At 68.9% G+C, this 60,948-nt stretch overlaps 2 protein-coding genes across 4 annotated transcripts in view; one reads left to right on the top strand and one right to left on the bottom strand.

Moving 5' to 3' along the window:
* The first annotated feature begins 806 nt into the window (after positions 1-806).
* Positions 807-30,109, top strand: LOC149524465 (sulfotransferase 1B1-like). Of its 3 annotated transcripts, none has more exons than XM_089778799.1 (7): positions 807-962; positions 13,621-14,553; positions 19,365-19,666; positions 21,048-21,174; positions 22,110-22,204; positions 25,342-25,522; positions 29,547-30,109. In XM_089778799.1, exons 2-7 carry the CDS (start codon positions 14,373-14,375, stop codon positions 29,657-29,659), a joined length of 999 nt encoding a protein of 332 aa, XP_089634925.1. In that variant the 5' UTR covers positions 807-962; positions 13,621-14,372; the 3' UTR covers positions 29,660-30,109. The 3 variants fall into 3 exon arrangements, with proteins under 3 accessions (XP_089634925.1, XP_089634926.1, XP_089634924.1); XM_089778800.1 differs by having other exon boundaries at positions 824-951; XM_089778798.1 differs by lacking the exon at positions 807-962 and having other exon boundaries at positions 13,906-14,553; positions 19,365-19,493; positions 19,569-19,666.
* Positions 30,110-58,548: 28,439 nt separating this feature from the next.
* LOC149524464 (uncharacterized) overlaps positions 58,549-60,948 on the bottom strand; it is a 9,346-nt gene continuing 6,946 nt past the window's right edge. The window contains exons 8-9 of the mRNA XM_089778797.1: positions 60,351-60,418; positions 58,549-58,861 (exon numbers count right to left, since the gene is read on the bottom strand). Coding sequence (XP_089634923.1) covers positions 58,812-58,861; positions 60,351-60,418 — 118 coding nt within the window. The 3' untranslated portion in view covers positions 58,549-58,811. The remainder of the gene's footprint in view (positions 58,862-60,350; positions 60,419-60,948) is intronic.

The raw sequence follows: 60,948 nt of genomic DNA, 5'->3' as shown, positions 1-60,948 counted from the left end.
CCCTGGAGGGGAGGCCCCGGGGCAGAGTGAATGGGTGAGGCAGAGACAGGAGTTCTGGGGGCTCGGAGCCGCTGCCCTCCAGTCACTGGGCGCGGAGGCTGGGGTAAAGCAGGGTCAGTAGTTCCCATTGGATTCTTTCACAGCTCTTGGGTGATGCCATCTGGACCGGGTGACTTGTTACTGGTCAGTTTATCACTTTGTTCAAGCACCGCCGTCTGGGCCAGGGCCTCCGGTCTGTCGCCTCCAAAGGCCGGCTCCGGGTTGGGAATCTCCCCAGCCGTGAAGACGGAAGCGACGGATTCATCCCAGTCGCCCTGCGCCGGGGAGCTGCAGCCCACCTTGCTGTTGCTGTGGGAGGCTGTAGTTCAGGCTCCGCTTTGGCTTTTCTTGTTCCAGTGTCACACGCCATCCCCCGAGCTGCGGCTCCGTTCCATGCGCCTCCCTCACTCTTCCAACAGTGCCTGTCTCTCGCCCGGCTCCCTTCCCAGGGCATGCGCCCCACTGGCACGGCCTGGCGGGCTTCTCAGCTCTCTACGCAGCTTGCCCCTCTTGAACAGCACCCTGTAATTAGTCTTTAACGAACTTCCTCGTTTCTGTGCCCCCTTGCGGAGCTGGGACTGGTTGTGGGGCAGAGCCAGCCCCCTGGGCAAGACAGCGGGGTGGGGCCAGCTGTCCCAGCCAGGAGGGGAGGCACTGCCAAGAGAGCCCAGACCTGTTTAGCCTGTTCAAAGACAGGGCCCAGTAGGTTTCATTGGGCGGCCTGGGGGGTGGAAGCCTGACGTGAGAGCTGGACTCACTCGTGTGCATGGGCGGGAGGCCAGCGTCTCTGCCCAGCCTGGGAAGACTTGAGAAGAGACTGAGGCACAGCGGGCACAGCGGGCACAGCAGAGAGGCAGGTGCCAGCAGACAGTGACTGGCAGGGGCTGGCAAGGCAGCAAGGGACTGCAGCAGGTGCGGGGCAGGTGGGTGTACAGAGGAACCGCAGCAGCTGGGGGCCTGGTGCAGAGGTACCGCAGCTGGCGGGGTGGCCGGTGCAGAGGAATCGCGGCTGGCGGGGGTGTGACGGCACGTTGGGGGTCCCCCGTCTCCTGCACCCCGAAATGGCACAAACAGACTGCACCAGTCAGTAGAATGGGGGTTGTTTATTGCTCCTCCAGCACAGCGCAGCACAGATGTCATCTGGTTACAGGAACTGGGGCTAAGAGGCCTCAGTGCCCCCCTTGAGATAGGGGAGTCCCAGCCCCCTCCCCAGCTCCTTCTCCCCTGCTTTCCAGACAGGAACTCATTAACCCTCTTCCAGCCCTGCCCCCCAGCCAGGGCAGCATCCACCTTCCTTTGTTCCTCTCCATGGGGGGTGTCTGGTTCAACAAGTTTGGCATCACCTCTGCATAGTGAGGTTTTCCCTGCTGGGTCTTGCTCCAGACAGCAGGGGTCACCACAGCCCAGCAAGTACCCCCACTACGTCACAGTTCTCCCCCCTCCGAGAGCGAACTGAGCAGGGTCACTCTGCTCGTGACCTAGGGAAGTTCGGGTCCTCTGCGTGGGAACCCGCCCTGGGGACATGGGTGCTCCCCTTGACTCAGGCCGGCCGTGGCGAGGCCCCACATGAGCTGGCTTCCCTCTGTCCACTCGCCGCCCCGCTCCAGGGCGACTGGCGCAGGCCTGTCCTCGGGGGTCACACCCACCCTTCCACTGGCCTTGATCCCTGGCCAGGGTCTCTCGGGCCGGGGCCATGAGCCCAGCGAGCCTTCTCTGGACAGCCAGGGCGGCTTCCACCCCCGACGCTCCATCCAGGGAGGACTTCCCCTCCCATAACTCTCTCAGCAAGCCCAGAGGATCCTCTATCTGGGGTAGAGACCCCCAAGCCGCTTTCCTCCTGTCTTGGGCCTTCCCGCCCCTCTGGCAGGAGTCACAGGACCGGCAGTACCGCTGCACGGCTGTAAAGATTCCCGGCCAATAGAAGTGCTGGAGCAGCCTCAGCCGGGTGCTCCGGATCCCCCGGTGGTCCCCAACGGGGACATCGTGGGCCAAATACAGCAGCTTGAGGCGATACTTTCGGGGGACGACCAGCTGCCGCTGGACCCCCCATGCCCTCGCCTTCCTGGGGGGGAGCCATTCACGGAACAGGAGCCCACGCTCCTGCAGGAATCTCTCCTGGCCACCTCTCCCCCGGGGCTGAGCTGCATGGAGGCCAGCCTGGTCCCTCAGCCTCTGCAAGGAGGGGTCTGCCTGCACCTCAGCCTGGAATTCAGCTGCTGAGGCAGGGATCGGGACCTGTTCCCCACCTCTGCCTAGGTCCGGAGTCCCAGCCTGGCTGGACCCCGTGTCCACTGGGATGGGACCCTGAGGACGCTGCCAGGAGTCCTTCCCTGGACCCACGTTGTCAGCCCCCCGCTGGCTCTGGGTGGTGACTAGAGCCCGCTGGGATTCATGGGGCCATTCCTCTAGGTCATTCCCCATCAGCACCTCGGAGGGCAAGTGCGGGTGCACCCCCACTTCCTTGAGGCCGTCCTTCGCCCCCCATTTCAGATGCACCCGGGCTACAGGCACCTGAAACGGGGACCCATCTATGCCCTTCAGGGTCAGCAGCGTGTGGGGTAGTATCCGCTCTGGGGCCACTATGTCGGATCGGGCCAGAGTCACCTCCGCCCCCGTGTCCCAGAAGCCCGTCACCTTCCTACCATCCACCTCCAGGGGTATGAGGCACTCGCTCCGCAGGGGCCGTCCTGCCCCCACCCGGTACACGGAGAAATCCGCCTCCTGAGAATCAGACCTCCCAGGGGAGGTGCACTGAGCATCCTTCCCCTCTCTCTGAGCTGAGGTTTGCCTGCCAGCCCCTGCCTCTGGGGCAGCCTGCCCTTCCTCCTGCCCCAGCCAGTTAACCCTGGAAAGTCCCCGGTCCTGGGACCTGGTGCACTGAGCCCTCTTGTGGCCTTTTTGCCCACAGCGATGGCAAGTTAGGCTTTGGGCTGTCTCTGTCCAGGGCCTGGCTGGTTCTCTGGGGCGCAGACGACCTGTTCCTTGGTCTCACCCCGTAGTTGACTCCCTCCGTCGCTCAGCCGAGATCCGGTCTCTGTGCGGTTCCCTTTCTCTCCGGGACTCCCGTTCACACCCGGACCGGCTCTCCGTGAACTCATCTGCCAGCCTCCCAGCCTCCTGGGGGTCTCTGGTCTCCGGTCCTTGAGCCACAGCCTCAGTTTGGGTGGGCACGCTTCATAGAACTGCTCCATCAGGACCAGCTTGAGCAGCTCCTCTGCGGTCTGGGCTCCGACTCCAGACACCCACTTGCGGCCGTATTGCGCCAGGTGGGAGGCCAGATCCACATAGGTCTCCCGTGGCCCTTTCTGTACCTCCCGGAACTTCTTCCTGTACATCTCGGGGGTCAGCCCGAACTTGTGCAGCAGGGCCTCCTTGACTCGGTTGTAATCCCCTGGCTGTAGGTCCTCCAGCTGACTGAGCACTCCGGCCGCCTCCTGGTTCAGTGCGGGGACGAGCTCCTGCAGCCAGTCAGCTGGGGGGACCCATTGCAGTCCACAGGCCCTCTCAAAGGAGCTGAGGAACCCGTCTATGTCGCCCATGTCCTTCAATTGGGCCACCACGAGCCTCTCCAAGCGTCTGGCAGTCCCAGGACCCTGGGGCCCATCCGCACTTGGCGCAGCCGGTGCCCCGCTGGTTCTCCGCTCTGCCATGGCCAGCTCATGCTGTCGCTGCCTCTCTCGGTCCTCTACTTCCAATTCCTTTATCCGCAGCTGGATCTCCAGCCGCCGCAGCTCCGCTGGGCTGGCCCCTGCCCTAGATGGGCTACGGCTTGCAGGCCTCCCGGGAGACGCTGTCTCATCTCTCCGGTGGGTTCCAGCACTCCTCCCCCTCTCTGAGCCTGACACACTCTCAGGGGGGGTCTGGCTGCTTCCCCTGGGGACAAGATCCTGGCCCTGTGGCTGGTCATTCTCTTCCAGCTGGGTAATCAGTTGGGCCTTGGTTGCTTTCCGCACAGGCAAGCCCCTCTCTCTGCACAGCCCCACCAGCTCTGCCTTCAAGAGTCGGGCGTAGGCCATCTGCCCGCTGGGCCCCTCGGTGCAGACTCACCAGTCTAGTGCTGCAGCGCCCCACGATTCCCAGGAACCGCTTCGCTCTGCCTCCAGCACGCCTGGCTCCAGGGCTCTTGCTTCTACGGCGCCTTGTCGCTTGCCGCTGGGAGCTTCATCCATGGGGTGCAGTGGATCCCACTTCTGACACCAGTGTGACGGCGCGTTGGGGGTTCCCCGTCTCCTGCACCCCGAAATGGCACAAACAGACTGCACCAGCTGGTGTAATGGAGGTTGTTTATTGCCTCTCCAGGATACAGCACAGCACAGGTGTAATCTGGTTACAGGAACTTGGGGCTAAGAGGCCTCAATGCCCCCCTTGAGATAGGGGAGTCCCAGCCCCCTCCCCAGCTCCTTCTTCCCTGCCTTCCAGCCAGGAACTCACTAACCCTCTTCCAGCCCTGCCCCCCAGCCAGGGCAGCATTCCACCTTCCTTTGTTCCTATCCATGGGGGGTGTCTGGCCACTGGTTCAACAAGTTTGGCATTACCTTGGCCTAGTGAGGTTTTCCCTGCTGGGTCTTGCTCCAGACAGCAGGGGTCACCACAGCCCAGCAAGTACCCCCACTACGTCACAGGGGAGCCCGGTGCAGGGGAACCGCGGCGCGCAGGGGGCCTGGTGCAGAGGAATCACTGCTGGCGGGGGGCCCGGTGCAGAGGAATCACGGCTGGCGGGGCGGCCGGTGCAGGGGAACCGCGGCTGGCGGGGGGCCCGGTGCAGAGGAATCGCGGCTGGCGGGGGGCGCGGTGCAGAGGAATCGCGGCTGGAGGGGGGCCCGGTGCAGAGGAATCGCTGCTGGCGGGGCGGCCGGTGCAGAGGAATCGCGGCTGACGGGGCGGCCAGTGCAGAGGAATCGCGGCTGGCGGGGGGCCCGGTGCAGGGGAACCGCGGCTGGCAGGGGGCCTGGTGCAGAGGAATCGCGGCTGGCGGGAGGCCCGGTGCAGAGGAATCGCGGCTGGCGGGGCGGCCGGAGCAGAGGAATCGCGGCTGGCGGGGGGCGCGGTGCAGAGGAATCGCGGCTGGCGGGGGGCCCGGTGCAGAGGAATCGCGGCTGGCGGGGCAGCCGGTGCAGAGGAATCGTGGCTGGCGGGGGGCCCGGTGCAGAGGAATCGCGGCTGGCGGGGCGGCTGGTGCAGAGGAATCGCGGCTGGCGGGGCGGCCGGTGCAGAGGAATTGCGGCTGGCGGGGGGCCCGGTGCAGTGGAATCGTGGCTGGCGGGGGGCCCGGTGCAGAGGTATCGTGGCTGGCGGGGGGCCCGGTGCAGAGGTATCGTGGCTGGCGGGGGGCCCGGTGCAGAGGAATCGCGGCTGGCGGGGGGCCCGGTGCAGAGGAATTGCAGCTGGCGGGCGGCCGGTGCAGAGGAATCGTGGCTGGTGGGGCGGCCGGTGCAGTGGAACCGCGGCTGGCGGGGCGGCCGGTGCAGTGGAACCGCGGCTGGGGAAGGCAGGTGCAGAGGAACCGCGGCTGGGGAGGGCAGGTGCAGAGGAACCGCGGCTGGCGGGGGTCCTGGTGCAGAGGAATCGTGGCTGGTGGGGTGGCCGGTGCAGTGGAACCGCGGCTGGTGGGGCGGCCGGTGCAGGGGAACCGCGGCTGGGGAAGGCAGGTGCCCGGTTCCCCAGGGAGGAGGGGGCCTCGCACTGCTGAACCCTGGGCCCTCACTGAGCAAGGTGGCCTCTGTGAGTGGGGCGGGCCGAGGAGCGGTTGGGGGCAGCTGTGTGTGGCACTTTTATAGAATTATAGAATCACAGGACTGGAAGGGACCTCGAGAGGTCATCGAGTCCAGCCCCCCGCCCTCAAGGCAGGACCAAGCTCCGTCTACACCATCCCTGACAGATGTCTATCTAACCTGTTCTTAAATATCTCCAGAGAGGGAGATTCCACCACCTCCCTTGGCAATTTATTCCAATATTTGACCACCCTGACAGTTAGGAATTTTTTCCTAATGTCCAATCTAAACCTCCCCTGCTGCACTTTAAGCCCATTACTCCTTGTCCTGTCCTCAGAAACCAAGAGGAGCAAATTTTCGCCTTCCTCCTTGTGACACCCTTTTAGATATTTGAAAACCGCTATCATGTCCCCCCTTAATCTTCTTTTTTCCAAACTAAACAAGCCCAGTTCATGAAGCCTGGCTTCATAGGTCATGTTCTCTAGACCTTTAATCATTCTTGTCGCTCTTCTCTGGACCCTTTCCAATTTCTCCACATCTTTCTTGAAATGTGGCGCCCAGAACTGGACACAGTACTCCAGCTGAGGCCTAACTAGTGCAGAGTAGAGCGGCAGAATGACTTCACGAGTTTTGCTTACAACACACCTGTTGATACAACCTAGAATCATATTTGCTTTTTTTGCAACAGCATCACACTGTTGACTCATATTCAACTTGTGGTCCACTATGACCCCTAGATCCCTTTCCGCCATGCTCCTTCCTAGACAGTCGCTTCCCATCTTGTATGTATGGAACTGATTGTTCCTTCCTAAGTGGAGCACTTTGCATTTCTCTTTATTAAACCTCATCCTGTTTACCTCCGACCATTTCTCTAACTTGCTAACTTTCCCTGAGTAGAGCAGCCTGGGCCCCTCTGCCCCCTCCTGGTCGCTGGCCTCCTGGGGTGGCTTGGTCCCCTCCCCCCCCCAGGGCTGGCCTGGGCCCCTCCCTCCCCTCCTGGGCTGCTCCCGAGTCCCTGGGGCCGCAGCCGGTTCTGGGCCGTGTCCAGGGAGAGGAACCCACCGCTGCCAGCCCCTCCCGCCCAAGGGCTGTAGGGTACTTGGCGGCCTATAGCTGCTGCCAGGAGTGTGGGGGGGGTTCCATGGGGGGCTGGCAGCGCGAAGCGGGGGGGTTCCATGGGGGGGCTGGCAGCGTGAAGCGGGGGGGTTACATGGGGGGCTGGCAGCGCGAAGCGGGGGGGTTACATGGGGGGCTGGCAGCGCGAAGCGGGGGGGGTTCCAAGGGGGGGCTGGCAGCACGAAGCGGGGGGGGTTCCAAGGGGGGGCTGGGAGCGCGAAGCGGGGGGGTTCCATGGGGGGGCTGGCAGCGCGAAGCGGTGGGGTTCCATGGGGGGGCTGGCAGCACGAAGCGGGAGGGTTCCATGGGGGGGCTGGCAGCGCGAAGCGGGGGGGTTCCAAGGGGGGGTGGCAGCGCGAAGCGGGGGGGTTCCAAGGGGGGCTGGCAGCGCGAAGCGGGGAGGTTCCAAGGGGGGTTGGCAGCGCGAAGCGGGGGGGTTCCAAGGGGGGGCTGGCAGCGCGAAGCGGGGGGGTTCCAAGGGGGGGCTGGCAGCGTGAAGCGGGGGGGTTCCAAGGGGGGGCTGGCAGCGCGAAGCGGGGGGGTTCCAAGGGGGGGCTGGCAGCGCGAAGCGGGGGGGTTCCAAGGGGGGGCTGGCAGCGCGAAGCGGGGAGGTTCCATGGGGGGGCTGGCAGCGCGAAGCGGGGAGGTTCCAAGGGGGGGCTGGCAGCGCGAAGCGGGGAGGTTCCAAGGGGGGGTTGGCAGCGCGAAGCGGGGGGGTTCCAAGGGCGCCTGGCAGCGCGAAGCGGGGGGGTTCCAAGGGCGCCTGGCAGCGCGCGCGGGGAGGTTCCAAGGGGGGGCTGGCAGCGCGAAGCGGGGGGGTTCCAAGGGGGGGCTGGCAGCGCGAAGCGGGGAGGTTCCAAGGGGGGGTTGGCAGCGCGAAGCGGGGGGGTTCCAAGGGCGCCTGGCAGCGCGAAGCGGGGGGGTTCCAAGGGGGGCTGGAAGCGCGAAGCGGGGAGGTTCCATGGGGGGGGCTGGCAGCGCGAAGCGGGGGGGTTCCATGGGGGGGCTGGCAGCGCGAAGCGGGGGGGTTCCAAGGGGGGCTGGCAGCGCGAAGCGGGGGGGTTCCAAGGGGGGGCTGGCAGCGCGAAGCGGGGGGGTTCCATGGGGGGGCTGGCAGCGCGAAGCGGTGGGGTTCCATGGGGGGGGCTGGCAGCACGGCGGGAGGGTTCCATGGGGGGGCTGGCAGCGCGAAGCGGGGGGGTTCCAAGGGGGGGTGGCAGCGCGAAGCGGGGGGGTTCCAAGGGGGGCTGGCAGCGCGAAGCGGGGGGGTTCCATGGGGGGGCTGGCAGTACGAAGGGGGGGTTCCATGGGGGGGGCTGGCAGCGCGAAGCGGGGGGGTTCCATGGGGGGGCTGGCAGTACGAAGGGGGGGTTCCAAGGGGGGGCTGGCAGCGCGAAGCGGGGGGGTTCCAAGGGGGCTGGCAGCGCGAAGCGGGGGGGTTCTAAGGGGGGGCTGGCAGCGCGAAGCGGGGGGGTTCCATGGGGGGGCTGGCAGCGCGAAGCGGGGGGGTTCCAAGGGGGGGTGGCAGCGCGAAGCGGGAGGGTTCCAAGGGGGGCTGGCAGCGCGAAGCGGGGGGGTTCCAAGGGGGGGTGGCAGCGCGAAGCGGGGGGGTTCCAAGGGGGGGTGGCAGCGCGAGCGGGAGGGTTCCAAGGGGGGGCTGGCAGCGCGAAGCGGGGGGGTTCCAAGGGGGGTTGGCAGCGCGAAGCGGGGGGGTTCCATGGGGGGGCTGGCAGCGAGAAGCGGGGGGGTTCCATGGGGGGGCTGGCAGCGCGATGCGGGGGGGTTCCATGGGGGGGCTGGCAGCGCGATGCGGGGGGGTTCCATGGGGGGGCTGGCAGCGCGAAGCGGGGGGGTTCCATGGGGGGGCTGGCAGCGCGATGCGGGGGGGTTCCAAGGGGGGTTGGCTGCGCGAAGCGGGGGGGTTCCAAGGGGGGCTGGCAGCGCGAAGCGGGGGGGTTCCAAGGGGGGTCTGGCAGCGCGAAGCGGGGGGGTTCCATGGGGGGGGGGTTGGCAGCGCGAAGCGGGGGGGTTCTAAGGGGGGGCTGGCAGCGTGAAGCGGGGGGGTTCCAAGGGGGGGCTGGCAGCGCGAAGCGGGGGGGTTCCAAGGGGGGGCTGGCAGCATGAAGCGGGGGGGTTCCAAGGGGGGGCTGGCAGCGCGAAGCGGGGGGGTTCCAAGGGGGGGTTGGCAGCGCGAAGCGGGGGGGTTCCAAGGGGGGGCTGGCAGCGAGAAGCGGGGGGGTTCTAAGGGGGGGCTGGCAGCGAGAAGCGGGGGGGTTCCAAGGGGGGGTTGGCAGCGCGAAGCGGGGGGGTTCCAAGGGGGGGCTGGCAGCGAGAAGCGGGGGGGTTCTAAGGGGGGGCTGGCAGCGAGAAGCGGGGGGGTTCCAAGGGGGGGCTGGCAGCGCGAAGCGGGGGGGTTCCAAGGGGGGGCTGGCAGCGAGAAGCGGGGGGGTTCTAAGGGGGGGCTGGCAGCGAGAAGCGGGGGGGTTCCAAGGGGGGCTGGCAGCGCGAAGCGGGGGGGTTCCAAGGGGGGGCTGGCAGCGCGAAGCGGGGGGGTTCTAAGGGGGGGCTGGCAGCGAGAAGCGGGGGGGTTCCAAGGGGGGGTTGGCAGCGCGAAGCGGGGGGGTTCCAAGGGGGGGCTGGCAGCGCGAAGCGGGGGGGTTCCAAGGGGGGCTGGCAGCGCGAAGCGGGAGGGTTCCAAGGGGGGGCTGGCAGCGCGAAGCGGGGGGGTTCCAAGGGGGGGCTGGCAGCGCGAAGCGGGGGGGTTCCATGGGGGGGCTGGCAGCGCGAAGCGGGGGAGTTCTAAGGGGGGGCTGGCAGCGAGAAGCGGGGGGGTTCCAAGGGGGGCTGGCAGCGCGAAGCGGGAGGGTTCCAAGGGGGGGCTGGCAGCGCGAAGCGGGGGGGTTCCAAGGGGGGGTTGGCAGCGCGAAGCGGGGGGGTTCCAAGGGGGGGCTGGCAGCGAGAAGCGGGGGGGTTCCAAGGGGGGCTGGCAGCGCGAAGCGGGAGGGTTCCAAGGGGGGGCTGGCAGCGCGAAGCGGGGGGGTTCCAAGGGGGGGCTGGCAGCGTGAAGCGGGGGGGTTCCAAGGGGGGCTGGAAGCGCGAAGCGGGGGGTTCTAAGGGGGGGCTGGCAGCGAGAAGCGGGGGGGTTCCAAGGGGGGCTGGCAGCGCGAAGCGGTGGGGTTCCAAGGGGGGGCTGGGAGCGCGAAGCGGGGGTTCTAAGGGGGGGCTGGCAGCGAGAAGCGGGGGGGTTCCAAGGGGGGGCTGGCAGCACGAAGCGGGAGGGTTCCAAGGGGGGGTGGCAGCGCGAAGCGGGGAGGTTCCAAGGGGGGTTGGCAGCGCGAAGCGGGGGGGTTCCATGGGGGGGCTGGCAGCGCGAAGCGGGGGGGTTCCAAGGGGGGCTGGCAGCGCGAAGCGGGGGGGTTCTAAGGGGGGGCTGGCAGCGCGAAGCGGGGGGGTTCCATGGGGGGGCTGGCAGCGCGAAGCGGGGGGGTTCCAAGGGGGTGGCAGCGCGAAGCGGAGGGTTCCAAGGGGGGCTGGCAGCGCGAAGCGGGGGGGTTCCAAGGGGGGTGGCAGCGCGAAGCGGGGGGGTTCCAAGGGGGGGTGGCAGCGCGAAGCGGGAGGGTTCCAAGGGGGGGCTGGCAGCGCGAAGCGGGGGGGTTCCAAGGGGGGGTTGGCAGCGCGAAGCGGGGGGGTTCCATGGGGGGGCTGGCAGCGAGAAGCGGGGGGGTTCCATGGGGGGGCTGGCAGCGCGATGCGGGGGGGTTCCATGGGGGGGCTGGCAGCGCGATGCGGGGGGGTTCCATGGGGGGGCTGGCAGCGCGAAGCGGGGGGGTTCCATGGGGGGGCTGGCAGCGCGATGCGGGGGGGTTCCAAGGGGGGTTGGCTGCGCGAAGCGGGGGGGTTCCAAGGGGGGCTGGCAGCGCGAAGCGGGGGGGTTCCAAGGGGGGTCTGGCAGCGCGAAGCGGGGGGGTTCCATGGGGGGTTGGCAGCGCGAAGCGGGGGGGTTCTAAGGGGGGGCTGGCAGCGTGAAGCGGGGGGGTTCCAAGGGGGGGCTGGCAGCGCGAAGCGGGGGGGTTCCAAGGGGGGGCTGGCAGCATGAAGCGGGGGGGTTCCAAGGGGGGGCTGGCAGCGCGAAGCGGGGGGGTTCCAAGGGGGGGTTGGCAGCGCGAAGCGGGGGGGTTCCAAGGGGGGGCTGGCAGCGAGAAGCGGGGGGGTTCTAAGGGGGGGCTGGCAGCGAGAAGCGGGGGGGTTCCAAGGGGGGTTGGCAGCGCGAAGCGGGGGGGTTCCAAGGGGGGGCTGGCAGCGAGAAGCGGGGGGGTTCTAAGGGGGGGCTGGCAGCGAGAAGCGGGGGGGTTCCAAGGGGGGGCTGGCAGCGCGAAGCGGGGGGGTTCCAAGGGGGGGCTGGCAGCGAGAAGCGGGGGGGGGGGGGGGGGGGGGGGGCAGGGGGGGGGGGGGGGGTTCCAAGGGGGGCTGGCAGCGCGAAGCGGGGGGGTTCCAAGGGGGGGCTGGCAGCGCGAAGCGGGGGGGTTCTAAGGGGGGGCTGGCAGCGAGAAGCGGGGGGGTTCCAAGGGGGGGTTGGCAGCGCGAAGCGGGGGGGTTCCAAGGGGGGGCTGGCAGCGCGAAGCGGGGGGGTTCCAAGGGGGGCTGGCAGCGCGAAGCGGGAGGGTTCCAAGGGGGGGCTGGCAGCGCGAAGCGGGGGGGTTCCAAGGGGGGGCTGGCAGCGCGAAGCGGGGGGGTTCCATGGGGGGGCTGGCAGCGCGAAGCGGGGGAGTTCTAAGGGGGGGCTGGCAGCGAGAAGCGGGGGGGTTCCAAGGGGGGCTGGCAGCGCGAAGCGGGAGGGTTCCAAGGGGGGGCTGGCAGCGCGAAGCGGGGGGGTTCCAAGGGGGGGTTGGCAGCGCGAAGCGGGGGGGTTCCAAGGGGGGGCTGGCAGCGAGAAGCGGGGGGGTTCCAAGGGGGGCTGGCAGCGCGAAGCGGGAGGGTTCCAAGGGGGGGCTGGCAGCGCGAAGCGGGGGGGTTCCAAGGGGGGGCTGGCAGCGTGAAGCGGGGGGGTTCCAAGGGGGGCTGGAAGCGCGAGCGGGGGGTTCTAAGGGGGGGCTGGCAGCGAGAAGCGGGGGGGTTCCAAGGGGGGCTGGCAGCGCGAAGCGGTGGGGTTCCAAGGGGGGGCTGGGAGCGCGAAGCGGGGGTTCTAAGGGGGGGCTGGCAGCGAGAAGCGGGGGGGTTCCAAGGGGGGGCTGGCAGCACGAAGCGGGAGGGTTCCAAGGGGGGGTGGCAGCGCGAAGCGGGGGGGTTCCAAGGGGGGTTGGCAGCGCGAAGCGGGGGGGTTCCATGGGGGGGCTGGCAGCGCGAAGCGGGGGGGTTCTAAGGGGGGGCTGGCAGCGCGAAGCGGGGGGGTTCCAAGGGGGGCTGGCAGCGCGAAGCGGGGGGGGTTCCAAGGGGGGCTGGCAGCGCGAAGCGGGGGGGTTCCAAGGGGGGGCTGGCAGCGCGAAGCGGGGGGGTTCCAAGGGGGGGCTGGCAGCGAGAAGCGGGGGGGTTCCATGGGGGGGCTGGCAGCGTGAAGCGGGGGGGTTCCAAGGGGGGGCTGGCAGCGAGAAGCGGGGGGGTTCCATGGGGGGGTTGGCAGCGAGAAGCGGGGGGGTTCTAAGGGGGGGCTGGCAGCGAGAAGCGGGGGGGTTCCAAGGGGGGGTTGGCAGCGCGAAGCGGGGGGGTTCCAAGGGGGGCTGGCAGCGAGAAGCGGGGGGGTTCCATGGGGGGGCTGGCAGCGCGAAGCGGGGGGGTTCCAAGGGGGGGTTGGCAGCGCGAAGCGGGGGGGTTCCAAGGGGGGGCTGGCAGCGAGAATCGGGGGGGTTCCAAGGGGGGCTGGCAGCGCGAAGCGGGAGGGTTCCAAGGGGGGGCTGGCAGCGCGAAGCGGGGGGGTTCCATGGGGGGGCTGGCAGCGCGAAGCGGGAGGGTTCCAAGGGGGGGCTGGCAGCGTGAAGCGGGGGGTTCCAAGGGGGGGCTGGCAGCGCGAAGCGGGGGGGTTCCAAGGGGGGGCTGGCAGCGTGAAGCGGGGGGGTTCCAAGGGGGGGCTGGCAGCGTGAAGCGGGGGGGTTCCAAGGGGGGGCTGGCAGCGTGAAGCGGGGGGGTTCCAAGGGGGGGTTGGCAGCGCGAAGCGGGGGGGTTCTAAGGGGGGGCTGGCAGCGTGAAGCGGGGGGGTTCCAAGGGGGGTCTGGCAGCGCGAAGCGGGGGGGTTCCAAGGGGGGGCTGGCAGCGTGAAGCGGGGGGGTTCCAAGGGGGGGTTGGCAGCGAGAAGCGGGGGGGTTCCAAGGGGGGTCTGGCAGCGCGAAGCGGGGGGGTTCCAAGGGGGGGCTGGCAGCGTGAAGCGGGGGGGTTCCAAGGGGGGCTGGCAGCGTGAAGCGGGGGTGTTCCAAGGGGGGGCTGGCAGCGCGAAGCGGGAGGGTTCCAAGGGGGGGCTGGCAGCGCGAAGCGGGGGGGTTCCAAGGGGGGGCTGGCAGCGTGAAGCGGGGGGGTTCCAAGGGGGGGTTGGCAGCGCGAAGCGGGGGGGTTCCAAGGGGGGTTGGCAGCGCGAAGCGGGGGGGTTCCAAGGGGGGGCTGGCAGCGTGAAGCGGGGGGGTTCCAAGGGGGGGCTGGCAGCGTGAAGCGGGGGGGTTCCAAGGGGGGGTTGGCAGCGCGAAGCGGGGGGGTTCTAAGGGGGGGCTGGGTGACGCCCTCTGTTCAGCTTGTCTGACAAGAGCAAAGGTCATTTCCGGTGTTTGTGCAGGGAGAGTCTGCGCTGCAAAGTCCACAGCCCGCCTGCCGCCGGGCCCCCGAGCCAGCACCCCCCCGCCTGCCGCTGGGCCCCCGAGCCAGCGCCCCCCCCTGCCACCGGGCCCCCGAGCCAGCGCTCCCCGCCTGCCGCTGGGCCCCCGAGCCAGCGCCCCCCCCTGCCGCCGGGCCCCCGAGCCAGCACCCCCCCGCCTGCCGCTGGGCCCCCGAGCCAGCGCCCCCCCCTGCCGCCGGGCCCCCGAGCCAGCGCTCCCCGCCTGCCGCCGGGCCCCCGAGCCAGCGCTCCCCGCCTGCCGCCGGGCCCCCGAGCCAGCACCCCCCCCCCCGCCTGCCGCCGGGCCCCCGAGCCAGCACCCCCCCGCCTGCCGCCGGGCCCCCGAGCCAGCGCCCCCCCGCCTGCCGCCGGGCCCCCGAGCCAGCGCCCCCCCACCTGCCGCTGGGCCCCCGAGCCAGCGCCCCCCCGCCTGCCGCCGGGCCCCCGAGCCAGCGCCCCCCCGCCTGCCGCCGGGCCCCCGAGCCAGCGCCCCCCCGCCTGCCGCCGGGCCCCCGAGCCAGCACCCCCCCGCCTGCCGCCGGGCCCCCGAGCCAGCGCCCCCCCCCACCTGCTGCTGGGCCCCCGAGCCAGCGCCCCCCCGCCTGCCGCTGGGCCCCCGAGCCAGCCCCCCCCGCCTGCCACCGGGCCCCCGAGCCAGGCCCCCCGCGAGGTGCCCCAGAATCCCGAGGAACCCCCATTGCAGGCCCCGGGCCATGGCCGCGCTGCAGACCTACACGGAGGCCCTGTGGGACGCCCGGGCGGTTTTCCATCGTTTCCCCCTGCGCCTGGTGGGGGGAGTCCCCCTCATGGAGCCCATCGCACAGCAGTGGGGCCCCATCGAGAGCTTCCAGGCCCGGCCCGGCGACCTGCTCATCTCCACCTACCCCAAGGCGGGTAAGGCCCCGCCGCCGGCAGGGGCACTGGGGCAGGGGCAGGGCGCTGGCGGGTTGGGGGGGGCTCCCAGCTAATCCGGCCCGGCCTCCAGGGGGCGCTGCGGGGGGGAGGGGCAGGGCGCTGGCGGGTTGGGGGGGGCTCCCAGCTAATCCGGCCCGGCCTCCAGGGGGCGCTGCGGGGGGGAGGGGCAGGGCGCTGGCGGGTTGGGGGGGGCTCCCAGCTAATCCGGCCCGGCCTCCAGGGGGCGCTGCGGGGGGGGGAGGGGCAGGGCGCTGGCGGGTTGGGGGCTCCCAGCTAATCCGGCCCGGCCTCCAGGGGGCGCTGCGGGGGGGGGAGGGGCAGGGCGCTGGCGGGTTGGGGGGGGCTCCCAGCTAATCCGGCCCGGCCTCCAGGGGGCGCTGCGGGGGGGAGGGGCAGGGCGCTGGCGGGTTGGGGGGGGCTCCCAGCTAATCCGGCCCGGCCTCCAGGGGGCGCTGCGGGGGGGGGAGGGGCAGGGCGCTGGCGGGTTGGGGGGGGCTCCCAGCTAATCCGGCCCGGCCTCCAGGGGGCGCTGCGGGGGGGAGGGGCAGGGCGCTGGCGGGTTGGGGGGGGCTCCCAGCTAATCCGGCCCGGCCTCCAGGGGGCGCTGCGGGGGGGAGGGGCAGGGCGCTGGCGGGTTGGGGGGGGCTCCCAGCTAATCCGGCCCGGCCTCCAGGGGGCGCTGCGGGGGGGGGAGGGGCAGGGCGCTGGCGGGTTGGGGGGGGCTCCCAGCTAATCCGGCCCGGCCTCCAGGGGGCGCTGCGGGGGGGAGGGGCAGGGCGCTGGCGGGTTGGGGGCTCCCAGCTAATCCGGCCCGGCCTCCAGGGGGCGCTGCGGGGGGGGCAGGGCGCGGGGGGGGGGAGGGGCAGGGCGCTGGCGGGTTGGGGGGGGCTCCCAGCTAATCCGGCCCGGCCTCCAGGGGGCGCTGCGGGGGGGAGGGGCAGGGCGCTGGCGGGTTGGGGGCTCCCAGCTAATCCGGCCCGGCCTCCAGGGGGCGCTGCGGGGGGGAGGGGCAGGGCGCTGGCGGGTTGGGGGGGGCTCCCAGCTAATCCGGCCCGGCCTCCAGGGGGCGCTGCGGGGGGGGAGGGGCAGGGCGCTGGCGGGTTGGGGGGGGCTCCCAGCTAATCCGGCCCGGCCTCCAGGGGGCGCTGCGGGGGGGAGGGGCAGGGCGCTGGCGGGTTGGGGGGGGCTCCCAGCTAATCCGGCCCGGCCTCCAGGGGGCGCTGCGGGGGGGAGGGGCAGGGCGCTGGCGGGTTGGGGGGGGCTCCCAGCTAATCCGGCCCGGCCTCCAGGGGGCGCTGCGGGGGGGAGGGGCAGGGCGCTGGCGGGTTGGGGGGGGCTCCCAGCTAATCCGGCCCGGCCTCCAGGGGGCGCTGCGGGGGGGAGGGGCAGGGCGCTGGCGGGTTGGGGGGGGCTCCCAGCTAATCCGGCCCGGCCTCCAGGGGGCGCTGCGGGGGGGGGAGGGGCAGGGCGCTGGCGGGTTGGGGGGGGCTCCCAGCTAATCCGGCCCGGCCTCCAGGGGGCGCTGCGGGGGGGGGGAGGGGCAGGGCGCTGGCGGGTTGGGGGGGGCTCCCAGCTAATCCGGCCCGGCCTCCAGGGGGCGCTGCGGGGGGGAGGGGCAGGGCGCTGGCGGGTTGGGGGGGGCTCCCAGCTAATCCGGCCCGGCCTCCAGGGGGCGCTGCGGGGGGGAGGGGCAGGGCGCTGGCGGGTTGGGGGGGGCTCCCAGCTAATCCGGCCCGGCCTCCAGGGGGCGCTGCGGGGGGGGAGGGGCAGGGCGCTGGCGGGTTGGGGGGGGCTCCCAGCTAATCCGGCCCGGCCTCCAGGGGGCGCTGCGGGGGGGGGAGGGGCAGGGCGCTGGCGGGTTGGGGGGGGCTCCCAGCTAATCCGGCCCGGCCTCCAGGGGGCGCTGCGGGGGGGGGAGGGGCAGGGCGCTGGCGGGTTGGGGGGGGCTCCCAGCTAATCCGGCCCGGCCTCCAGGGGGCGCTGCGGGGGGGGGAGGGGCAGGGCGCTGGCGGGTTGGGGGCTCCCAGCTAATCCGGCCCGGCCTCCAGAGGGCGCTGCGGGGGTGGAGGGGCAGGGCGCTGGCGGGTTGGGGGGGCTCCCAGCTAATCCGGCCCGGCCTCCAGGGGGCGCTGCGGGGGAGGGGCGGGCGCTGGCGGGTTGGGGGCTCCAGCTAATCCGGCCCGGCCTCCAGGGGGCGCTGCGGGGGGGAGGGGGGCGGGGCGCTGGCGGGATGGGGGGGGCTCCCAGCTAATCCGGCCGGCCTCCAGGGGGCGCTGCGGGGGGAGGGGCAGGGCGCTGGCGGGTTGGGGGGCTCCCAGCTAATCCGGCCCGGCCTCCGGGGCGCTGCGGGGGAGGGGCAGGGCGCTGGCGGGTTGGGGGGGCTCCCAGCTAATCCGGCCCGGCCTCCAGGGGGCGCTGCGGGGGAGGGGCAGGGCGCTGGCGGGTTGGGGGGGCTCCCAGCTCGTCCGGCCCGGCCTCCAGGGGGCGCTGCGGGGGGGGAGGGGCAGGGCGCTGGCGGGGGGGGGCTCCCAGCTAATCCGGCCCGGCCTCCGCTGCGGGGGGAGGGGCAGGGCGCTGGCGGGTTGGGGGGGGGGCTCCCAGCTGGGGCCCGGCCTCCAGGGGGCGCTGCGGGGGGGAGGGGCAGGGCGCTGGCGGGTTGGGGGCTCCCAGCTAATCCGGCCCGGCCTCCAGGGGGCGCTGCGGGGGGGAGGGGCAGGGCGCTGGCGGGTTGGGGGCTCCCAGCTAATCCGGCCCGGCCTCCAGGGGGCGCTGCGGGGGAGGGGCAGGGCGCTGGCGGGTTGGGGGGCTCCCAGCTAATCCGGCCCGGCCTCCAGGGGGCGCTGCGGGGGAGGGGCAGGGCGCTGGCGGGTTGGGGGGGCTCCCAGCTAATCCGGCCCGGCCTCCAGGGGGCGCTGCGGGGGGAGGGGCGGGGCGCTGGCGGGTTGGGGGGGCTCCCAGCTAATCCGGCCCGGCCTCCAGGGGCGCTGCGGGGGGAGGGGCAGGGGGCTGGCGGGTTGGGGGCTCCCAGCCTGGCTCCGGCCCGGCCTCCAGAGGGCGCTGCGGGGGGAGGGGCAGGGCGCTGGCGGGTTGGGGGCTCCCAGCTAATCCGGCCCGGCCTCCAGGGGCGCTGCGGGGGGGGGGAGGGGCAGGGCGCTGGCGGGTTGGGGGGGCTCCCAGCTAATCCGGCCCGGCCTCCAGGGGGTGCTGCGGGGGGGAGGGGCAGGGCGCTGGCGGGTTGGGGGGCTCCCAGCTAATCCGGCCCGGCCTCCAGAGGGCGCTGCGGGGGGAGGGGCAGGGCGCTGGCGGGTTGGGGGGGGCTCCCAGCTAATCCGGCCCGGCCTCCAGGGGCGTGCGGGGGGGAGGGGCAGGGCGCTGGCGGGTTGGGGGGGGCTCCCAGCTAATCCGGCCCGGCCTCAGGGGGCGCTGCGGGGGGAGGGGCGGGGCGCTGGCGGGTTGGGGGCTCCCAGCTAATCCGGCCTGGCCTCCAGGGGGCGCTGCGGGGGGGAGGGGCAGGGCGCTGGCGGGTTGGGGGCTCCCAGCTAATCCGGCCCGGCCTCCAGGGGGCGCTGCGGGGAGGGCAGGGCGCTGGCGGGTTGGGGGCTCCCAGCTAATCCGGCCCGGCCTCCAGGGGGCGCTGCGGGGGGAGGGGCAGGGCGCTGGCGGGTTGGGGGGCTCCCAGCTAATCCGGCCGGCCTCCGGGGCGCTGCGGGGGGGGGAGGGGCAGGGCGCTGGCGGGTTGGGGGGGCTCCCAGCTAATCCGGCCCGGCCTCCAGGGGGCGCTGCGGGGGGAGGGGCAGGGCGCTGGCGGGTGGGGGGGCTCCCAGCTAATCCGGCCCGGCCTCCAGGGGGCGCTGCGGGGGGAGGGGCAGGGCGCTGGCGGGTTGGGGGGGCTCCCAGCTAATCCGGCCCGGCCTCCAGGGGGCGCTGCGGGGGGAGGGGCAGGGCGCTGGCGGGTTGGGGGGCTCCCCGCTAATCCGGCCCGGCCTCCAGGGGGCGCTGGGGGGGGGGAGGGGCAGGGCGCTGGCGGGTTGGGGGCTCCCAGCTAATCCGGCCCGGCCTCCAGGGGGCGCTGCGGGGGGGGAGGGGCAGGGCGCTGGCGGGTTGGGGGGGGCTCCCAGCTAATCCGGCCCGGCCTCCAGGGGGCGCTGTGGGGGGGGAGGGGGCAGGGCGCTGACGGGTTGGGGGCTCCCAGCTAATCCGGCCCGGCCTCCAGGGGGCGCTGCGGGGGGGAGGGGCAGGGCGCTGGCGGGTTGGGGGGGGCTCCCAGCTAATCCGGCCCGGCCTCCAGGGGGCGCTGTGGGGGGGGGAGGGGCAGGGCGCTGACGGGTTGGGGGCTCCCAGCTAATCCGGCCCGGCCTCCAGGGGGCGCTGCGGGGGGGAGGGGCAGGGCGCTGGCGGGTTGGGGGGGGCTCCCAGCTAATCCGGCCCGGCCTCCAGGGGGCGCTGCGGGGGGGAGGGGCAGGGCGCTGGCGGGTTGGGGGGGGCTCCCAGCTAATCCGGCCCGGCCTCCAGGGGGCGCTGCGGGGGGGGGAGGGGCAGGGCGCTGGCGGGTTGGGGGGGGCTCCCAGCTAATCCGGCCCGGCCTCCAGAGGGCGCTGCGGGGGGGAGGGGCAGGGCGCTGGCGGGTTGGGGGCTCCCAGCTAATCCGGCCCGGCCTCCAGGGGGCGCTGCGGGGGGGGGGTTACTACGCCGGCCCGGCCTGTAGCACAAGGCCCTGCCACGGCCGCTTGCCAGGGCTCCGGCGGGCGCGTGGGCGGGGCCTGGGGCTGGGAGTGTCGCTGTCTCCCAAGGGACCACGTGGATGCAGGAGATCGTGGACCTGATCCTGGCCCGAGGGGACGTGGAACGAGCCCGTCGCGCCCCGACCCACGTGCGGATCCCCTTCCTGGAGATCTGCTCCCCGGCGCCCGTGCCCTCCGGTGGGTGCCTGGCCCCCTGCCCGGCTGCAGCCCCCGTGCCGGGCTCCCCCGGGCTGACCCCTCTCGCCCCCGCAGGCGTGCAGCAGCTGCAGGCCCTGCCCTCGCCCCGGGTCATCAAAACCCACCTGCCCTTCCAGCTGGTGCCCACCTCCTTCTGGACAAACAGCTGCAAGGCAAGAGACGCCCCCCGGCCCGCTGGTGCCCCCCCGCCCTGCCCCCGGCCCTGCCGGTGCCCCCCCCGCTGGTGCCCCCCGCCCTCCCCCCGGCCCTGCCGGTGCCCCCCCCGCTGGTGCCCCCCGCCCTCCCCCCGGCCCTGCCGGTGCCCCCCCCACTGGTGCCCCCGCGCCCTCCCCCCGGCCCTGCCGGTGCCCCCCCCGCTGGTGCCCCCCGCCCTCCCCCCGGCCCTGCCGGTGCCCCCCCCACTGGTGCCCCCGCGCCCTCCCCCCGGCCCGCCGGTGCCCCCCCGCCCCGCTGGTGCCCCCCCGCCCTCCCCCCGGCCCTGCCGGTGCCCCCCCCCGCTGGTGCCCCCCCCCGCGCCCTCCCCCCGGCCCTGCCGGTGCCCCCCCCACTGGTGCCCCCGCGCCCTCCCCCCGGCCCTGCCGGTGCCCCCCCCACTGGTGCCCCCGCGCCCTCCCCCCGGCCCACCGGTGCCCCCCCGCCCCGCTGGTGCCCCCACGCCCTCCCCCCGGGTCTGCCGGTGCCCCCCCCGCTGGTGCCCCTGCCCCCTCCCCCCGGCCCTGCCGGTGCCCCCCCCGCTGGTGCCCCCGCGCCCTCCCCCCGGCCCGCAGGTGCCCCCCCGCCCTCCCTCTGTTCCTGCTGGTGCCCCCCCGCCCCGCCGGTGCCCCCCGCCCTCCCCCGGCCCTGCCGGTGCCCCCCCGCCCTGCCGGTGCCCCCCCGCCCCCCCCCGGCCCTGCCGGTGCCCCCCCCACTGGTGCCCCCGCGCCCTCCCCCCGGCCCGCCGGTGCCCCCCCGCCCCGCTGGTGCCCCCACGCCCTCCCCCCGGCCCTGCCGGTGCCCCCCCCGCTGGTGCCCCTGCCCCCCCCCCCGGCCCTGCTGGTGCCCTCCCGGCCCGCAGGTGCCCCCCCGCCCTCCCTCTGTTCCTGCTGGTGCCCCCCCGCCCCGCCGGTGCCCCCTGCCCTCCCCCCGGCCCTGCCGGTGCCCCCCCCACCCCGCTGGTGCCCCCCCGCCCTCCCTCTGTTCCTGCTGGTGCCCCCCCGCCCCGCCGGTGCCCCCCCGCCCTCCCCTCGGCCCTGCCGGTGCCCCCCCCACCCCGCTGGTGCCCCCCCGCCCTCCCCTCGGCCCTGCCGGTGCCCCCCCCACCCCGCTGGTGCCCCCCCGCCCTCCCCCCGGCCCTGCTGGTGCCCCCCCGCCCCGCTGGTGCCCCCGCGCCCTCCCCCCGGCCCTGCTGGTGCCCCCCCGCCCCGCTGGTGCCCCCGCGCCCTCCCCCCAGCCCGGCCCCACCTGCAGCTCTACCGGTGCCCCTCACTCGCTCCCCCCAGCCCGGCCGGTGCCCCTAAATTCTACCCCACAGTGACGATTTGCCCCCCTCCCCAGGTGATCTACGTGGCCCGAAACGCCAAGGATAACGTGGTCTCTTATTACTTCTTTGACCGGATGAACAAGACGCAGCCGGAGCCGGGCCCCTGGCCGCTCTACCTGCAGAAGTTCATGGATGGGAAATGTTAGTCGTGGGAGGAGGGGTCAGGAGCCCCAGGCCAGCTCGACCTCCCTCCCCCCACCCTTCCTAGGCTCTGGGGCCGGATGGGATTGAGGGTGGGACGCGCCCTTGGCTCCGGGGTGTATGGACCAGTCCTGACCTGCTGGGGGAGGCTAGCGAGGAATTCTGGCCGGAGTCGGAACGGTGAGCACCCCCCGGTCTCGCCCTGCAAAGAGTCACAGAGCACTCTTCTTCTGGCCGGGGCCTTCGCCAGTGTCTGCACATCGCCCCTGAAATGCGGGGCCCAGCACTGGCCGCAAGACTCCCGCCGAGGCCTGGCCAGCGCGGAGCAGCGCGGAGCAGCGCGGAGGAAGGACGCCTCGTGTCTGGCTCACAGCGCTCCTGCGCATGCCGCCCAGAGTCACGTTTGCTTTCTCGCCCCAGCATCACACTGCGGACTCACATTCAGCTCGTGGCTCCCTTTCTGCCGTGCTCCTTCCCAGACCGTCGCTCCCCATGGCGCGTGTGACACGGACTGTGCAGCACTTTGCCTGTGTCCTGGCGACCGCAGGCCATTTCTGCCGCGTCCAGATCAGTCTGAACTCCGAGGCACTCGCCGCCCCGCCCCGCTGCAGACTAACTCCGTGTCCTCGCTGTGCCGATAGCTAAACGGTGCATGAGGATACTGACCAGAGCCCTGCGGAGCCCCCCTTTCCGGCAGGCTTGTGAAGCGTTAATAGCTCCTCTCGGGGTGTGGCTCCCCAGCCGGCTCTGCACCCCCTTAGCGTAGCCCCACCACAGTTGTATTTGCCCGGTTTCTTGCTCAGATCAGGCGAGACCACGCCACACGCCCTGCTAAAGTCCAGGTAGCCCACGGCCAGCGTCTCCCTTAGCCACAAGGCTCGTTACCCTGTCCCCAAAGCTATTCTGGGATGTCAGCTCGGCCTCTCTCCCCACAGTGGCCTGGGGCTCGTGGTACGACCACGTCTGTCGCTACTGGGAGGAGCGGGCCCATCACCCCATCCTCTACATCTTCTATGAGGACATGAAGGAGGTGAGTGGGGCGAGGCGTCTCTGTGGCCTGGGCGGTGGGGCAGCCCCAGCCACCGGGCACATGCCAGGCCCCTGCCCCGTCCGCACTGTGCCTGGCCAGAGACAGCAAGGGACGCTCAGCAGACAGCGTGAGGGCACCAACACAATCCGGCCCCGTTAACCAGCCCCAAGCTGTCCCCTCCCCCAACCCCTGTGCGACGGCGCGTTGGGGTCCCCTGCTCCCGCTCCCCGGAGCAGCCAGAACAGACTCCGCCAGGCGCAGAACGGGGGTTCTTGCCCCTCTGGGCACAGCCCAGCACAGACGGGAGGTGGCCACAGGAGTCGGGGCCAGGCCGCCTCAGCCCCCTGGGGGTAGGGGGGTCCATCGCCCTGAGCCCCAGCAGCCTCACTCTGTCTCCCTCATGGGTCCAGCCCCAGACTGCCACAGCCCCCCCCAAAACCGGGTGCTGGTCTCTGCCTTTGTCTCTCCCTGGGAGGCAGAGCCGAGGGGGTACGTCTACACTGGCCCCCCAGATGGATCTAGGGAGGCTAATGAGGGCGACCGGAATTGCAAGTCAAGCCCGGGATTTCAATATCCTGCGCTTGATTTGCATGTTCCCGGCCGGTCGCCGTTTTGGAAACTGACTAGCCCGAAGTACCTGCCCGCGTCTCCGCGCAGCAGTGGAGCGGGATTCCGGAATCAAGCCCTAACTCCAGTTAGGTGGATTCCTCATGGATGGAGGTTTCCCATCTAATTGGATTTAGGGGCTTGATTCCGGAATCCCGCTGCGCGGAGACGCGGGCAGGTACTTCGGGCTAGTCAGTTTCCAAAACGGCGACCGGCCGGGAACATGCAAATCAAGCGCAAGATATTGAAATCCCGGGCTTGACTTGCAATTCCGGTCGCCCTCATTGGGGGGCTAGTGTAGACGTACCCTAAGTGTCGGGTTCATCCACGTGTTGGTGAGTCAGTGAAAATCTCAGCGCAGCGCAGGGGGACCCGGGTTACAGAGAAGGTAGCCCCCCACTACGGCACACCCTCCCTCTCCCTGCCTCTCCCAGCCTGTCCCTGCCTCTCCCAGCCTGTCCCTGCCCCTCCCAGCCTGTCCCTGCCTCTCCTTGCCTCTCCCAGCCTGTCCCTGCCCCTCCCAGCCTGTCCCTGCCTCTCCCAGCCTGTCCCTGCCCCTCCCAGCCTGTCCCTGCCTCTCCCAGCCTGTCCCTGCCTCTCCCAGCATGTTCCTGTATGCCCCAGCCTCTCCCTGCCCCTCCCAGCCTGTCCCTGCCTCTCCTTGCCTCTCCCAGCCTGTCCCTGCCTCTCCCTGCCTCTCCCAGCCTGTCCCTGCCTCTCCCAGCCTGTCCCTGCCTCTCCCAGCCTGTCCCTGCCTCTCCCAGCATGTTCCTGTATGCCCCAGCCTCTCCCTGCCCCTCCCAGCCTGTCCCTGCCTCTCCCAGCCTGTCCCTGCCTCTCCCAGCATGTTCCTGTATGCCCCAGCCTCTCCCTGCCCCTCCCAGCCTGTCCCTGCCTCTCCTTGCCTCTTCCAGCCTGTCCCTGCCTCTCCCTGCCTCTCCCAGCCTGTCCCTGCCTCTCCCTGCCTCTCCCAGCCTGTCCCAGCCTCTTCCAGCCTCTCCCTGCCTGTCCCTGCCTCTCCCAGCATGTTCCTGTATGCCCCAGCCTCTCCCTGCCTGTCCCTGCCTCTCCCAGCATGTTCCTGTATGCCCCAGCCTCTCCCTGCCCCTCCCAGCCTGTCCCTGCCTCTCCCAGCCTGTCCCTGCCTCTCCCAGCATGTTCCTGTATGCCCCAGCCTCTCCCTGCCCCTCCCAGCCTGTCCCTGCCTCTCCTTGCCTCTCCCTGCCTCTCCCAGCCTGTCCCAGCCTCTTCCAGCCTCTCCCTGCCTGTCCCTGCCTCTCCCAGCATGTTCCTGTATGCCCCAGCCTCTCCCTGCCTCTCCCAGCCTGTCCCTGCCTCTCCCTGCCTCTCCCAGCCTCTCCCAGCCTCTCCCTGCCTCTCCCAGCCTGTCCCTGCCTCTCCCTGCCTCTCCCAGCCTGTCTCAGCCTCTCCCTGCCTCTTCCAGCCTGACCCTGCCTCTTCCAGCCTCTCCCTGCCTCTCCCAGCCTGTCCCACCCTGTCCCTGCCTCTCCCAGCCTGTCCCTGCCTGTCTCTGCCGCTCTCAGCCTCTCCCAGCCTGTCCCTGCCTCTCCCAGCCAGTCCCTGCCTGTCTCTGCTGCTCTCAGCCTCTCCCAGCCTGTCCCTGCCTGTCTCTGCTGCTCTCAGCCTCTCCCAGCCAGTCCCTGCCTGTCTCTGCCGCTCTCAGCCTCTCCCAGCCTGTCCCACCCTCTCCCTGCCTCTCCCAGCCTGTCCCACCCTCTCCCTGTCTCTCCCTGCCTGTCCCTGCCTGTCCCACCCTCTCCCTGCCTGTCCCCGCCTCTCCCAGCCTGTCCCTGCCTCTTCCAGCCTCTCCCAGCCTGTTCCACCCTCTCCCTGCCTCTCCCAGCCTGTCCCACCCTCTCCCTGCCTCTCCCTGCCTGTCCCACCCTCTCCCAGCCTCTCCCAGCCTCTCCCTGCCTGTCCCTGCCTCTTCCAGCCTGTCCCTGCCTGTCTCTGCCTCTTCCAGCCTCTCCCTGCCTGTCCCACCCTCTCCCTGCCTGTCCCACCCTCTCCCTGCCTCTCCCAGCCTCTCCCTGCCTGTCCCTGCCTCTTCCAGCCTGTCCCTGCCTGTCTCTGCCTCTTCCAGCCTCTCCCTGCCTGTCCCACCCTCTCCCTGCCTGTCCCACCCTCTCCCTGCCTCTCCCAGCCTCTCCCTGCCTGTCCCTGCCTCTTCCAGCCTGTCCCTGCCTGTCTCTGCCTCTTCCAGCCTCTCCCAGCCTGTCCCACCCTCTCCCTGCCTCTCCCTGCCTGTCCCACCCTCTCCCTGCCTCTCCCACCCTCTCCCAGCCTGTCCCTGCCTGTCTCTGCCGCTCTCAGCCTCTCCCTGCCTGTCTCTGCCGCTCTCAGCCTCTCCCTGCCTGTCCCACCCTCTCCCTGCCTGTCCCACCCTCTCCCTGCCTCTCCCAGCCTGTCCCACCCTCTCCCTGCCTCTCCCTGCCTCTCCCATCTGGCACTGGGTGTGACCCCCCCCCCCCCCCCAAGGCTCCTTGTGTCACCAGGCCTCTCCCTGGCAGGACCCAGCCCGCGAGATCCGCAGGGTCATGGAGTTCCTGGAGGTGGAGCTGCAGCCGGAGGCCCTGGCACGGATCGTCCGGCACACGTCCTTCCAGGCCATGAAGGAGAACCCCATGGCCAACTACAGCACCCTCCCCAGCGCCATCTTCGACCAGAGCATCAGCCCCTTCATGCGCAAGGGTGAGGGCAGGGCCCCGCTGGGGGGCCCCGGCTGGCACTGGGCCCTGAGCAGGTCGGAAGCCAGGCCGCCCCCGTGCTGTGGGGGCCGCACGCTCGGCTCTGCCCAGGGCTCTTGGGCGACACTCTAGTGCTGAGGGGCCAGGCTCTGAGGGCTTGTGGGGGGAGGTTCCCAGGCTCTGAGGGCTTGTGGGGGGAGGTTCCCAGGCCGGGGGGCTCGGCACAGGGCGGTTCCCAGGCTCTGAGGGCTTGTGGGGGGAGGTTCCCAGGCCTTGGGGGGCTCGGCCCAGGGAGGTTCCCAGGCTCTGAGGGCTTGTGGGGGGAGGTTCCCAGGCCGGGGGGGGGCTCGGCCCAGGGAGGTTCCCAGGCTCTGAGGGCTTGTGGGGGGAGGTTCCCAGGCCGGGGGGGCTCGGCACAGGGAGGTTCCCAGGCTCTGAGGGCTTGTGGGGGGAGGTTCCCAGGCCGGGGGGGCTCGGCCCAGGGTGGTTCCCAGGCTCTGAAGGCTTGTGGGGGGAGGTTCCCAGGCCGGGGGGGCTCGGCCCAGGGAGGTTCCCAGGCTCTGAGGGCTTGTGGGGGGAGGTTCCCACGCCGGGCGGGGGCTCGGCCCAGGGAGGTTCCAAGGCTCTGAGGGCTTGTGGGGGGAGGTTCCCAGGCCGGGGGGGGGGCTCGGCCCAGGGAGGTTCCCAGGCTCTGAGGGCTTGTGGGGGGAGGTTCCCAGGCCGGGGGGGCTCGGCACAGGGAGGTTCCCAGGCTCTGAGGGCTTGTGGGGGGAGGTTCCCAGGCCGGGGGGGCTCGGCACAGGGCGGTTCCCAGGCTCTGAGGGCTTGTGGGGGGAGGTTCCCACGCCGGGCGGGGGCTCGGCCCAGGGAGGTTCCAAGGCTCTGAGGGCTTGTGGGGGGAGGTTCCCAGGCCGGGGGGGGGGCTCGGCCCAGGGAGGTTCCCAGGCTCTGAGGGCTTGTGGGGGGAGGTTCCCAGGCCCTGGGGGCGCTCGGCACAGGGAGGTTCCCAGGCTCTGAGGGCTTGTGGGGGGAGGTTCCCACGCCGGGCGGGGGCTCGGCCCAGGGAGGTTCCAAGGCTCTGAGGGCTTGTGGGGGGAGGTTCCCAGGCCGGGGGGGGGGCTCGGCCCAGGGAGGTTCCCAGGCTCTGAGGGCTTGTGGGGGGAGGTTCCCACGCCGGGCGGGGGCTCGGCCCAGGGAGGTTCCAAGGCTCTGAGGGCTTGTGGGGGGAGGTACCCAGGCCGGGGGGGGGGCTCGGCCCAGGGAGGTTCCCAGGCTCTGAGGGCTTGTGGGGGGAGGTTCCCAGGCCGGGGGGGCTCGGCACAGGGAGGTTCCCAGGCTCTGAGGGCTTGTGGGGGGAGGTTCCCAGGCCGGGGGGGCTCGGCACAGGGCGGTTCCCAGGCTCTGAGGGCTTGTGGGGGGAGGTTCCCACGCCGGGCGGGGGCTCGGCCCAGGGAGGTTCCAAGGCTCTGAGGGCTTGTGGGGGGAGGTTCCCAGGCCGGGGGGGGGGCTCGGCCCAGGGAGGTTCCCAGGCTCTGAGGGCTTGTGGGGGGAGGTTCCCAGGCCCTGGGGGCGCTCGGCACAGGGAGGTTCCCAGGCTCTGAGGGCTTGTGGGGGGAGGTTCCCAGGCCGGGGGGGGCTCGGCCCAGGGAGGTTCCCAGGCTCTGAGGGCTTGTGGGGGGAGGTTCCCAGGCCGGGGGGGCTCGGCACAGGGAGGTTCCCAGGCTCTGAGGGCTTGTGGGGGGAGGTTCCCACGCCGGGCGGGGGCTCGGCCCAGGGAGGTTCCAAGGCTCTGAGGGCTTGTGGGGGGAGGTTCCCAGGCCGGGGGGGGGCTCGGCCCAGGGAGGTTCCCAGGCTCTGAGGGCTTGTGGGGGGAGGTTCCCAGGCCGGGGGGGGGGCTCAGCCCAGGGAGGTTCCAAGGCTCTGAGGGCTTGTGGGGGGAGGTTCCCAGGCCGGGGGGGGGGGGCTCGGCCCAGGGAGGTTCCCAGGCTCTGAGGGCTTGTGGGGGGAGGTTCCCAAACGGGGGGGGCTCGGCCCAGGGAGGTTCCCAGGCTCTGAGGGCTTGTGAGGGGGAGGTTCCCAGGCCCTGGGGGGGCTCGGCACAGGGCGGTTCCCAGGCTCTGAGGGCTTGTGGGGGGGGAGGTTCCCACACCGGGGGGGGCTCGGCCCAGGGAGGTTCCCAGGCTCTGAGGGCTTGTGAGGGGGGAGGTTCCCAGGCCCTGGGGGGGCTCGGCACAGGGCGGTTCCCAGGCTCTGAGGGCTTGTGGGGGGGGAGGTTCCCACACCGGGGGGGGCTCGGCCCAGGGAGGTTCCCAGGCTCTGAGGGCTTGTGGGGGGAGGTTCCCAGGCCGGGGGGGGCTCGGCCCAGGGAGGTTCCCAGACTCTGAGGGCTTGTGGGGGGAGGTTCCCAGGCCGGGGAAGGGAGCTCGGCCCAGGGAGGTTCCCAGGCTCTGAGGGCTTGTGGGGGGAGGTTCCCAGGCCTTGGGGGGCTCGGCCCAGGGAGGTTCCCAGGCTCTGAGGGCTTGTGGGGGGAGGTTCCCAGGCCCTGGGGGCGCTCGGCACAGGGAGGTTCCCAGGCTCTGAGGGCTTGTGGGGGGAGGTTCCCACGCCGGGCGGGGACTCGGCCCAGGGTGGTTCCCAGGCTCTGAGGGCTTGTGGGGGGAGGTTCCCAGGCCGGGGGGCTCAGCCCAGGGAGGTTCCCAGGCTCTGAGGGCTTGTGGGGGGAGGTTCCCAGGCCGGGGGGGCTCGGCACAGGGAGGTTCCCAGGCTCTGAGGGCTTGTGGGGGGAGGTTCCCACGCCGGGCGGGGACTCGGCCCAGGGAGGTTCCCAGGCTCTGAGGGCTTGTGGGGGGAGGTTCCCAGGCCGGGGGGCTCAGCCCAGGGAGGTTCCCAGGCTCTGAGGGCTTGTGGGGGGAGGTTCCCAGGCCGGGGGGGGGGGGCTCGGCCCAGGGAGGTTCCCAGGCTCTGAGGGCTTGTGGGGGGAGGTTCCCACACCGGGGGGGGCTCGGCCCAGGGAGGTTCCCAGGCTCTGAGGGCTTGTGGGGGGAGGTTCCCACACCGGGGGGGGCTCGGCCCAGGGAGGTTCCAAGGCTCTGAGGGCTTGTGGGGGGAGGTTCCCAGGCCGGGGGGGGGGGCTCGGCCCAGGGAGGTTCCCAGGCTCTGAGGGCTTGTGGGGGGAGGTTCCCACAACGGGGGGGGCTCGGCCCAGGGAGGTTCCCAGGCTCTGAGGGCTTGTGAGGGGGAGGTTCCCAGGCCCTGGGGGGGCTCGGCACAGGGCGGTTCCCAGGCTCTGAGGGCTTGTGGGGGGGGAGGTTCCCACACCGGGGGGGGCTCGGCCCAGGGAGGTTCCCAGGCTCTGAGGGCTTGTGGGGGGAGGTTCCCACACCGGGGGGGGCTCGGCCCAGGGAGGTTCCCAGGCTCTGAGGGCTTGTGGGGGGAGGTTCCCACACCGGGGGGGGCTCGGCCCAGGGAGGTTCCAAGGCTCTGAGGGCTTGTGGGGGGAGGTTCCCAGGCCGGGGGGGGGGGCTCGGCCCAGGGAGGTTCCCAGGCTCTGAGGGCTTGTGGGGGGAGGTTCCCACAACGGGGGGGGCTCGGCCCAGGGAGGTTCCCAGGCTCTGAGGGCTTGTGAGGGGGAGGTTCCCAGGCCCTGGGGGGCTCGGCACAGGGCGGTTCCCAGGCTCTGAGGGCTTGTGGGGGGGGAGGTTCCCACACCGGGGGGGGCTCGGCCCAGGGAGGTTCCCAGGCTCTGAGGGCTTGTGGGGGGAGGTTCCCACACCGGGGGGGGCTCGGCCCAGGGAGGTTCCCAGGCTCTGAGGGCTTGTGGGGGGAGGTTCCCAGGCCCTGGGGGGGCTCGGCACAGGGCGGTTCCCAGGCTCTGAGGGCTTGTGGGGGGGGGAGGTTCCCAGGCCGGGGAAGGGAGCTCGGCCCAGGGAGGTTCCCAGGCTCTGAGGGCTTGTGGGGGGAGGTTTCCAGGGGGGACCCACGAGGGGCTGGAACTCTCCCCTGACAGCCCCTCCCTGACCCCTCCACAGGCGAGGTGGGTGACTGGAAGAACCACTTCACGGTGGCGCAAAGCGAGGCCTTCGACACCCATTACCAGCTCCGCATGCAGGGGACCGGCTTGCGCTTCCGCACCCAGCTCTAGGCCCCAAGGAACCTGCCTTGCCTCCCCCCACGGCCAGCGCGTGACGGGGGCACCACAGGAAACTTCCCCTTCCCCACTGGGCCGGGCCGGGTCTGGGCACCGCTCAGGGCAAATGGCTCTAAACCAGGGCTCCCTACAGTCCTCGACTGGAGACCTTCCACACAGGCCACACGCCAGTCCCACCGAGCGCTCCAGCTGCCAGTCCGGCCAGCAGGAAACCTCCTGAGCAAAACCCCTCGGCCACCCCAGCTCTCCCTGTGCCCCAGTCAGCCCCGGGCCTGCACACCGGTGAGGGGTTCTAGAACCCATCTCACCCCCCCCCCCCCATGGGTCCTCCCAGGCCCGGTTCCCGGTCAGTTTACACTTCAGATCTTACGCACACGAGCTCGCTGGGCCAGTCCTTTGGAATCTAAAGGGTTATTAATAAAAGAAAGAAAAGGTTGAGAGTAAGATTGTGAAGCAGAATACATTACATACATCAATTACCAAGTTCCTGACGCAGGCGCTCAGCAGAGATGTTGCAAACGGCCAGCTTAGAAGTCCCTGGTGTCCATCCTGTATCAGGACGGGTCAGCAATCCTTCGCGGCTCTGTCCCTCGCAAGGCTGCATCTGGGATCAGTAGCAAGATTGAAGACAAGATGGAGACGGAGTTTTAGATCTCTGGGGTCTCCCAAACTGGAGCTGGTCACATGATCAAGCGCCCTGTCTCTGTCTCACGTGCCAGGAGCCATGAGGCACTGGCCATTCTGCAGGTTTCCAGACGCATCCCTCAGGTGTGAATTGGCCACTCAGAGCCAGTGTCCATGCAGCAGTGCGAGGTAGCACAGCCAGTCACTGAACAAGCCTTCCTGACTACAGGCAGCCCAGGCCCATTGCTGTCTCAGCCAGAGAGCGTTCCCAGCACCAGCAGCGAGCCCATATGCATGACTCCACACACAGACATCGCACGCGCACGCGTAGCACACATAGAATCAGCAGAACAGAAGCTTTCGTTGGACACCTCCCATGGCCCCTCTGTACCGAATCGGGGGAAACGCCCCCCAGGCTGCACCAGGGATCTGTCTGCTCCCCTTCAAATGCAGACAGCCTGCCCCAGAGCCCCGCCCCCGCCCTCTGGCCACGGGTTTGGCGTGCTGTGGGGCAGGGGTCAGCACACACACTGATGGGAACGTGGGGGGGCTGCATTCGCCCTGGTGCGGGGAAAACAGACGTGGGCTCAGGGCTGCTCTCTGGGCTGCTCCATGTGAGCCGGGGGCGCCAGCTCCAGGGGGAGGCGGCCACTTGGGGAAGGGGCAGATTCCTTTGGGCTGGGACCCCCTGACCCCTCCCCAGGTCTCAGAGCTGCTGGCGCACCCGTGGGTGCCCTCTGAGCCAAGTGGCTGGACAGGCATCCTGGGGCGGGCAGCCGAGGAACACGTGGAGGCGCTGCCTTTAGCCACCTATGACGTAGTGGGGGTATTGGGCTGCTTTCTATGCTGGCTCTGGGGTAACCCCCCGGCTGCCGCCGGTACCACAGCCCAGAAGGACAGGGAGGGGTCATTATGCAAAGGGATCTCTCAACCGGTCTGACCAGCTACCCCCCATGGAGAGGAACAAAGGAAGGGGGATGCTGCCCTGGCCGGGGCGGGCAGGGCTGGAGGAGAGTGAGTTAGTTTCTGTCTGGGAGCATGGAGGAAGCAGCCTCAGCAACAGGCTGGGGGCTTTAGAAGCCGGACCCCCCCATATTAAGGGGGGCTGAGGCATCCTAGGCCTGCCCTGTAACCAGATTACATCTGTGTTGTGCTGTATCCTGGAGAAGCAATAAACCACCCTCTATTCTACTGGCTGGTGGAGTCTGTTCGTGCCATTTCGGGGGTGCAGGAGACGGGAAAACCCCAACGCGCCGTCACACTGTTCTCCCCCCTCCGAGAGCAAACGGAGCAGGGTCACTCCACTTGTGACCTAGGGAAGAACGGGTGCTCTGTGTGGGAACCCGCCCTGGGGACATGGGTGCTCCCCTTGACTCGGGCCAGCCGCGGAGAGGCCCCACATGAATTGGCTTCCCTCTGTCCACTCGCTGCACCGCTCCAGGGCAACTGGCACAGGCCTGTCCCCTGTGGTCGCACCCACCCTTCCGCTGGCCTTGATCTCTTGACCCGGGGCAGAGTGGGGAAGGCTGGAGATGGAGCTGTGGCTAAAGGAATTGGAGGATCGTAGGGAGCAGCACCCGGACGGAGAGAGGCAGCAGCAGCGAGAGGGCCCACGGCAGAGCGGGAAAGGCTGGAGATGGAGCTGTGGCTAAAGGAACTGGAGGATCGTAGGGAGCAGCACCCGGACGGAGAGAGGCAGCGGCAGCGCGAGGGCCCACGGCAGAGTGGGGAAGGCTGGAGATGGAGCTGTGGCTAAAGGAACTGGAGGATCGTAGGGAGCAGCACCCGGACGGAGAGAGGCAGCGGCAGCGCGAGGGCCCACGGCAGAGCGGGGAAGCCTGGAGATGGAGCTGTGGCTAAAGGAACTGGAGGATCGTAGGGAGCAGCACCCGGACGGAGAGAGGCAGCGGCAGCGCGAGGGCCCACGGCAGAGCGGGGAAGGCTGGAGATGGAGCTGTGGCTAAAGGACCTGGAGGATCGTAGGGAGCAGCACCAGGACGGAGAGAGGCAGAGGCAGCGCGAGGGCCCACGGCAGAGCGGGGAAGGCTGGAGATGGAGCTGTGGCTAAAGGAATTGGAGGATCATAGGGAGCAGCACCAGGACGGAGAGAGGCAGAGGCAGCGCGAGGGCCCACGGCACAGCGGGGAAGGCTGGAGATGGAGCTGCGGCTAAAGGAATTGGAGGATCGTAGGGAGCAGCACCCGGACGGAGAGAGGCAGAGGCAGCGCGAGGGCCCACGGCAGAGCGGGGAAGGCTGGAGATGGAGCTGTGGCTAAAGGAATTGGAGGATCGTAGGGAGCAGCACCCGGACGGAGAGAGGCAGAGGCAGCGCGAGGGCCCACGGCAGAGCGGGGAAGGCTGGAGATGGAGCTGTGGCTAAAGGAATTGGAGGATCGTAGGGAGCAGCACCCGGACGGAGAGAGGCAGAGGCAGCGCGAGGGCCCACGGCAGAGCGGGGAAGGCTGGAGATGGAGCTGTGGCTAAAGGACCTGGAGGATCGTAGGGAGCAGCACCAGGACGGAGAGAGGCAGAGGCAGCGCGAGGGCCCACGGCACAGCGGGGAAGGCTGGAGATGGAGCTGTGGCTAAAGGAATTGGAGGATCATAGGGAGCAGCACCAGGACGGAGAGAGGCAGAGGCAGCGCGAGGGCCCACGGCAGAGCGGGGAAGGCTGGAGATGGAGCTGTGGCTAAAGGACCTGGAGGATCGTAGGGAGCAGCACCCGAACGGAGAGGCAGAGGCAGCGCGAGGGCCCACGGCAGAGCGGGGAAGGCTGGAGATGGAGCTGTGGCTAAAGGACCTGGAGGATCGTAGGGAGCAGCACCAGGACGGAGAGAGGCAGAGGCAGCGCGAGGGCCCACGGCACAGCGGGGAAGGCTGGAGATGGAGCTGTGGCTAAAGGAATTGGAGGATCATAGGGAGCAGCACCAGGACGGAGAGAGGCAGAGGCAGCGCGAGGGCCCACGGCAGAGCGGGGAAGGCTGGAGATGGAGCTGTGGCTAAAGGAATTGGAGGATCGTAGGGAGCAGCACCCGGACGGAGAGAGGCAGAGGCAGCGCGAGGGCCCACGGCAGAGCGGGGAAGGCTGGAGATGGAGCTGTGGCTAAAGGAATTGGAGGATCGTAGGGAGCAGCACCCGGACGGAGAGAGGCAGAGGCAGCGCGAGGGCCCACGGCACAGCGGGGAAGGCTGGAGATGGAGCTGTGGCTAAAGGAATTGGAGGATCGTAGGGAGCAGCACCAGGACGGAGAGAGGCAGAGGCAGCGCGAGGGCCCACGGCAGAGCGGGGAAGGCTGGAGATGGAGCTGTGGCTAAAGGAATTGGAGGATCGTAGGGAGCAGCACCCGGACGGAGAGAGGCAGAGGCAGCGCGAGGGCCCACGGCAGAGCGGGGAAGGCTGGAGATGGAGCTGTGGCTAAAGGACCTGGAGGATCGTAGGGAGCAGCACCCGGACGGAGAGAAGCAGAGGCAGCGCGAGGGCCCACGGCAGAGCGGGGAAGGCTGGAGATGGAGCTGTGGCTAAAGGACCTGGAGGATCGTAGGGAGCAGCACCCGGACGGAGAGAGGCAGCGGCAGCGCGAGGGCCCACGGCAGAGCGGGGAAGGCTGGAGATGGAGCTGTGGCTAAAGGACCTGGAGGATCGTAGGGAGCAGCACCAGGACGGAGAGAGGCAGCGGCAGCGCGAGGGCCCACGGCAGAGCAGGGAAGGCTGGAGATGGAGCTGTGGCTAAAGGACCTGGAGGATCGTAGGGAGCAGCACCAGGACGGAGAGAGGCAGCGGCAGCGCGAGGGCCCACGGCAGAGCGGGGAAGCCGAGAGGCCCCAGCTGCGGTGAGTGGGGAGGTGCCCCGGGGTTGAGAGGTTCCTGCTGCCCCAGTGTAAGGCCGTGGGGGACTCGGACGGGTTCCTTAGCTCCTCTGAGCGAGCCTGCGAGCGGCACCAGGTCCCCCCAGCCGACTGGCTCCGGCAGCTCCCCCCTTGCTGGATCAGGAGGCCGCAGGGGGCTCGGCCAGCTGGAGCTGCAGCCGGGGGCTAGGAAGGGTCCGACAGGCCCTGCTGCACAAGTTGGGGCTGCCCCCGAGACGTAAGGAAGACGTTCCGGGGGGTGCGGAAGGGCCCCGTGCAGACCTGGCCTCCCGCCGGGCGCAGTCCTGCCGCAAGCGGGTGTGCGGGGCTGGGCCCAGACCGCAGGGGACTGCTCACGCTGACGGTGCTAGAGCGGCTCTATGGACCGTGCCCGCCCGCCCTGAGGCCGTGGCTCAAGGACCGGGAGCCGCAGGACCCCACGCGCGGGGGAGCTGGCCGATGAGTTCGCAGCCAGCCGGTCCGGGGGGAGGGAATCCGAGAGACCGGTTCTCGGCAGTGCAACTGGGGAAGCGCCTATGGGGCGGGTCCCGAACGGGGGGCCAGAGGGCCAGCCGGGCCCGGATAGAGCCGGCCCGAGGGGCCCTGACCTGCCAGCGCTGCGGGCAAAAGGGCCGCAAACAGGCTGTGCCCCAAAGCCCGGACAGGCCCCACAGCCCGACACTTCCCGGGGTTAACTGGCCGGGGCTGGAGGAGGAGCTGCCCTCAGCGCAGGGGGGAGGCCGGTCCGGCCAGCTCCTCCGGGAGACCTGACGCTCCAGAGGCAGGTGTCTCCGTGTACGCGGTGGGGCAGGGCGGCCCCTGCGGAGCGAGAGCCTCGTGCCGCTGGAGGTGAGTGGCAGGGAGGTGACGGGCCACTGGGCCACGGGCCACTGGGACACGGGCGGAGGTGACGCTGGCCCAGCCTGAGCTAGTGGCCCCAGACCACATGGTGCCCAGCACCCAGCTGACCCTGGGGGGCATAGACAGGACCCTTTAGTGGAGATGGTGTTACAGTCACTCTGCTCTGTGTGTGTGTGCGTGTACGTGTGTGTGTTCATGCGCGCATACGTGCGTGTGTACGTGTGTGCGTGCGTGCGTGTGTGTGCGCGTGTAGTCGTGCGTGTGTGTATGTGCACGCGCGTACGTGTGTATGTGCATACGTGTGTGTGCGTGTATGCATGTGTGTGCACGTGCATGGGTGTGCGTGCGCACCTGTGTGTGTGTGTGTACATGCGCGTGCATGTGTGTGCGTGTTTGTGTGTGTGCATGTGCGTGTGGGTGTGCATGTGCCTGCGTGGTGTGTGTGTGTGTACGTGCACGCGTGTGTGTGTACGTGCGCGTATGTGCGTGTGTGCATGTGCGTGTGCATGTGCCTGCGTGGTGTGTGTGTGTACGTGCGCGCGTGTGTGTGTACGTGCACGTATGTGTGTGCGTGTGCGTGTGCATGTGCCCGCGTGGTGTGCGTGCGTGTGTGTGCATGTGCGCGTGTGCGTGTGCGTGTGGGTGTGCATGTGCGCGTATGTGTGTGCGCGTGTGGGTGTGGGTGTGCATGTGCCCGCGTGGTGTGCATGCGTGTGTGTGTGTTCGTGCGCACGTACATGCCTGTGTGCGTCCACGCTCCTACCTCAGTTCCTCTCCCCCCAGCGCTCTCTGCATGAGGGGGAGGCTGGGCCCCACTCGCCCAGATAGTCTTTGAGCCAGACACCTGGGGGCCAGACAGGACACACCGGCTCCTGGCCCGGAAGAGACCCAACGGGCAGGCGGGTTGGCCCCAGGCCGGGGGGCTGGGGGGAGGGTCAGTCTTGGCCGGGCTGGGATGAGAGAGGAGGCTGGGAGCGGGAAGGGGGGTTCAGGGCGCGTGAGCCCCTCCCCCAGAGGAATGAGGGTCCCGGTCCCCGAGCTCACACGGATCCCGCGCTGGCCCCGGTCCCTGGGACCCGACCACCCTTCCGTTCTACCTGCCGCCTGAGAGTCCCCTCAGGCTGCGGGTGGGGGCAGGGCCAGGGACGCCCCCGCCCTCTGTGCCACCATGTCCGATGTGCAGCTGCACTGGGGGGGTAAAGGGCACCAAGGAAGTGGGGGTGCAAAAGCACCTGCCTGCCGGGTGCTGCTGGGCTGGAAGGTTGCCACCAATAGGCAGAGCCAGTGAGGGCCCCCCAGCCCTGAACCTGGGCGGGCACCCACCAGGGGCCACAGGGCCTCATTCCAGCAGACAGGGGGACCTGGGTGTCCAGGCTCCACAGAGCTGGCACCGGGCCCAGGTGGGGGGGAGCAGGTCCCCGACCCTGCCCCCGCTGCGGCATTCCAGGCCGAGGTGCAGGCAGACCCCCCCTTGCAGAGGCCTTGGTGCAGCCCCGCCCATGGGGGGAGGCGGCCCGGAGAGGTTCCTGGGGGAGGGGGATTCCTGTACCGGGACTGGCTGCCCCAGGGGAGGTGGGGACATGGCTGGCTCCAGGCTGCTGTAGCTGGCCCATGATGGGGCTGGGTTGAGTGATGATATTGTCCAAGGGGCCAGTGGCTGCCGCGCTGGGTGTGTGAGGAGCAATACCCCTTCTGTTCCACCGGCCGGCTGCGGCTGGGAGTGCAGGGGCGGGGACGGCGCAGCTCTCCGCAGGGTGGCGATGGAGCCAGTAGGGTCCTCCGGCCAGGCCCCCGGACGGGGGCCGTGGGTTTGGCTCCCCCTGCCCGGGGGCCGTGGCCCTGCCCTGGCGAGGCAGACAGGGTGGCAGACCCGCTGCTGGCCATTGTCAGCAGGGGAGTTCCCCCAGAAAGTTCTCACGGCCCAGGGCTCCACCCTCCTGTCGGCCCCGCTCCAGTGCCTGAGGGAGAAGCACGGGGCTCGGCTCCCCTGGGCCCCAGCTTATGGCACCTGGCCCAGCGGCCAGAAGGGAGAGGCCCCCCGGGCTTGCTGAGCGACTTGTGGGAGGGGGAGGCCTCCCTGGATGAATCGTTGGGTGGGGGACGTCCTGGCTTTCCAGGAAAGACTCGCTGAGCTGACAGGCCCAGCCACAGAGAGCTGGGCAGGGCCCAAGAAAAGCGGATGGTTGGGTACAACCACAACGCACGGGCCCGCACCTATGCCACCGGGGACCAGGTGATGGTCCTAATCCCTGTGCAGAAGAACAAGCTGCAGGCAGGCTGGGACAGACCCTTCAAGGTCACCAAGCAGCTGAACGAGGTGACTACGTGGTGGAGCTGATGGGCCGGACGCGCAGCCAGTGGGTGAATCACGTTAACACCATGAAGCCGTACTGGGGCCGAGAGAACCTAGTGCTGGCCGTGTGCGGGCCCTGGGCGGAACAGGAGGAGGATCCCCTGGTGGGGCTGTTCCCTGGAACTGGAGCAGACTCTTCACTGGAGTCAATTTCCCTCTCGGACCAGCTCACCCCGGCCCAGCAGGCCGAGGTCTTAGAGGTGCTGGGCTCCCGCCAGCAGCTGGTGTCCACCAGGTACAGATGGGCACCCACTCCCTGGTGTGCTGCTCCCCGTTCAGAGTCACGGGGAAGACGGCCCAGGGCCTGGAGAGAGAGGTCCGGGACATGCTGGCGCTAGGGGGGATCCAGCCCCTGGGCCTCTCCAGTAGTTCTGGTCCCCAAGAAGGATGGGTCGATCCAGTTCTGTGTGGACTATGGGAAGCTCAACGCCATCACCATATCCAATGCCCGCCCCCATGCCTAGGCCTGACGAACTCCTGGACAAGCTGGGGGGAGCTCGCTACCTCACCACCCTGGACCTCACCAAGGGCTACTGGCAGGTGCTGTTGGACCCAGAGGCCAGGCTGAAATCAGCATTCATCACCCCGCTGGGGCTCTAGGAGTTCCTGGTCCTGTCCTTTGGCCTCAAAGGGGCACTGATGACCTTCCAGCGCCTGGTGGACCAGCTGCTGCGGGGGATGGAGAGCTTTGCCCTGGTGTACATTGATGATATTTGTGTCTTCAGCCAGACCTGGAAGGACCACGTGGCCCAGGTCAGCCAGGTGCTGGACCAGCTGCGGGGGGCTGGCCTGCCTGTAAAGGCTGCGAAGTGCAAGGTTGGGTTGGCTGAAGTGTCCTACCTGGGCCATAAGGTGGGGGCCCCCCAGCTTCTCCGCTCCACCCTGGACAGCTCGTGCCTCTGTCGGTCCTGGTGTTCCTTCATCCGCAGCTCGATCTCCAGCCGCCGCAGCTCTGCCGGGAGGGACCCCGCCCTGGACGACCCGCTGCTGGCGGAGCGTGGCCGGGTGGCACCGCGTCTGTCTGGCAGGCTCCAGCCCCCTCCGGTCTGAGGGCCTGAGACGCTCCCGGGGGGGTCGGGCTGCTCCCCGCCGGGACAGGATCCAGGGCCCCGGACGGGTCACTCACTTCCAGCCGGGCGATCAGCTGGGCCTGGGTTGCTTTCCGCACGGGCAGGCCCCTCCCTTCAGGAGTCGGGCGCAGGCCATCGCCCCGCCAGTCCCCAGGGTGCAGTCACCAGCCGAGTGCCGCAGCGCCCCACTTCTGACGCCCCTGCGACAGCGCTTCGGGGCCCCCCGACCCTGCAGCCCCGAGCAGCCAGAGCAGCCCCCGCCAGGCGTAGGACGGGGGTTACTGCTCCTCCGGGACAGCCCAGCAGACCAGGGCCAGGGCGCCTCAGCCCCCTCGGGGCAGGGTCCATCCCCCCCAGCCCCCAGCCGAGTCCCCATCACGTTTCCCAGCCAGTCCCAGCGCGGACCCTTCCCCCAACACTCCCTGCCCTGGCTCCGTCCCTGCCCTCCACAGGTAGAGCCGGCCGGGTCGTTGTCTACGTGACTGGGCCACAGGCCAGTAGGGGTCACCCCCAGCCCCACACCGTGTACGGCCTCCCACTGCATCACACCGGGCCGTAAGGTGGGGCCGGCTGCCTGAAGCCAGAGCCGAGCAAGGGACTGGCCCTGCCCCCGACCAAGCAGCAGGTCCAGGCCTGCGTTGGGAGGGTGGGTACGACCGGAGTTTGAGCCCAACTCCAGCTCCACCTCTGCCCTGGTCACGGAGCTGCGCAGGGCCGGGGGCTCTGGCCCCGAAGGAGGCCCTGGACACCCGGCCTGCGAGGCGCCGCGGACACGGAGCGAGAAGGGGGCGGCGCCCCGCGTTACCGGAGCAGAGCGAGGCCCTTCGAACCCGCAGCCGCACCGCTCTGGTGCTGCTTCCACCGGACCAGGGGCCGAGGCCGACGGCTGAGGGGAGCCGCGTCTGCAGGGCTGTGCCGGGGGGCGCCAGTGTCACAGCCGAGCGGGGTGGGAACTTCCCCAGGCCACCGGCTGGGTGACCCCGTCTGCGGGGGGCGACTGGGGTAGTGGGTGGGCGAGTCCTACATCCCGGGGCCTGGCCCAGGCTCTGGAGCAGGGGGCGAGGGCTGGCGGGGCTGACTCCAGCCTGGGGTAGGGCCTGGGGGATGGGTCAGTCTCGGCTGGGCTAGGGACAGAGGGGGCTTAGAGCAGGCAAGGGGGGGGGAAGGGCCAGGTCTCCTTCAGGGGAATGAGGCTCCTGCTCCCGGTCCCTGAGCTCCCATGGATCCCGCATGGCAGTGTCCCTGGGACCCGACAACCCTTCCGTTCTACCTGCCGCCTGAGAGTCCACTCAGGCTGCGGAGTGGCGCCAGCCACGGCCCTCCCCGCCACGCCGGGCAGCGGAAAACAGCGACGGCACAACCATCCCCAGCCACTGCCCTCCCCGCCACGCCGGGCAGCGGAAAACAGCGACGGCACAACCATCCCCAGCCACGGCCCTCCCTGCCACGCCGGGCAGCGGAAAACAGCGACGGCACAACCATCCCCAGCCACGGCCCTCCCTGCCACGCCGGGCAGCGGAAAACAGCGACGGCACAACCATCCCCAGCCACGGCCCACCCCACCATGCTGGGCAGCGGCGAACAGCGACGGCACAACCATCCCCAGCCACAGCCCACCCCACCACGCTGGGCAGCGGCGAACAGCGACGGCACAACCATCCCCAGCCACGGCCCACCCCACCACGCCGGGCAGCGGAAAACAGCGACGGCACAACCATCCCCAGCCACAGCCCACCCCACCACGCTGGGCAGCGGTGAACAGCGACGGCACAACCATCCCCAGCCACAGCCCACCCCACCACGCTGGGCAGCAGCGAACAGCGACGGCACAACTATCCCCAGCCACGGCCCACCCCACCTCACCAGGAAGTGGAAAACAGTGACAGCACAGCCATCCCCAGCCACGGCCCACCCCACCACACCGGGCAGCGACAGGCCGACCGGCCCCAGCCACGGCCCTCCCCGCCACGCCAGGAAGCGGCGAACAGCGACGGGCCAAACGGCCCCAGCCACGGCCCTCCCTGCCACGCCAGGCAGCGGCGAACAGCGACGGGCCGACCGGCCCCAGCCACGGCCCTCCCCGCCACGCCAGGCAGCGGTGAACAGCGACGGGCCGACCAGCCCCAGCCACGGCCCTCCCTGCCACGCCGGGCAGCGGCGAACAGCGACGGGCCGACCGGCCCCAGCAACGGCCCTCCCCGCCACGCCAGGCAGCGGCGAACAGCGACGGGCTGACTGGCCCCAGCAACGGCCCTCCCCACCACGCCAGGCAGCGGCGAACAGCGACGGGCCGACCGGCCCCAGCAACGGCCCTCCCTGCCATGCCGGGCAGTGGCGAACAGCGACGGGCCGACCGGCTGGTTTCCAAATGACACTTTCTGGTCCAGCCGTGGAGCCTGCTTTGCACAGGGTGCTGGGGGAGAGGGTCTGTGACGTAGTGGGGGGGCTGTCTGCTCTGTGACCGGGGTCCCCTGCGCCATGGGATCCCCACGGACCCACCCACATGAGGATTGGCGGGGCAGGTAATAAGGCTCTGCCCAGGGGAGACAACGGGAGGGAGGGGAGACGGCACTGGGCTGGGGGCAGGCCTGGGAGCTGGGCAGCTTTTTGCAGGGAAACCATGAAGAGAAGAGACTGAGCAGGTGCTGTGGGTGAGGGGCTGGTTGCAACGTCCCGCCGAGCCCTCCCCCTGCAAGGGAGCCCTCCGCCCCGGGCACCCGTCGGCGCCACAGGCTCCTCCTGCCCCCAGAGAACGGCTCTGCCCTGCTTGGTGCTGGCGGCCAAGGGCTCCGCGGGCGAGGGGGTGGCCAGGGCTGGTTTCCCCGTGACCCCCGTTGGCTCCTGCCTCCCCTCCAGGGGAGTCTGCACGACCAGGTGAATTGGAGCTCTCAGCCGCCGCTTCCAAGTCACTGTCATAGGCGCTACACAGGCAAACCGCTAGGTCCAATCAAATCGCACTAGCGGAGCGCTTCATTCCAACTAGGGAACCTCGCTCCTCGAGGACTAACGCCTAGTTCCAGTTAAGGGCTGTGTAGCCGCTTAATTCAAACTAGTGGGAGGCTAGTCCCTCCCAGCTTGCCCTGGTGGCCACTCTGGCCAAACCAGGGAAACTCGTCTGCCCCCTCCCGGCCCCGGACCCCTTAAAGGGGCACGGGCTGGCTACGGTGCCCGTGCCAGGTGCAAGCCTGCCAGCACCCAGCCAGCAGACCCTGCACCTGGCACGGCACAAGCCAGCCACCCGCTGCCACCCAGCCCTCCCCCTCTTCCCGGGACCAGGCTGGCGGCTACCAGGAGCCTGCCTGGGGCCGCAAGAGGTGGGCACCCGCCTGGTCTAGTGCGGAGATCGTGGACCTCGTCCAGGTTTTGGGGGAGGCCTCCGCACGACCTCCACGACCTCCGCACTAGGCACAGGAAAGTGGCCGTCTAGGAGTATAGCTGCCAGCCTGGCCACCAAAGGCCACATGAGAACCCAGGAGCAGGTCTGCATGAAAATCAAGGTGGTCCAGTGAGACCCCCGACCCTGAGCCCTGAGCTTAGAACATAAGAACGGCCGTACTGGGTCAGACCAAAGGTCCATCTAGCCCAGTACCTGTCTGCCGACAGCGGCCAGCACCAGCTACCCCAGAGGGGATGGACCAAAGACAATGACCAGGCCATTTGTCTGGTGCCATCCATCTCCAGCCTTCTACAAACAGAGGCCAGGGACACCGTTCCTACCCCCTGGCTAATAGCACTCCATGGACCCAACCTCCATGAATTTATCTAACTTCTCTTTAAACTCTGTTATAGTTCTAGCCTTCACAGCCTCCTCTGGCAAGGAGTTCCACAGGTTGACTATGTGCTGTGTGAAGAAGAACTTTCTTTTATTAGTTTGAAGCCTGCTACCCATTCATTTCATTTGGTGTCCTCTAGTCCTTCTATTATGGGAACTAACAAAGAACTTTTCTTTATGCACCCTCTCCACACCACTCATGATTTTATAGACCTCTATCCTGTCCCCCCTCAGTCTCCTCTTTTCTAAGCTGAAAAGTCCCAGTCTCTTTAGCCTCTCCTCATATGGGACCTGTTCCAAACCCCTAATCATTTTAGTTGCCCTTTTCTGAACCCTTTCCAAGGCCAAAATATCTTTTTAGAGGTGAGGAGACCACGTCTGTACACAGTACTGAAGATATGGCGTACCATAGTTTTATACTTCCTCTCCTCCTTCTTCCCCTGGCTTCCCCCTTCCAGCTCCCTCCTCCCAGGTTTCCCCCTCCCCTCTCCCACCTCCTTTTCCCAGTCTCCCCAGCGGTTAATTTCTCCCCCCCCCCCAGTTTATAGAGAGTTTATAAAGAGGGGTCTAGGGAGGGGTAAGTGGAAGGAGGTGTGACGGAGTGGGGGTAACTTGCTGGGGCTGTGGCGACCTCTGCTGTCTGCAGCAAGACCCAGCAGGGAAGGGGGGAGTCATTATGCAAAGGGGGCTCCAAACCTGTCTGACCAGCCACCCCCCATGGAGAGGAACAAAGGAAGGTGGATGCTGCCCTGGCTGTGGGCAGGGCTGGAAGAGGGTTAGTGGGTTCCTGTCTGGAAGGCAGGGAATAAGGAGCTGGGGAGGGGGCTGGGACTCCCCTATCTCAAGGGGGGGCACTGAGGCCTCTTAGCCCCAGTTCCTGTAACCAGATGACATCTGTGCTGCGCTGTGCTGGAGGAGCAATAAACCACCCTCAATTCCACTGGCTGGGGGAGTCTGTTCGTGCTATTTGGGGGTGCAGGAGATGGGGCACCCCAACGCGCCGTCACAGGAGGTGAGGGAGGAATTGGGTACGAGCCCCCGATGGGGAGGACTGGGGTGGCTCTGCGGGCTCCTCGGGGTGGAAGCTCTCCTGCAGGGCCTCCTGGATCCTGACAGCCCCGATTGACCCCCCCGGATGGCAGCCTGCGGCAAGTGCAGCCGGGCTGATTGCCAAGTGCTGTGATGTGCTGAGTGTGGGCACTCCAAGACAGGACTGCTTTGCTGTCCCTCATGGAGATAGACAAGCAAGCGGGGAACCCTGAGAACTGTCTGTCCGGGGTGGGGGTCGGGTCCCTTTAAGCGCAGCCCTCGGCTAGCCTGAGACAGCATCTCCACGCTCTAAGTCCTAACCTGATGCCCTGCTGGCACCTGTTCCGGCCATCCTTAACTTCAGTTCAGGGTCCTCTCAATGTGGACATGCTATTTCGAATTAGCAAAATGCTAATTCAAATTAGTTTTTAGGTCTTGATGCACTAATTCAAATTAGCTTAGTTGGAATTAGTGGTGTAGTGTAGACGTACCCTAAGTTAGGTGGAATTGGTGGTGTAGTGTAGACGTACCCTGTGTTAGTTGGAATTAGTGGTGTAGTGTAGACGTACCCTGTGTTAGTTGGAATTAGCGGTGTAGTGTAGACGGGTCAGCAATCCTTCGCGGCTCTGTCCCTCGCAAGGCTGCATCTGGGATCAGTAGCAAGATTGAAGACAAGATGGAGACGGAGTTTTAGATCTCTGGGGTCTCCCAAACTGGAGCTGGTCACATGATCAAGCGCCCTGTCTCTGTCTCACGTGCCAGGAGCCATGAGGCACTGGCCATTCTGCAGGTTTCCAGATGCATCCCTCAGGTGTGAATTGGCCACTCAGAGCCAGTGTCCATGCAGCAGTGCGAGGTAGCACAGCCAGTCACTGAACAAGCCTTCCTGACTACAGGCAGCTCAGGCCCATTGCTGTCTCAGCCAGAGAGCGTTCCCAGCACCAGCAGCGAGCCCATATGCATGACTCCACACACAGACATCGCACGCGCACGCGTAGCACACATAGAATCAGCAGAACAGAAGCTTTCGTTGGACACCTCCCATGGCCCCTCTGTACCGAATCGGGGGAAACGCCCCCCAGGCTGCACCAGGGATCTGTCTGCTCCCCTTCAAATGCAGACAGCCTGCCCCAGAGCCCCGCCCCCGCCCTCTGGCCACGGGTTTGGCGTGCTGTGGGGCAGGGGTCAGCACACACACTGATGGGAACGTGGGGGGGCTGCATTCGCCCTGGTGCGGGGAAAACAGACGTGGGCTCAGGGCTGCTCTCTGGGCTGCTCCATGTGAGCCGGGGGCGCCAGCTCCAGGGGGAGGCGGCCACTTGGGGAAGGGGCAGATTCCTTTGGGCTGGGACCCCCTGACCCCTCCCCATGTCTCAGAGCTGCTGGCGCACCCGTGGGTGCCCTCTGAGCCAAGTGGCTGGACAGGCATCCTGGGGCGGGCAGCCGAGGAACACGTGGAGGCGCTGCCTTTAGCCACCTATGACGTAGTGGGGGTATTGGGCTGCTTTCTATGCTGGCTCTGGGGTAACCCCCCGGCTGCCGCCGGTACCACAGCCCAGAAGGACAGGGAGGGGTCATTATGCAAAGGGATCTCTCAACCGGTCTGACCAGCTACCCCCCATGGAGAGGAACAAAGGAAGGGGGATGCTGCCCTGGCCGGGGCGGGCAGGGCTGGAGGAGAGTGAGTTAGTTTCTGTCTGGGAGCATGGAGGAAGCAGCCTCAGCAACAGGCTGGGGGCTTTAGAAGCCGGACCCCCCCATATTAAGGGGGGCTGAGGCATCCTAGGCCTGCCCTGTAACCAGATTACATCTGTGCTGTGCTGTATCCTGGAGAAGCAATAAACCACCCTCTATTCTACTGGCTGGTGGAGTCTGTTCGTGCCATTTCGGGGGTGCAGGAGACGGGAAAACCCCAACGCGCCGTCACACTGTTCTCCCCCCTCCGAGAGCAAACGGAGCAGGGTCACTCCACTTGTGACCTAGGGAAGAACGGGTGCTCTGTGTGGGAACCCGCCCTGGGGACATGGGTGCTCCCCTTGACTCGGGCCAGCCGCGGAGAGGCCCCACATGAATTGGCTTCCCTCTGTCCACTCGCTGCACCGCTCCAGGGCAACTGGCACAGGCCTGTCCCCTGTGGTCGCACCCACCCTTCCGCTGGCCTTGATCTCTTGACCCGGGGCAGAGTGGGGAAGGCTGGAGATGGAGCTGTGGCTAAAGGAATTGGAGGATCGTAGGGAGCAGCACCCGGACGGAGAGAGGCAGCAGCAGCGAGAGGGCCCACGGCAGAGCGGGAAAGGCTGGAGATGGAGCTGTGGCTAAAGGAACTGGAGGATCGTAGGGAGCAGCACCCGGACGGAGAGAGGCAGCGGCAGCGCGAGGGCCCACGGCAGAGTGGGGAAGGCTGGAGATGGAGCTGTGGCTAAAGGAACTGGAGGATCGTAGGGAGCAGCACCCGGACGGAGAGAGGCAGCGGCAGCGCGAGGGCCCACGGCAGAGCGGGGAAGCCTGGAGATGGAGCTGTGGCTAAAGGAACTGGAGGATCGTAGGGAGCAGCACCCGGACGGAGAGAGGCAGCGGCAGCGCGAGGGCCCACGGCAGAGCGGGGAAGGCTGGAGATGGAGCTGTGGCTAAAGGAATTGGAGGATCATAGGGAGCAGCACCAGGACGGAGAGAGGCAGAGGCAGCGCGAGGGCCCACGGCAGAGCGGGGAAGGCTGGAGATGGAGCTGTGGCTGAAGGAACTGGAGGATCGTAGGGAGCAGCACCAGGACGGAGAGAGGCAGAGGCAGCGCGAGGGCCCACGGCAGAGCGGGGAAGGCTGGAGATGGAGCTGTGGCTAAAGGAATTGGAGGATCGTAGGGAGCAGCACCCGGACGGAGAGAGGCAGAGGCAGCGCGAGGGCCCACGGCAGAGCGGGGAAGGCTGGAGATGGAGCTGCGGCTAAAGGAATTGGAGGATCGTAGGGAGCAGCACCCGGACGGAGAGAGGCAGAGGCAGCGCGAGGGCCCACGGCAGAGCGGGGAAGGCTGGAGATGGAGCTGTGGCTAAAGGAATTGGAGGATCGTAGGGAGCAGCACCCGGACGGAGAGAGGCAGAGGCAGCGCGAGGGCCCACGGCAGAGCGGGGAAGGCTGGAGATGGAGCTGTGGCTAAAGGAATTGGAGGATCGTAGGGAGCAGCACCCGGACGGAGAGAGGCAGAGGCAGCGCGAGGGCCCACGGCAGAGCGGGGAAGGCTGGAGATGGAGCTGTGGCTAAAGGACCTGGAGGATCGTAGGGAGCAGCACCAGGACGGAGAGAGGCAGAGGCAGCGCGAGGGCCCACGGCACAGCGGGGAAGGCTGGAGATGGAGCTGTGGCTAAAGGAATTGGAGGATCATAGGGAGCAGCACCAGGACGGAGAGAGGCAGAGGCAGCGCGAGGGCCCACGGCAGAGCGGGGAAGGCTGGAGATGGAGCTGTGGCTAAAGGACCTGGAGGATCGTAGGGAGCAGCACCCGAACGGAGAGGCAGAGGCAGCGTGAGGGCCCACGGCAGAGCGGGGAAGGCTGGAGATGGAGCTGTGGCTAAAGGACCTGGAGGATCGTAGGGAGCAGCACCCGGATGGAGAGAGGCAGAGGCAGCGCGAGGGCCCACGGCAGAGCGGGGAAGGCTGGAGATGGAGCTGTGGCTAAAGGACCTGGAGGATCGTAGGGAGCAGCACCCGGACGGAGAGAGGCAGAGGCAGCGCGAGGGCCCACGGCACAGCGGGGAAGGCTGGAGATGGAGCTGTGGCTAAAGGAATTGGAGGATCATAGGGAGCAGCACCAGGACGGAGAGAGGCAGCGGCAGCGCGAGGGCCCACGGCAGAGCGGGGAAGGCTGGAGATGGAGCTGTGGCTAAAGGAATTGGAGGATCGTAGGGAGCAGCACCCGGACGGAGAGAGGCAGAGGCAGCGCGAGGGCCCACGGCAGAGCGGGGAAGGCTGGAGATGGAGCTGTGGCTAAAGGACCTGGAGGATCGTAGGGAGCAGCACCCGGACGGAGAGAAGCAGAGGCAGCGCGAGGGCCCACGGCAGAGCGGGGAAGGCTGGAGATGGAGCTGTGGCTAAAGGACCTGGAGGATCGTAGGGAGCAGCACCCGGACGGAGAGAGGCAGAGGCAGCGCGAGGGCCCACGGCAGAGCGGGGAAGGCTGGAGATGGAGCTGTGGCTGAAGGAACTGGAGGATCGTAGGGAACAGCACCAGGACGGAGAGAGGCAGAGGCAGCGCGAGGGCCCACGGCAGAGCGGGGAAGGCTGGAGATGGAGCTGTGGCTAAAGGAATTGGAGGATCGTAGGGAGCAGCACCCGGACGGAGAGAGGCAGAGGCAGCGCGAGGGCCCACGGCAGAGCGGGGAAGGCTGGAGATGGAGCTGTGGCTAAAGGACCTGGAGGATCGTAGGGAGCAGCACCCGGACGGAGAGAGGCAGAGGCAGCGCGAGGGCCCACGGCAGAGCGGGGAAGGCTGGAGATGGAGCTGTGGCTAAAGGAATTGGAGGATCGTAGGGAGCAGCACCAGGACGGAGAGAGGCAGCGGCAGCGCGAGGGCCCACGGCACAGCGGGGAAGCCGAGAGGCCCCAGCTGCGGTGAGTGGGGAGGTGCCCCGGGGTTGAGAGGTTCCTGCTGCCCCAGTGTAAGGCCGTGGGGGACTCGGACGGGTTCCTTAGCTCCTCTGAGCGAGCCTGCGAGCGGCACCAGGTCCCCCCAGCCGACTGGCTCCGGCAGCTCCCCCCTTGCTGGATCAGGAGGCCGCAGGGGGCTCGGCCAGCTGGAGCTGCAGCCGGGGGCTAGGAAGGGTCCGACAGGCCCTGCTGCACAAGTTGGGGCTGCCCCCGAGACGTAAGGAAGACGTTCCGGGGGGTGCGGAAGGGCCCCGTGCAGACCTGGCCTCCCGCCGGGCGCAGTCCTGCCGCAAGCGGGTGTGCGGGGCTGGGCCCAGACCGCAGGGGACTGCTCACGCTGACGGTGCTAGAGCGGCTCTATGGACCGTGCCCGCCCGCCCTGAGGCCGTGGCTCAAGGACCGGGAGCCGCAGGACCCCACGCGCGGGGGAGCTGGCCGATGAGTTCGCAGCCAGCCGGTCCGGGGGGAGGGAATCCGAGAGACCGGTTCTCGGCAGTGCAACTGGGGAAGCGCCTATGGGGCGGGTCCCGAACGGGGGGCCAGAGGGCCAGCCGGGCCCGGATAGAGCCGGCCCGAGGGGCCCTGACCTGCCAGCGCTGCGGGCAAAAGGGCCGCAAACAGGCTGTGCCCCAGAGCCCGGACAGGCCCCACAGCCCGACACTTCCCGGGGTTAACTGGCCGGGGCTGGAGGAGGAGCTGCCCTCAGCGCAGGGGGGAGGCCGGTCCGGCCAGCTCCTCCGGGAGACCTGACGCTCCAGAGGCAGGTGTCTCCGTGTACGCGGTGGGGCAGGGCGGCCCCTGCGGAGCGAGAGCCTCGTGCCGCTGGAGGTGAGTGGCAGGGAGGTGACGGGCCACTGGGCCACGGGCCACTGGGACACGGGCGGAGGTGACGCTGGCCCAGCCTGAGCTAGTGGCCCCAGACCACATGGTGCCCAGCACCCAGCTGACCCTGGGGGGCATAGACAGGACCCTTTAGTGGAGATGGTGTTACAGTCACTCTGCTCTGTGTGTGTGTGCGTGTACGTGTGTGTGTTCATGCGCGCATACGTGCGTGTGTACGTGTGTGCGTGCGTGTGTGTGCGCGTGTAGTCGTGCGTGTGTGTATGTGCACGCGCGTACGTGTGTATGTGCATACGTGTGTGTGCGTGTATGCATGTGTGTGCACGTGCATGGGTGTGCGTGCGCACCTGTGTGTGTGTGTGTACATGCGCGTGCATGTGTGTGCGTGTTTGTGTGTGTGCATGTGCGTGTGGGTGTGCATGTGCCTGCGTGGTGTGTGTGTGTGTACGTGCACGCGTGTGTGTGTACGTGCGCGTATGTGCGTGTGTGCATGTGCGTGTGCATGTGCCTGCGTGGTGTGTGTGTGTACGTGCGCGCGTGTGTGTGTACGTGCACGTATGTGTGTGCGTGTGCGTGTGCATGTGCCCGCGTGGTGTGCGTGCGTGTGTGTGCATGTGCGCGTGTGCGTGTGCGTGTGGGTGTGCATGTGCGCGTATGTGTGTGCGCGTGTGGGTGTGGGTGTGCATGTGCCCGCGTGGTGTGCATGCGTGTGTGTGTGTTCGTGCGCACGTACATGCCTGTGTGCGTCCACGCTCCTACCTCAGTTCCTCTCCCCCCAGCGCTCTCTGCATGAGGGGGAGGCTGGGCCCCACTCGCCCAGATAGTCTTTGAGCCAGACACCTGGGGGCCAGACAGGACACACCGGCTCCTGGCCCGGAAGAGACCCAACGGGCAGGCGGGTTGGCCCCAGGCCGGGGGGCTGGGGGGAGGGTCAGTCTTGGCCGGGCTGGGATGAGAGAGGAGGCTGGGAGCGGGAAGGGGGGTTCAGGGCGCGTGAGCCCCTCCCCCAGAGGAATGAGGGTCCCGGTCCCCGAGCTCACACGGATCCCGCGCTGGCCCCGGTCCCTGGGACCCGACCACCCTTCCGTTCTACCTGCCGCCTGAGAGTCCCCTCAGGCTGCGGGTGGGGGCAGGGCCAGGGACGCCCCCGCCCTCTGTGCCACCATGTCCGATGTGCAGCTGCACTGGGGGGGTAAAGGGCACCAAGGAAGTGGGGGTGCAAAAGCACCTGCCTGCCGGGTGCTGCTGGGCTGGAAGGTTGCCACCAATAGGCAGAGCCAGTGAGGGCCCCCCAGCCCTGAACCTGGGCGGGCACCCACCAGGGGCCACAGGGCCTCATTCCAGCAGACAGGGGGACCTGGGTGTCCAGGCTCCACAGAGCTGGCACCGGGCCCAGGTGGGGGGGAGCAGGTCCCCGACCCTGCCCCCGCTGCGGCATTCCAGGCCGAGGTGCAGGCAGACCCCCCCTTGCAGAGGCCTTGGTGCAGCCCCGCCCATGGGGGGAGGCGGCCCGGAGAGGTTCCTGGGGGAGGGGGATTCCTGTCCCGGGACTGGCTGCCCCAGGGGAGGTGGGGACATGGCTGGCTCCAGGCTGCTGTAGCTGGCCCATGATGGGGCTGGGTTGAGTGATGATATTGTCCAAGGGGCCAGTGGCTGCCGCGCTGGGTGTGTGAGGAGCAATACCCCTTCTGTTCCACCGGCCGGCTGCGGCTGGGAGTGCAGGGGCGGGGACGGCGCAGCTCTCCGCAGGGTGGCGATGGAGCCAGTAGGGTCCTCCGGCCAGGCCCCCGGACGGGGGCCGTGGGTTTGGCTCCCCCTGCCCGGGGGCCGTGGCCCTGCCCTGGCGAGGCAGACAGGGTGGCAGACCCGCTGCTGGCCATTGTCAGCAGGGGAGTTCCCCCAGAAAGTTCTCACGGCCCAGGGCTCCACCCTCCTGTCGGCCCCGCTCCAGTGCCTGAGGGAGAAGCACGGGGCTCGGCTCCCCTGGGCCCCAGCTTATGGCACCTGGCCCAGCGGCCAGAAGGGAGAGGCCCCCCGGGCTTGCTGAGCGACTTGTGGGAGGGGGAGGCCTCCCTGGATGAATCGTTGGGTGGGGGACGTCCTGGCTTTCCAGGAAAGACTCGCTGAGCTGACAGGCCCAGCCACAGAGAGCTGGGCAGGGCCCAAGAAAAGCGGATGGTTGGGTACGACCACAACGCACGGGCCCGCGCCTATGCCACCGGGGACCAGGTGATGGTCCTAATCCCTGTGCAGAAGAACAAGCTGCAGGCAGGCTGGGACAGACCCTTCAAGGTCACCAAGCAGCTGAACGAGGTGACTACGTGGTGGAGCTGATGGGCCGGACGCGCAGCCAGTGGGTGAATCACGTTAACACCATGAAGCCGTACTGGGGCCGAGAGAACCTAGTGCTGGCCGTGTGCGGGCCCTGGGCGGAACAGGAGGAGGATCCCCTGGTGGGGCTGTTCCCTGGAACTGGAGCAGACTCTTCACTGGAGTCAATTTCCCTCTCGGACCAGCTCACCCCGGCCCAGCAGGCCGAGGTCTTAGAGGTGCTGGGCTCCCGCCAGCAGCTGGTGTCCACCGGGTACAGATGGGCACCCACTCCCTGGTGTGCTGCTCCCCGTTCAGAGTCACGGGGAAGACGGCCCAGGGCCTGGAGAGAGAGGTCCGGGACATGCTGGCGCTAGGGGGGATCCAGCCCCTGGGCCTCTCCAGTAGTTCTGGTCCCCAAGAAGGATGGGTCGATCCAGTTCTGTGTGGACTATGGGAAGCTCAACGCCATCACCATATCCAATGCCCGCCCCCATGCCTAGGCCTGACGAACTCCTGGACAAGCTGGGGGGAGCTCGCTACCTCACCACCCTGGACCTCACCAAGGGCTACTGGCAGGTGCTGTTGGACCCAGAGGCCAGGCTGAAATCAGCATTCATCACCCCGCTGGGGCTCTAGGAGTTCCTGGTCCTGTCCTTTGGCCTCAAAGGGGCACTGATGACCTTCCAGCGCCTGGTGGACCAGCTGCTGCGGGGGATGGAGAGCTTTGCCCTGGTGTACATTGATGATATTTGTGTCTTCAGCCAGACCTGGAAGGACCACGTGGCCCAGGTCAGCCAGGTGCTGGACCAGCTGCGGGGGGCTGGCCTGCCTGTACAGGCTGCGAAGTGCAAGGTTGGGTTGGCTGAAGTGTCCTACCTGGGCCATAAGGTGGGGGCCCCCCAGCTTCTCCGCTCCACCCTGGACAGCTCGTGCCTCTGTCGGTCCTGGTGTTCCTTCATCCGCAGCTCGATCTCCAGCCGCCGCAGCCCTGCCGGGAGGGACCCCGCCCTGGACGACCCGCTGCTGGCGGAGCGTGGCCGGGTGGCACCGCGTCTGTCTGGCAGGCTCCAGCCCCCTCCGGTCTGAGGGCCTGAGACGCTCCCGGGGGGGTCGGGCTGCTCCCCGCCGGGACAGGATCCAGGGCCCTGGACGGGTCACTCACTTCCAGCCGGGCGATCAGCTGGGCCTGGGTTGCTTTCCCCACGGGCAGGCCCCTCCCTTCAGGAGTCGGGCGCAGGCCATCGCCCCGCCAGTCCCCAGGGTGCAGTCACCAGCCGAGTGCCGCAGCGCCCCACTTCTGACGCCCCTGCGACAGCGCTTCGGGGCCCCCCGACCCTGCAGCCCCGAGCAGCCAGAGCAGCCCCCGCCAGGCGTAGGACGGGGGTTACTGCTCCTCCGGGACAGCCCAGCAGACCAGGGCCAGGGCGCCTCAGCCCCCTCGGGGCAGGGTCCATCCCCCCCAGCCCCCAGCCGAGTCCCCATCACGTTTCCCAGCCAGTCCCAGCGCGGACCCTTCCCCCAACACTCCCTGCCCTGGCTCCGTCCCTGCCCTCCACAGGTAGAGCCGGCCGGGTCGTTGTCTACGTGACTGGGCCACAGGCCAGTAGGGGTCACCCCCAGCCCCACACCGTGTACGGCCTCCCACTGCATCACACCGGGCCGTAAGGTGGGGCCGGCTGCCTGAAGCCAGAGCCGAGCAAGGGACTGGCCCTGCCCCCGACCAAGCAGCAGGTCCAGGCCTGCGTTGGGAGGGTGGGTACGACCGGAGTTTGAGCCCAACTCCAGCTCCACCTCTGCCCTGGTCACGGAGCTGCGCAGGGCCGGGGGCTCTGGCCCCGAAGGAGGCCCTGGACACCCGGCCTGCGAGGCGCCGCGGACACGGAGCGAGAAGGGGGCGGCGCCCCGCGTTACCGGAGCAGAGCGAGGCCCTTTGAACCCGCAGCCGCACCGCTCTGGTGCTGCTTCCACCGGACCAGGGGCCGAGGCCGACGGCTGAGGGGAGCCGCGTCTGCAGGGCTGTGCCGGGGGGCGCCAGTGTCACAGCCGAGCGGGGTGGGAACTTCCCCAGGCCACCGGCTGGGTGACCCCGTCTGCGGGGGGCGACTGGGGTAGTGGGTGGGCGAGTCCTACATCCCGGGGCCTGGCCCAGGCTCTGGAGCAGGGGGCGAGGGCTGGCGGGGCTGACTCCAGCCTGGGGTAGGGCCTGGGGGATGGGTCAGTCTCGGCTGGGCTAGGGACAGAGGGGGCTTAGAGCAGGCAAGGGGGGGGGAAGGGCCAGGTCTCCTTCAGGGGAATGAGGCTCCTGCTCCCGGTCCCTGAGCTCCCATGGATCCCGCATGGCAGTGTCCCTGGGACCCGACAACCCTTCCGTTCTACCTGCCGCCTGAGAGTCCACTCAGGCTGCGGAGTGGCGCCAGCCACGGCCCTCCCCGCCACGCCGGGCAGCGGAAAACAGCGACGGCACAACCATCCCCAGCCACTGCCCTCCCCGCCACGCCGGGCAGCGGAAAACAGCGACGGCACAACCATCCCCAGCCACGGCCCTCCCCGCCACGCCGGGCAGCGGAAAACAGCGACGGCACAACCATCCCCAGCCACTGCCCTCCCCGCCACGCCGGGCAGCGGAAAACAGCGACGGCACAACCATCCCCAGCCACGGCCCTCCCCGCCACGCCGGGCAGCGGAAAACAGCGACGGCACAACCATCCCCAGCCACGGCCCTCCCCGCCACGCCGGGCAGCGGAAAACAGCGACGGCACAACCATCCCCAGCCACTGCCCTCCCCGCCACGCCGGGCAGCGGAAAACAGCGACGGCACAACCATCCCCAGCCACGGCCCTCCCCGCCACGCCGGGCAGCGGAAAACAGCGACGGCACAACCATCCCCAGCCACGGCCCTCCCTGCCACGCCGGGCAGCGGAAAACAGCGATGGCACAACCATCCCCAGCCACGGCCCACCCCACCATGCTGGGCAGCGGCGAACAGCGACGGCACAACCATCCCCAGCCACAGCCCACCCCACCACGCTGGGCAGCGGCGAACAGCGACGGCACAACCATCCCCAGCCACGGCCCACCCCACCACGCCGGGCAGCGGAAAACAGCGACGGCACAACCATCCCCAGCCACAGCCCACCCCACCACGCTGGGCAGCGGTGAACAGCGACGGCACAACCATCCCCAGCCACAGCCCACCCCACCACGCTGGGCAGCAGCGAACAGCGACGGCACAACTATCCCCAGCCACGGCCCACCCCACCTCACCAGGAAGTGGAAAACAGTGACAGCACAGCCATCCCCAGCCACGGCCCACCCCACCACACCGGGCAGCGACAGGCCGACCGGCCCCAGCCACGGCCCTCCCGCCACGCCAGGAAGCGGCGAACAGCGACGGGCCAAACGGCCCCAGCCACGGCCCTCCCTGCCACGCCAGGCAGCGGCGAACAGCGACGGGCCGACCGGCCCCAGCCACGGCCCTCCCCGCCACGCCAGGCAGCGGTGAACAGCGACGGGCCGACCAGCCCCAGCCACGGCCCTCCCTGCCACGCCGGGCAGCGGCGAACAGCGACGGGCCGACCGGCCCCAGCAACGGCCCTCCCCGCCACGCCAGGCAGCGGCGAACAGCGACGGGCTGACTGGCCCCAGCAACGGCCCTCCCCACCACGCCAGGCAGCGGCGAACAGCGACGGGCCGACCGGCCCCAGCAACGGCCCTCCCTGCCATGCCGGGCAGTGGCGAACAGCGACGGGCCGACCGGCTGGTTTCCAAATGACACTTTCTGGTCCAGCCGTGGAGCCTGCTTTGCACAGGGTGCTGGGGGAGAGGGTCTGTGACGTAGTGGGGGGGCTGTCTGCTCTGTGACCGGGGTCCCCTGCGCCATGGGATCCCCACGGACCCACCCACATGAGGATTGGCGGGGCAGGTAATAAGGCTCTGCCCAGGGGAGACAACGGGAGGGAGGGGAGACGGCACTGGGCTGGGGGCAGGCCTGGGAGCTGGGCAGCTTTTTGCAGGGAAACCATGAAGAGAAGAGACTGAGCAGGTGCTGTGGGTGAGGGGCTGGTTGCAACGTCCCGCCGAGCCCTCCCCCTGCAAGGGAGCCCTCCGCCCCGGGCACCCGTCGGCGCCACAGGCTCCTCCTGCCCCCAGAGAACGGCTCTGCCCTGCTTGGTGCTGGCGGCCAAGGGCTCCGCGGGCGAGGGGGTGGCCAGGGCTGGTTTCCCCGTGACCCCCGTTGGCTCCTGCCTCCCCTCCAGGGGAGTCTGCACGACCAGGTGAATTGGAGCTCTCAGCCGCCGCTTCCAAGTCACTGTCATAGGCGCTACACAGGCAAACCGCTAGGTCCAATCAAATCGCACTAGCGGAGCGCTTCATTCCAACTAGGGAACCTCGCTCCTCGAGGACTAACGCCTAGTTCCAGTTAAGGGCTGTGTAGCCGCTTAATTCAAACTAGTGGGAGGCTAGTCCCTCCCAGCTTGCCCTGGTGGCCACTCTGGCCAAACCAGGGAAACTCGTCTGCCCCCTCCCGGCCCCGGACCCCTTAAAGGGGCACGGGCTGGCTACGGTGCCCGTGCCAGGTGCAAGCCTGCCAGCACCCAGCCAGCAGACCCTGCACCTGGCACGGCACAAGCCAGCCACCCACTGCCACCCAGCCCTCCCCCTCTTCCCGGGACCAGGCTGGCGGCTACCAGGAGCCTGCCTGGGGCCGCAAGAGGTGGGCACCCGCCTGGTCTAGTGCGGAGATCGTGGACCTCGTCCAGGTTTTGGGGGAGGCCTCCGCACGACCTCCACGACCTCCGCACTAGGCACAGGAAAGTGGCCGTCTAGGAGTATAGCTGCCAGCCTGGCCACCAAAGGCCACATGAGAACCCAGGAGCAGGTCTGCATGAAAATCAAGGTGGTCCAGTGAGACCCCCGACCCTGAGCCCTGAGCTTAGAACATAAGAACGGCCGTACTGGGTCAGACCAAAGGTCCATCTAGCCCAGTACCTGTCTGCCGACAGCGGCCAGCACCAGCTACCCCAGAGGGGATGGACCAAAGACAATGACCAGGCCATTTGTCTGGTGCCATCCATCTCCAGCCTTCTACAAACAGAGGCCAGGGATACCGTTCCTACCCCCTGGCTAATAGCACTCCATGGACCCAACCTCCATGAATTTATCTAACTTCTCTTTAAACTCTGTTATAGTTCTAGCCTTCACAGCCTCCTCTGGCAAGGAGTTCCACAGGTTGACTATGTGCTGTGTGAAGAAGAACTTTCTTTTATTAGTTTGAAGCCTGCTACCCATTCATTTCATTTGGTGTCCTCTAGTCCTTCTATTATGGGAACTAACAAAGAACTTTTCTTTATGCACCCTCTCCACACCACTCATGATTTTATAGACCTCTATCCTGTCCCCCCTCAGTCTCCTCTTTTCTAAGCTGAAAAGTCCCAGTCTCTTTAGCCTCTCCTCATATGGGACCTGTTCCAAACCCCTAATCATTTTAGTTGCCCTTTTCTGAACCCTTTCCAAGGCCAAAATATCTTTTTAGAGGTGAGGAGACCACGTCTGTACACAGTACTGAAGATATGGAATACCATAGTTTTATACTTCCTCTCCTCCTTCTTCCCCTGGCTTCCCCCTTCCAGCTCCCTCCTCCCAGGTTTCCCCCTCCCCTCTCCCACCTCCTTTTCCCAGTCTCCCCAGCGGTTAATTTCTCCCCCCCCCCCCCCAGTTTATAGAGAGTTTATAAAGAGGGGTCTAGGGAGGGGTAAGTGGAAGGAGGTGTGACGGAGTGGGGGTAACTTGCTGGGGCTGTGGCGACCTCTGCTGTCTGCAGCAAGACCCAGCAGGGAAGGGGGGAGTCATTATGCAAAGGGGGCTCCAAACCTGTCTGACCAGCCACCCCCCATGGAGAGGAACAAAGGAAGGTGGATGCTGCCCTGGCTGTGGGCAGGGCTGGAAGAGGGTTAGTGGGTTCCTGTCTGGAAAGCAGGGAATAAGGAGCTGGGGAGGGGGCTGGGACTCCCCTATCTCAAGGGGGGCACTGAGGCCTCTTAGCCCCAGTTCCTGTAACCAGATTACATCTGTGCTGCGCTGTGCTGGAGGAGCAATAAACCACCCTCAATTCCACTGGCTGGGGGAGTCTGTTCGTGCTATTTGGGGGTGCAGGAGATGGGGCACCCCAACGCGCCGTCACAGGAGGTGAGGGAGGAATTGGGTACGAGCCCCCGATGGGGAGGACTGGGGTGGCTCTGCGGGCTCCTCGGGGTGGAAGCTCTCCTGCAGGGCCTCCTGGATCCTGACAGCCCCGATTGACCCCCCCGGATGGCAGCCTGCAGCAAGTGCAGCCGGGCTGATGGCCAAGTGCTGTGATGTGCCGAGTGTGGGCACTCAGGGCACTCCAAGACAGGACTGCTTTGCTGTCCCTCATGGAGATAGACAAGCAAGCGGGGAACCCTGAGAACTGTCTGTCCGGGGTGCGGGTCGGGTCCCTTTAAGCGCAGCCCTCGGCTAGCCTGAGACAGCATCTCCACGCTCTAAGTCCTAACCTGATGCCCTGCTGGCACCTGTTCCGGCCAGCCTTAACTTCAGTTCAGGGTCCTCTCAATGTGGACATGCTATTTCGAATTAGCAAAATGCTAATTCAAATTAGTTTTTAGGTCTTGATGCACTAATTCAAATTAGCTTAGTTGGAATTAGTGGTGTAGTGTAGACGTACCCTAAGTTAGGTGGAATTGGTGGTGTAGTGTAGACGTACCCTGTGTTAGTTGGAATTAGTGGTGTAGTGTAGACGTACCCTGTGTTAGTTGGAATTAGCGGTGTAGTGTAGACGTATCCTGTGTTAGTTGGAATTAGCGCTGTAGTGTAGACGTATCCTGTGTTAGTTGAAATTAGCGCTGTAGTGTAGACGTACCCTGTGTTAGTTGGAATTAGAGCTGTAGTGTAGACGTACCCTGTGTTAGTTGGAATTAGCGCTGTACTGTAGACATACCCTGTGTTAGTTGGAATTAGCGCTGTAGTGTAGACGTATCCTGTGTTAGTTGGAATTAGCGCTGTAGTGTAGACGTACCCTGTGTTAGTTGGAATTAGCGCTGTAGTGTAGACGTACCCTGCGTTAGTTGGAATTAGCGCTGTAGTGTAGACGTACCCTGCGTTAGTTGGAATTAGCGCTGTAGTGTAGACGTACCCTGTGTTAGTTGGAATTAGCGCTGTAGTGTAGACGTACCCTGCGCTAGTTGGAATTAGCGCTGTAGTGTAGACGTACCCTGTGTTAGTTGGAATTAGCGCTGTAGTGTAGACGTACCCTGTGTTAGTTGGAATTAGCGCTGTAGTGTAGACGTACCCTCACAGGGCTGGGGGCCCTCACACCCACGAGACAGACGCCTGCTGGGGACGGGGTCAGTCGGGGCAGCAGGGAAAGACAGGGCAAAGGGGGTGGGAAATGGGCAGTTAGAGGCCTTGGGGGCAGACCTCGGGGGCCTACGAGGGGCCTGAGCCAGACGCCAGGGTGGCCATGATGGGGCCCACGGGAAGAGCCGAGCGGGGCACGCTGGGTGGGGTGGGGGGTGCCATGCGCTGAGGAGGGCAGGGAGCGATGGGGGGGCCAATCCCCCACTGTGCACCCCAGGCCCCCCGGCGCCGAGTTTATTACACACAGAGATTTACAAGCTCAAAACAACGAGCTAGGCCTGGCCCCAGCCCCTACCCGGTTGGCGACGCCCGCTGCACTGGGGACAGCTAGGGCCCAGGCAGGGTGGGGGCCCGGGGCCAGGCCACGTGGGGCAGCAGCAGAGCTCCGGCGGGCGGCCGTGGGGCGGCTAGGGCACGTTGACATAGACGCAGTCGGGCTGCCGCGCGTCCGGCGAGCCTGCGAGGGAGGAGAGGGTGCGTCTCAGCCCCGGCCGCAGGCGCAGGGTCCGTGCGCCGCTGGCGTCGGGGAGGGGAGGCAGCAGGAGCGTGAGGAATTGGGGGGAGGGCGGCACAGGGGGCCAGGACTGGAAGGGGGGCCCAGCGTGGGAAGGCCTTTCACGGGCGCAGCAGGAAGGGCAGGTCCGAGGTCGCAGGGAATCCCACAGGGACAGGGGCAGCAAGGAAAACTGGGGGGCCAGTGGGATGGGGCAGGAACCGGGGGGGCCAGTGGGACGGGGCAGGAGCCGGGGGGGCCAGTGGGACGAGGCAGGAGCCGGGGGGGTAGGAGCCGGGGGGGCCAGTGGGACGGGGCAGGAGCCGGGGGGGGTAGGAGCCGGGGGGGCCAGTGGGACGGGGCAGGAGCTGGGGGAGGGCAGGAGCCGGGGGGGCCAGTGGGATGGGGCAGGAACCGGGGGGGGCAGGAGCCGGGGGGGCAGTGGACAGATGGGTGCTGCGGGGGGTCGCTCTGGGCTGGGGAGCAGGGCTGGGCTGTTCCCTCTGGGAGGGGGGCCCTGGGGTCCAGAGGGGACCCCCAAGGGGCTCATGGTGGAAGCAGGTGGCTGAAGGCCCTGAGAGGTGCCGTCCCGGAGGCCTAGAGGCAGACCCCCCACATGAGAGTGGGCCCCCCCAAGAGAAGATCACCACGCTGGAGGGGGGATCGCGAGAAGGGGCCGTGGCGCTGGAGGGGGGCCCCCGAGAAGGGGCCGTGGCGCTGGAGGGGGCCCCCGAGAAGGGGCCGTGGCGCTGGAGGAGGGGCCCGAGAAGGAGCCGTGGCGCTGGAGGGGGGCCCCCGAGAAGGGGCCGTGGCACTGGAGGGGGGCCCCGAGAAGGGGCCGTGGCGCTGGAGGGGGGCCCCCGAGAAGGGGCCGTGGCGCTGGGGGGGGGCCCCCCGAGAAGGGGCCGTGGCGCTGGAGGGGGCCCCCGACAAGGGGCCGTGGCGCTGGAGGGGGGATCCCGAGAAGGGGCCGTGGCGCTGGAGGGGGGCCCCCGAGAAGGGGCCGTGGTGCTGGAGGGGGATCCCGAGAAGGGGCCGTGGCGCTGGAGGGGGGCCCCCGAGAAGGGGCCGTGGCGCTGGAGGGGGGCCCCGAGAAGGGGCCGTGGCGCTGGAGGGGGGCCCCCGAGAAGGGGCCGTGGCGCTGGAGGGGGGATCCCGAGAAGGGGCCGTGGCGCTGGAGGGGGGCCCCCGAGAAGGGGCCGTGGCGCTGGAGGGAGGATCCCGAGAAGGGGCCGTGGCGCTGGAGGGGGGCCCCCGAGAAGGGGCCGTGGCGCTGGAGGGGGGGCCCCCGAGAAGGGGCCGTGGCGCTGGAGGGGGATCCCGAGAAGGGGCCGTGGCGCTGGAGGGGGCCCCCGAGAAGGGGCCGTGGCGCTGGAGGGGGACCTCAAGGGCCAAGTGCGGGCAGGACCTGTGAGCGGTGCCAGCCCCACACATGCCCCCCCCCTGCACTTACCCTCCTTGTGGCCGGGGCCCTTCTGCCGCTGGGGCCTGGGTCTCTGGGTGGGGGACGGAAGCAGCTCCCTGCAGAGGGGGAGCAGGTGGAGTTGAGGGGCAGCCCCCCAGGGGAATGTGCTCAGAAAGGGCTCTGGCCCCGCGCACACCAGAGATCCCACCCCGCCCCCTCACAGTTCCCCTCCCCCCTTGTCGCTGAGAGCCCCTGGCCCTGCCCCCACCCACCGCCAGGGGGGCTCCCAGCCGGCAGGGAGCACGGGGGGGGGTCACTGGCTCCCCGGGACCCAGCGCTGCACAGACTGGTCAGGACAGGAACTAGGGGCACCCTTCTCGGGGGCCCCCCTCCAGCGCCACGGCCCCTTCTCGGGGGCCCCCTCCAGCGCCACGGCCCCTTCTCGGGGGCCCCCCTCCAGCGCCACGGCCCCTTCTCGGGGGCCCCCCTCCAGCGCCACGGCCCCTTCTCGGGATCCCCCCTCCAGCGCCACGGCCCCTTCTCGGGATCCCCCCTCCAGCGCCACGGCCCCTTCTCGGGGCCCCCCTCCAGCGCCACGGCCCCTTCTCGGGGGCCCCCTCCAGCGCCACGGCCCCTTCTCGGGGGC

This window comes from Pelodiscus sinensis, chromosome 5, assembly GCF_052426305.1.
Source record: "Pelodiscus sinensis isolate ZL-2025 chromosome 5, ASM5242630v1, whole genome shotgun sequence".
Classification (NCBI taxonomy): Eukaryota; Metazoa; Chordata; order Testudines; family Trionychidae; genus Pelodiscus; species Pelodiscus sinensis.
Note: the sequence above shows the minus strand (reverse complement) of the source record. Positions and strands in the feature narration are given on the sequence as shown.

Bases quoted from the DNA above. Each gene is read 5' to 3' on its own strand.
- LOC149524465 (XM_089778799.1), top strand. From the start codon at position 14,373: ATGGCCGCGCTGCAGACCTACACGGAGGCCCTGTGGGACGCCCGGGCG. The intron at 14,554-19,364 runs GTAAGGCCCCGC...CTGTCTCCCAAG, and splicing joins CTCCACCTACCCCAAGGCGG to GGACCACGTGGATGCAGGAG. The intron at 22,205-25,341 runs GTGAGTGGGGCG...TCTCCCTGGCAG, and splicing joins TCTATGAGGACATGAAGGAG to GACCCAGCCCGCGAGATCCG.